We start from the raw sequence: 70,377 nt of genomic DNA on the forward strand, positions 1-70,377 counted from the left end.
TCGAGATATTTCCTCAAGTATATTCTTGAAGTCCTATCCCATTTTTCGCATTTCTTGACAATGCTCCTCACCCCAGCAAAAGCCATGATAGCGATGCATTTTATCGCTAATGTTGTAAACCTTTACAACAAATAAATAGATATATATCCCCTCGACAATCATCCAGCAAAAACTGGCCATCAGGAAATACTGCATAAGAGCTGCCACAGCTACACAAGCAGCCTGCAAGGAAAAGGTAGTTGGTCAAAATGTAATAATTTGCCCGACAAGTGGCATTTGCCGAAATAATAATCCAGAAAAACAGAAAGAAACAAAAACCAACGTAAACAGAAAGAACAAGGCAAAACTACAATATAGAAAACATTCAAAAAAACAAACAAACAAACACACAAAAAAACAAGAGAAAAGAATCACTCGATAGATCAGTCAGTCTTTAATCGTTAAGAAGCTGGACCAAATTAAAAAAACAAGCAAACAAACAAAACAAACAAACAAACAAGCACAATAACAGTAACATTAAATGACCAACACGAAAGTAGGAGTACAAAAAGTCACCTGGTTTGCAGTGGAGTCGATCCCAGCGAAAAAGATGATATGGCCTGCTCCAATGCAAGAAGTCAGACTAACCCGTATGTGACACAAAGGTGAATTTCTATCCCTACAAACAAGCCAATAAACAGCAACTAAATGAAATCGATTTAACAGCCAGACAAAAACAGAACTGTGGTCAATGAATTGTAAAAAAAAAACATCAAAAAGACAATTGCAAATGATCCACCAAATGAATGAATAAATCCGCTGACAGAATACATTTTTTAAATGAATTAACTAGTGAATAACGAATGGATAAAAGAATACTGACTAGACAGTTTCTATTTTATACTAACGTTAATTTGAAGCTATTTTCACTCCTTGGTGAGATATCATTTTTTAAGAAAATGGTTCCCGGCCGGACCAACACTCAAGATCTTAAAATAACTGAGGAGAATGTGCTACCATTCTATGATGTCAAGAAATGGATAGACATTCTAGTCTTCTCGGATAAGGACGAATAAACCGTAGGTCCCGTCTCCTGCTTCTATTAATTAGTCAAGTTGGTTAGGCAGGGGACGTTAAAGAACCCACTCACGAGATTACTGTGATGCGGTCTGGCCTGTTTACTGGGAATTGGGGGTCTGGCCTTGTCATTGTTAACGCGGGGTCCACTGCAATTGGCTAAAGCTGTAGTGGTCTCCCCGCCTAAGATAATTAGGCGAAGCTAAATAAATTAAATTAAATTCGAAAGATCATCTCAGAACGTTTGATTTCTTTTTCAGCTACAAGCGGTCCGTGCTGACATCGATCCAGAACTGATCTGATGACTCATTTTCCTTATAGTTAATTTTCCACAATTCAGTAAGATATCAGTGTTAATTTAGCGTACTTACTTGAGCTGAAGATAGCTGATAATTGTGAGTATGACTCCGGTGAGAGATAAAGCCATCCCTACTCGAGTGACGAATGTCAGTATTTTGTCATGCTCACCTGACGAACGAGTTTTATCCTGATTGAAAAACTGTAAAGGTCATAATTATTTTATCTGTATCAAAGGAAATGTTTTTATTAATAAATAAAAATAAATAGAAATAAATGCGATAGTTTTAATGCCACTGTGTACCTTTTTAAATCCGCATGACTTTTTTTTTTGTAGAGGAGAAAAAGAAATATTCACCTTTCCTTCGTCAGCATTGTCGGTGAATTCCATGAGCACAGCGAAGTGGGTTAGATGATTGCAAACACATTCAGTATAGTGATTAGATATCATCTTTGTTTGACATCCTTCACTTGACCAACTCCCAAAGCTTTAAAAAGAATCAAACAAGGAGAAAGGAGTTAAAATAACTCATTCGATTGGAAACCCCCTCCCCCCTCCACCTAAAAAGAATTAAATTCACTCTACTAATTGCTTTAAAGTGATTTCTGATACTTGTCGCTTCCTTTCAGATAAGAAAACCGGAAGAATTCACGTTGTTTATAGTTTATGTTACTAAGATGCTTACTTTTCTTCAGAGAAGCTCCAGAATACACATGTTCTTTTTTTGCGATTCACCTAAGGGAAAAAGGAATCAAGTGTTGTGATTGAAAGATTAATATAGCGAGACTTCAGCGCTCGCCTCGGTGATACCTTACTAGTAGCTGACTGGTAAGGCGTCATAGAGATAGAATGTTAATGTTACCCTCCAAGTTAAAAGGTAATTCTAAACATTAAGGTCTCTGGGAGCACTCCATTAATGAGGTCTAAATTTTTTATTCAGCAAAAAAGAATTTGTTAATTTGTTTTTCAATTCGAATTCCTGAAGTCTTCGATGTAAAATCGAGGAGGGCTGCCAGTGTCTGATAGTCCCCTCCCTCCCTTCCCCCCTCCCCCCTACTCCCCTTTATGGCGGCTTCAGGTTGACGAAATTTAAAAAATTGCAGGAAGCCTTATAGGATGTAATGCTCATTTATTAATCAAGTCTCGAGCAGTTTTCAGATTATGAGCCAGTCATCAAAACTTAGTTTCAACTGAGAGAAAAGATGACAACATAGTCACCCAAATGAGGAATGAATGGACTATTGGTGTTTCCCTGTCATAAAACAAAAAACAAACAAACAAACAAACAAACAAGAAAACGCCGATTTAATTAAAAAAAAGAGTAAACATAACGAAAGAGTAGCGTATATACCTGCATGTTCTTAAAAACCAATGTGACGTTTTCCGGGAGAACCTTGGGCGGAGGGTCTATTACGGCGGACATAATTACGCTGTCCAGTATCCTGAAATAAAACAGATCGAATGATCAAAAAATAGGTAAAATGCTTTTTACTATTCCATTTTCAGTTATCAAGATAAAATATACATACTTTGTTTTGTTGTCTCTCTCGGTGTCATCTGAATAGTTTAATAAAAACTTAGAAAGTTTGTTGTATTCGATCCCAAGTACTGTGGAATCTGTTTAAAAGGGAGATGAGAAATGTATTGATTTCGGTTTCCAAAGATGTAATTTTTTTTGAAAAACGACCATGGCCTATGCTCTGGGCACCAATGTCATTACAGACAGCTGAATCATGAAAAAGCGCATTACTCAAAATTTTTCAAAAAGGATAAAGTTTCTTCGTATTCAAAAAAGAGAAAAGAAAGGAAAAGAAAGAGGCTTGCGAAATTTCAAAACAGAAACCGATTCGGACTAAGATGGAGGGAAAAAGGGAAAAAGAAAACAAGAACTGACTGTATTAAGTGCACACTAGTGCATATTGCAAATCTGGTATTGCACGTCGGAATGAAGCCATTTCCACTGAAGAGTTGACCAAGAAATTATGGGCAATTGCCTTGAAATAAACTGACTAAAAACAAGGAAGGGTTTTTACCTCTATCCGGATTAGCTAAGGGAATCTTAATAAAGTTCCCCCGACTGCTTCCATTAAACAGAAAGTCATCTCCTCTCTGGAGGGCATTGCATCTAACTCGAAAGTCTATATTGATAAAAAAGCAAAATATGGGATGCGAATGCTACAGCATCAACATATATTTCACTTGCCTACAGAGTACAACGGCATGTGAGTGCTCAGTACGTGCAATGACCCGCATGACTAGAATTTATTCAGTTGCATTTCCCCCAACTTATGATTTTGCGTGCAGTCATTCCCAGATTATAGAATTGCAAGCCACAGTTCATACTTCTGATACTGCAGACGAAGAAATATCAGAATTTTCCTTCTTTTTAGCTGATGTAAAGGATAGTGGTGCTGGCTCTTACCGTACAAGTATTGCTTGCCTGAACTCGTAGATAATGAAACTCATTTCGGAAAAAAAGAGGGAAGACCATTTTGCACTTACTCAGATCTTTATCGACATCAATGAATTCGGGATTTGTAACGCTCAGCCGCTTTCTGGCAGTGCTTAATATAATTTCTTTAAAGATGTACGCAGCAAAGACGATATCCTCCAGTTTTTTATCCTTTGATGAATATGTGAGTGAATCGTCGGACCAAATGCTTTGGATTGAAGTTCTAAACAGCTGTTTTGCATACTTGATGGTTAAATTGATGGTTGGTTGAATTGTAACGTCTACTACTTCAGCTGTGTTTGCAATAAAAGCTAAGGCGATAAAAAGCATAAAATTAAAATTATATCAAGCAAAAGGACTGACGCTAAGTGGTATTCGTACTTTATATTAGGAATTTTAAAGGGGTTTGACTACGTCTACTCAATTGAAAATTACACTGTTTGGCTGTAGAATTCTGAGCAGCTTACAGATGTGAGGTTTAGAATATACTTGAGCACAGGATGTACAAGATTAACCTCGATTTAATAAACAGTTGAAAACAGACATGTTACATGTGATCAGTGGACGCCATGATAGTTTGGACATCCTTTAGTTCCTAGAGAACATCCGGGATCGAAAACTTCCGGTTCATATAAGCATTATAATAGACACTGGGCAAAAGCCAACATTGTAAGCAAAATTTAACGCCTACCATAAACTTGCAGTCTTCCTGTCTTTTCTGACTGATAAGGTGTTGCAAAAACACGGTTCATAACTGGCATCCTAAACAGTTATAGTTATGCTAAAGATGAACGGAATTAAGGCCTGGAATTGTTTTTTTGGCTTTCTCTTCCCTTAGCATCCCAATTTGAAAAAATCATAGAAGAGTTATGATCTCAAAAAAATTATAATAGTAATAGTAATAATAATAATGATGACAACAATTATAATAATAAAGATAACAATAATAATAATAATAACAAGAAGAAGAAAAAGAAGAAGAAATTAAACAACAAAGTAGAAAGGATCAAACAGAAAAAGTGTAGTAAAATACTTACTGGGATCCATCGATTTTAACCTGATTTTAAACTCGAAAGATCTGCAGTGTACTACTTCAAATTTGAGTTTTTCGTCGCTGTTGTTGAAATAGATTTGATCTGAAGAAAATTTATGAAATGCATTAAAGCAAGACTGAGTCGATGTCCCTCCTTCATGGCACCAATTAGAGCATAGACCTTTGCTACCGCTGGTGGAGAACGGAAAGCATTTTATCCTGTGCCATCTACTCTTAAGAAGTCCTATGCAGTTGGAACCAGTACATTCACTCTGCTTCAAGAACGGAGCAGTTACACACTCATGATCTGCAGGAAAATAAACATTGCAGCGAAATAAACTAAATGAACACTTAGCTATTGGACAAAGTGAAATGAATTGACCAGTTAACAGTCCATTAACCCACTTGAGATTTATCTTATTCATTCATCTTTTTTTTACTTTTCTCAAGCTAGCTGATAGCGAGGAACTTACTTCGTTCTGCCATTGCCCAACTTCTTTGAACAACTGTAGGATAGGAAAGGAAAAAAATGTTACCTTAAATGGAAAGGATGCCAATAACAACTAGTAATAATCATTGCCTACTAAAGAACCATCGATCTAGCAGTGTGTTCAAACCTACGAATATCTGATGGTTGCGTGGCACACAGTTCCGATCTATCTATCATTTCGAATGGTCCGATCCAATGGTCATTTCGAATGGTCAACTGGTAACAATTTATCTACATATCGTCCCATGGCATCCAGATGGCAAGGGCTTCATCTAGCCAGCACGCAGGATTCAAAGCTTTCGCATGAAATCGAGGTTATTGGTCAGCCAGTCCACTGAGATAGCACCCAATCCATGAAAGTGCACAGCATCCAGAAAGAAGCCACACGGAGAGTAAACGTTCTCTCGAACGCAAAAAATATAATAGGAATAGCGAAATTATTATATAGGAAAAACCAAATTACACAAAAAATGACAAATAATCGGCTTATAAAGCAAACAGCTGGCAAACCATGTAGAAACAGCAAATGTTATATACTGCTGTAGCGGTGGAACGAGTTGTTAGTCTGAGAGATTTTATTTGGAGCTACGCTAAAGTATCGTGAAGCCTGTGATCTCGGTTTGATTTACGTGTTTTCACATTGTTGTTATTCTTGGCTAGAAATTACCTCTTTTATTCATTAGAATTAATGTAACACCTGAAAATCGGCACCCTTAATCCCCATGGAATCAACTCGCGCTTTTCATTCAACTAATTCATTCCTGTTTTCTCGTTACCATACTCTAATCAATGGCGTAACTCCACTTTCTGCATATAAACCCACACACAACCCACAATTGCTCCAATCGCTCTGACGAAGGTCTAACGCTCGAAACGTCAGCTTTTTTACCCTTTATGGTGGCTAAGTTACGTTTTCAACTCATCTGTTAACACTAAATTACCTGTTACACTCTCCCACCGACGCAGCACCACAGTTTCTTTAGAAACTTACCCCCTTTTATTCCTTGATCGTATAGTTTGCGCAGATTTTAAATTTTATTTACATCCAAGATGCTCGTCATTTTGGCTTTGAACTAAGCCTCACGTATTTAGATAGCACGCGTTTAAGCATAAAGCCTGTTCGATGCGTTTATTGCCATGAGAAAAATGAGTCTTTTTTCCAAGCCTTTTTTTTTTCTTTTTGTAATCATCATGAGGAAATCCTTTCGACCCATAGCACCGTTAGACTGTACTTTTTGTTAAGTTGCATATTTTTTAGCCGACATTTAGAAGCTTGACTGACAACATCTGGTTGACGCAGTTCACGGCGCTTTCCTACCGTGCCTTGTTCTGAAAAGCGAACGAAGATTATACCGACTGCTTCTAAACTAATAAAATCGTGTGGTTCAAATCGATCGCGTCACCCTAAGGAAATGTAGCCTTGCCTTTTCGAAGACCCTCCCACTTCTCGCGGAATAATAAAGGCGATCGACTAAGTACACTTCTAAACGATATTTAGGTAGCGTTGTATCCTCTTTGTAGAGGTGTTTTTGACGTGATAAACTACTGCATTTCCGCTTCGGCAGCATGTCCGTTTTGGTCATTAGCATAACACTAAAAACTCAAGGTGTTTTTCAGATGTTTTGACTCTACCTTTCGTTATTAATTGACTTTTAAGGGCGGTACTGATCTATAAAAAGAGAAATTTTCTTACATATTTGCATATTTCATTTTGTACTTAAAGGAGTTTCAAATTAAGAGTGTAGTTTTTGTCAGTATTTGACATAATTTAACAGAGGAAATTAGAAAATAAGGACCCCGTTTTTTTCGTTTGACGTTCCAACAAACGATTAACAAACTTTAAACTGATAGTTGCCTTTACGTCGGGTCAATCGAAATAATGATAATATTAATCAGCATTAGATAATTCTTACCAAGTAGGAACGTCGCAACATGAAAAATGCTTGCTTAACCGTAAGGTATTCAACAAACTTTGAACTCATAGTTACCTCTACGTCGCGTCAATCGAAATAACGATAATATTAATCGGCGTTTGATAATTCTTACCAAGAAGGAACATCACAACGTGGATTAAGCTTGCGAAAGCATAGGGTATTCTGTTCATTCCTCCTGATCTCACTCGAAGACTCTTGATCCCACTCGAAGACTCTTGCCTCAATCGATCCATCCACAATAAATCAATGACATAAAGTTATATATTCACTAGAGGCGTCTATGATTCATCCAGTATGTTTTTATCCATATGTAATCCCGGTCGTACAAGCAGTTATTGTCTGTTCTACAATTCTCCTTCGTGACTCGACAATTTAGCACGCAATGCATTACTTCATATTAAAACAGTATGTGTTATCTTTTAACTTATTAATGGGCTTTCACTTGTGGAAAAAAAAAAAAAAAACTCAAGATTAAACTATCGTGGTAGCCAGATGACCAACTTCAACAGACTTACAAAGACTTACTAAAAGCTATTTTTATTGGGACTGAAGACTCCGCTCACCGTTTTACAACGAAAACATTGTTTGAGAGAATTCGATCAGAGTTCTCGCGGTTCAGCGTTCTGGTACCGAAATTACGGCCTGAGGACGAGGCTAAGTGCGAAGTCGCTTTCATTGGTATGAGAAATAAAATGCAGTGATAGAGAAACGAGCGAAAACTCTTGAAAATCTCATAGTGGAAGAGCAAAAAAAAAAAAACTTTTTGCGAGAGAGGCATTACGTGAAGTGATGGCGGCAAAGGGGAAAAAAGTAACGCAGCTCTGTTTGATTCATGCAAGAAGCTGCCGCAATGAATCAGGTCAAACTTGCCTCCTGTGCCAAAGGCTAGGCTTGAGTCGATTGTGCCAGCATAATTTTTAGCATAATTTGGCAAAACGAGCATAATTTTAAACTTTTTTCAAAGAAAAGCACTACTGGCATAATCTGCATTTTTACTTCCAGGATGTGAACAATTTCCGTAATTTTGTATTGAATATACTTCTCTTGACTGAATTATGTTTCTAAAATGTTGTTGCTGATAATGAATTGCGCTTACGGTGAATTCACTGCGGTCGTTGTAACGTTTCTCGGTTTCAGGCTCTACTCGTACGACTCGCTAGCGAGTTGACTGATATCCAAGATAAAAGATGGTGTCCACCTCGTCGAACACTTTTAGTTCTTCAGGCAATGTCTCATTAATTAACTCCTCTCTCAACGATTCGCAAGACCATGCTCCAGGAGATTATATTCGGACTTGTGTTATGCTTCAGTACAATAAATGCTGATAAGCGTATTACTCTGCGTCCTTACTTTGACTTAAGAAGCTCCATTGATTGAAAAATGATGAGCAGCATGTTCATCGATTCTGAGGAACAAATTTAGGGGAAACGTGCAACGACACAATGTTTGATAATTGGTTTATTAAAATAATGGGCTGCAGTCACCAGATAAGTAATCAGTTGCTGTTTGTTTTGTGTTTACCCCGGTGCTCTGCCTTTCATTTGCTTAAAATCAAGTAGCATAATTCTGATGCCAGGAGCATAATTTAGAGGAACGAGCATAACTCGGGCAAAAATTTCATAAATTTTAAGCAGTGCTAGGAGCATAATATGCCAGTTTTACGAGCACAATCGACTCAAGCCTACCAAAGACCGCAGAAAACTATGGGAGGAGAAATTACAAACAAGAGAAGGTAAATTTCCAGTACCACTTCCCCAACATTCCACAGCTCGCGTGCCTTTGTTGTGTCACAAACTACAATTTCGTTTCGCAAAGTACAGTAAGTCCTCGCTACGGTTCTATAATGACACCAAAAATTTTCTTTCATTTTCACCACCACGACTCTTTATTCGTTGTACCGACGAGAACCACTTCGCACCTAGTCTCGTCCTTGCACCGTAATTTCGGTACCAGATCACTGAACCGTGAGAACTCGGAAGTGGCCTGTTATAAACAAATGCCTCACAGTTTTTACTCTATGAGTTGGTGAAGGATTCAATCCAATTAGAAACGGTTTTTAGGCCGCGTCTCAACCAATTTTATAATATCACATTTACGAAGACAAATTCATTTTATAAACAAGTTGTCGCTAGCATCCAAAGTGATTTGAGAGAGAGAAAAGAGACGATTAATAATTTAATAATTGGCTTGAATTGCTTAAAAACACTTTGCTTGAAAATATGTTCAGCCGGAAAAACAAGTTATATTCATGAAAATAGAATCGAAGCTAGGGATGTACTCGGCGACCCACGACTCACGTGGGCAGAGATAAAAAAAAAAATGCGGACGGCACCAAGAAGCAATCAGAATGCATGATTCGTTACCGTGCTCTTAGAGAAAAAAACTGAAATAAAATAAAAAACGACTTAATTTTGTTTCACTGTCATCAGAGAATGAAAAGTATATATTAAAAAAAAAATATTGCTAGTGCTAGGGCTTGAATCCAAGACTTTTCGCTTGATGTGGGGAATGGTTTATCCCTTGTGCCAAATTATGTAGATATTCCAAGTTGCGTCTTTATATTTTACATTACGTATACCCATACATATAATGCACATCAAATACCCATTCTAGATGACCAGTATACAAACGCTATTCTAACCAAGTCGTCCTTCTCTCTCTAATTTGGCATTTATCAGAGCTGTTAATTAACCTCTTTGCATTTGTACAACAATTCTTTGTAACCAAAAAAAACAGCAATGTCGAATTGCAGTCAAGCACACCCTTTTATAGCGCCTATCCCGCCCTTCTTAGACAACCGTGAATTCTGGACACCATAAACTCTCTTTTGACTCGAACGCACTATGTTATCGTTTTGCATAATATCTAACAGGATTTTACGGAAACAAATAGGCTTTAATGCCAAACATAACTTTATTGCACGAAACTCACAAACACTCTTCAAAGCACTACGTTAACTAGCTTTCGCATAAAAATATCAATCAAAGGCAAATTTGTGGAGAAATTGAATCTATTACTATTGATAGGCAAATACCAAAGACTTCACTGTCACGCAATTAAACAATTTAAGAACAAAAATATGTGAAGTCTCGCAGGCAATAATATCGTAACTTTACCGTTCTTTTGGGCAGAGCTTAAAATAATGAAAGGCGAATGAATTCTAGATTTAAACGGATTTGGAAACACGCAACATGCAAACGCTCCTTTAAACCCACCATACACTTCAGAAAATAACTTAGGCCTATAATATGGCAAGGAATTGAATTTATCAAAACTGGCTGGAGATTTGTGAGAACTGCAACATGTAATTAAATAAGGAAGTAAAGGTATTTAGCTCATCGTTATTGGAGTGAATCGCAAGTTGTAAAGAATTTGTTAACTTTAAGGTCTAATCAGCTGTGTAAAGTAACAATAGCAAGCTATTGTTACTTTACAACACCTAAAGTAAATTCATTTTGATTTTCGTAGCTACTCATGCTACGTTGCTCCCGCGTAGTTTTGCTTAAGTTCTTTATTTACAACTTGTATTCGACAAAATACTTCATTACACCTTAAAAGCAAAATTCAGGGATTTTTCCCTCGTTCCCGTATAACTACCCTCAACAATAGAGGATTAATTCCAGGTGATAAAATAGACCCTACGAACTTTGAGGTCTCCAACAGCCCACTTATGTTATTGAAGGTGTTTTGTTTATGTCCATATATCTATCTTCCTACGAACTTTATCAATATTAGGTTAAGAGAAAGGACTGACATATATAAGTTAGGGCTAGAAGCACAGTTTTTAGTCTGATAGAACTATTGATATTTGCTCTCAAGAGAGAGTGCAGAATTTCTCGTCTGTAAAAGCCGAAGTTGTAGCACACTGGAACTTGTAGTGATATCAACCAACATGCAGCATGTGACTTTAAAATCTCCTAAAATGAGCAATGGTGATGATAAACAATGAATGTTTTGTGCCGTACAAAAGCTATATCTGCTGGTTTTAGCAAATCTTCAAAGTAATAAAAGACTGAAGAAAGAAACGCTACGATTTTCCCATTGATTTTTCACCTACATGCATCTCTCTAAACGTGAAATTTTCCATCCATACAAAAAATCTCGAAAGTTTTCACATTTTTCACCTTTCTTGATCAATCATCTTGTATAAAGAGCTAAAAAATGTAGGTTTATTTAGAGAAAGAATTGCGTTGCAGGTGTAGTTGAGAGAAACTTGTCACAGTCGCAGATTTTAAAAGGTATCCACGAAAATACGGTAGTGCCCAATGATTTTTTTCATGGTTTTCAGCGATGAAACAATGGGTTATAAAGGATAATTAAGATTAGCGTTGTAGCTTTCTGGCAACGGGAGATATTTGACCTCAAAGTTGTCAAATATTTGGATGAATCGAAAAGTCTAAAAACACAGTCGTATATTTGCCTCTGTTGATTGACAAGCCGACAATCAATTTCACTGATACTTGTGGCAGACAACTCTCAGAGTAATTGATTAAATACCATCGCAGTGAGAGCTTCATACATTTTACCTATTTTGAAGCGATTATCTTGGTGAAAAGCAAGAAAAATGGGGGGGGGGGGGTAGGTTTCTATCTCTCCCCCTGAAAAAACCTAAACAGAAACCAGTTTTTCTTTTTAATTTTTGGGGTAGACCCTTTAAACTGGCTTATTTTCATTGAAATCGGTGAGATGACGTATAGCACGATTGCCCGGTGCTCTCGTGGACACGCTCTTAAGTGAAAACCTAGCTCATATTAAAGACCTGTGATAGTACCACCCCTCCCTCCCTTTCCTCCCATTTTGTTTCTATGTTCTTATATTCAGAATTCCCACATGGTACTGATGTTTAGAAATGTATTCCTTTTTTTATTAATGCGATGGTCAATTTTAAGTTTTAAAAGGAAGCGAGTGAGGAAATAAGGATGGTGAGGTCCTGGGGTGCCCAAGAGGTGTTTCCAGTCTCTTCTCGTTTTCTCTAGCCCATTCGCTCTGCTAGCAGCTAAGATAATTTGTTTTTTTTAGATTATTTGAATCATAATGGTGTTTATGAAAAAAATAATGAACGTGCAACAGTTGCATCGCATGGTTATAACATTTTTATTATCCTTTTTAATTTTTATTTGCATTATCACGTGTTTATGAAAAAAGGATGAACATGCAACGGTCGTATCTGCATGGTTATATAACCAAAGTGTAATAGCCTAATGAAATTGTTATCATCTGTATGTTACATTCTACACACTGAATTGAGTGTTCTACTCAATAAAATCAGTTGTATCTAAGCTAATTCATGTGGCTAATGACTGTTTGCAGATCTTAAGATTTACTTCTTTAAAAAACTCGAAGGCGTTTCAGACATCTCAATCTTAGAGCTAAATCTTGAATACTTAATCATATAATTATATAGAAATCGTCACATATCATGAACCAAGACATTTAATTAAAAAAATCTCCAAAAAAGTCGAAAAAGTAGAGCACGAAGCTTACATTGGCTGAAAAAATTTCTCAGGTACAGCAGTTACCCTCTGACTCGCACCACTGACCAAGAAATAACTTCTCCTTACAATACCAATACAGTATTCAGATAAATTAAGAAAGGAAAATTAAGAAAATTTCAATGAAAGGATAATTAGTTGATTCAATACCAAAGTCTCCAAACTAACGACTTAAGAGTTGTATAGCAGACGGTAGAGAGAAATTGCGAATGAGATTTATGAGATAAGTCGGCATTCTTGTTTAGGACGATTTGACGATTTACCGCACTAAGACTAAACTTTTGTATGTCTCCGTTCGAGAGTAGAACTGGACTCCTAAGCACTTGCGAAATTTCTGATGATAACGAGGATGATTGTAATCCCGTCTGGGTTATAATCACACGAGTTATAAACAAAATCGAATAATTGCAAAGCAGGGGTGCATTTAATAAGTAAACAGCTTAAACGATTGCTGAACATTGGACAACCGAAAGTAATGTAACCAATTTATCACAACTATGACTAAACGTGCGAAAAAATACACTTTAGCAAAAAGAATTTATAATGCTATAATTTCAGCTGATGTGCATTGTCCAGTTTTACAGACATGACTCGTAATCTCTCCTATACCACTGTCCGATTTTGAGCATGATACTGCGCCGTGTTGAGGGGGGTTGGAACGATTTTGGTTGCCACACCCCTCCATAAGACTCTGTGAAATTACCCTCCCTCGATGTCAAACAATTTTTTTTTTTATGGCGACGACTAATACCCTCTTAAAACTGTGGGATCCTCTCGAAGACGATAACTAAATTGAGCCGCTGACAATCTGTGGGGATGGTGAATTTCTCCATAGTTTTGGTCAAAGGTAAACGTAAGTTCAGTATCTACTTAGAAATCTCCAAGTGCATATATCATGGTTCATTGTAACTCTGAAGTTTGAGCATCTATCTCGACTCCGACTGGCTTCACAGACTTTGCCTTTCCCATTTGGGGTTTAATTTTGTGCTTGTCGAAGTCTTCTTTTGAAACGTTCTCTTATCTAAGTGAGGAATGTGAGGCACTAATTAGATACTTTCCTTTCGCTAGCAAACATTTTTTTCCTGTTGAAGACGTGCAGATCATGAAGACTCAAATTTATTCATACCTCATTATTTCTCAAGCAGTGAAAGAAGAAAATCGTAAAGCCCTGCCGAAAAAAGGGTCCAGTAAATAGATAAGCAGATAAATAAATAAATAGTTAATTGAAAAAAAAGAAAAAAACTTGTAGGTTAGAAAAACGTCAAAGGAACATTAACCCTTTAACTCCCAAAATCTCATTGGTAATTCTCCTTACTCTCTGCTATATAGTGCTTGTGATTTTAGTTTGGAGAATTTGGTATTGGATCAACTAGTAATACCCTAATTAATGTTTTTCTTCATTCTCATGACCTGTCTGCTTGATACTGTATTAATATTGTAAGGAAAAATTCTGTCTTGATCACTCATGAGAGTTAAAGGGTTATTTTTCTTTTTTTTTCACCAGAGTCTTCTCGTAAAATTAACGGTCCCACACTTCTTTTTATTTTCAGTCATTCTTTTCTATCGGCTATCGGCTAAGCCTGATCTAATTAAGGGCACTCTAAGCGTAAGAATTAATGGTATCTTGGTACTTCAGAGGTTTTAGCAGGTCTATAGTTTTAGAGATAGGCCATCACAACCTAATTTAACTATTTTTCTCGCTTTAAGTTCTCTTTGTGCTTAACATTAACTTTAAAAGTTTCTGAATCAGAAAGTTAATCTGAGTTACACCTTACTCATTTTGAAAGTTTGATAATCATCTTCTTGGAAATACGCCTTAACATTCCTCTAGAAGTAGCACCTCAGGCGTATCAGCCCTTAGCTTTGTACTTTACCTGTGTAGAGTTTAGGATGACAAACATGTAAGAAAACGCAATGTGCAACGGCGACAAGAAACCAATCAGCCACGTAACTCCAAGCAACGGAGTCAGCACCACGCATGCTCGAACACCAACCCTGAAGGAGAAAAAGAGATTTGTATTCAACCTGAAAACTCGACTCCTCGGGGAAACAAACCCCAGACCGTCGGATTTCGCACTCGGACGTCCAACAACGGAGCTACAGTACTCAATAATGTGCTATACCATTATGAAGTTCATTTGTGACAAGTATCTGGCATTCTTCTGGGAACAGCTATGTTGAAAGGATCGTGTGATTCATAGGAAGAGGGAAATGTTCATCCTACCTGATCTGCTCACTCTGGTTGTCTTTCACTTGTTGGATTGTAGTAACTTCCTTGATTACTCGCACGAGGATCGCTATATTAATCTTTACAAGCAATAATAGGAATATAAGTAGTTTAATTTTTGTATATTGTCAATCAGGAATGGTATAAAATATGAGAAAAAAATAGGACAGAAGCGGGAAAAAGGGGCGGCAGCTAAGAGTGATGCCGACTCCACTAAGTAGGATTTTCAATAAGAAATGTTTTGGCGCAAGAGTATGGAAAGTAACTGGAGTATATTTTGAAAAATAGGTCAAATAGCTTAAGTTCCAAAGCCATCCGCTATTATATAGCTTTGTGGATATAAATTCATTCTCAAGGCGCTTTATTAACTATTGATGTTTGTGGTGTAGTGGATGGATAAATGGATTCCTCCCATCTGTCTCTCCTTTATATATATTTATATATATATATATATAAAAATTTTAAAAAATTAAAAAAAAAAAATTGATTAGATTTATGAGCTGGAGGAGATGAAGTGCTAAGAGATAAGTTGCATGTGAGAAGTGCGAAATTTATGTTAAAAAGAAGTTTCATCACATACAAATTCAATTAGTCCAACAAAGGAAACAAATATCCAGATGATTTTGTTTCTTGAAGATATCCAGCAGCTTGGAGTTTGGAAAAAACAGGAAAAAATGGATGGATGAATATATTAATTAACAAAACAAGGGAAATTGAAGAGAAAGAAACGCCAACTCATTTCGGAAGAAAGAAAAAAAGATAGACGACTTAGTTTCGATCCACACATACGAGGTGAGGAAGATTGCTAGAGGGGAGCTCACACCCCTTCCCTTAAGTTCTCCCCGTTCTGAAAGCTGCCAAGTCACATGTCCGCTGCGATACTTCCGGGTCCATAGAGAGGATTTAATAGGTAAACATTCAAACTTACTACTGATCACTGACATAATTTTCGATTCCATCTTTTCCTGCAACAATACCCAGAGATGCAGTAACCATGACCGCAGGAAGTCCTTTAGCAAAAAAGCACAACGAATAAAAATAGGCATTGTTGACAATTACAAATACTAGATAGATTTGACGGCTATAATATCTACTTTTACAAATGGCCCATCGTAATTGCTTTCGCTTTGTCATACTGACAAAAGTAGTAACTATTCTTCAAGACTTTTCTGGTAAGTGCTGATGGCCAATCCGAATTTTGGTATTAACACATCGTTAGCCGCAAATCCTTTTCGGTCGATAATTGCTTTGCTTTATTCGATTTACCTTAGTGGCCTAGTTTTCAACGGGATTTAGTGTTCACATCTCAAGAAGAAGCTTTCCTTACCCCAACAAAGACCATGAAAGCGGCAGATTTTATCGTTGACGTTGTACACCTTTACCACAAATAAGTAAATGTAAGCTCCCTCAACAAGCATCCAGCAGAAAGCTGCCATCAGGAAGTACTGCATGAGAGCCGCAATTGTAACACAGGCAGCCTATAAGGAATCATCATCAGTTGGCTGATGTACTGATAAGCGAGCAATCATCAGAAAAAGAAACAGCTCAGACAAATTTATCTAAACAAATAACACTGAAGGATAAAGATGTAAAGCATTCTGCTCCAACTCTCACCTTGTTTTCTGTGGCATCAATCCCAGCAAAAAAGACAATGTGTCCAGCTCCAATGCAAGATGTTAGTCCCACCCGACTATGGAACAGGGGTGCTTGCCTGTCTCTACAGAAGCCCAAACAGATAGACGTGTAAAGAAATATGAAAACCAAAAGGAAGAAGATTCAACTGAGGAAGTCAAGAAAGAGAAAACTTACCTCCCGAAGCGTTTTTAGTCAATAAATTCATATTTAATGTGGTGGTGATATCCTTTGCCCTTAACTCTCTGTCTACCTTGTGCACATTTCACAGCCGACTTTCTTTTTAACTTTGTGGGTTACTTTGTCTCAGTTTAAATAAATTCGACCAACAGAATGTCTGAAACCACCGTCAGGTTACCCTACCTCCCAAGTTTATTGAGGTTGACGAGACGTCAGTCTTTGCTGACCAGAAGGTTCTCTACTCTCACCTGGACTATCAGACGACACAATAAAAAAGATCACATCCTTCATGCTACATTGACAAATACCTCAAGCAATTTTTTAAACACCCAAGTTATAGCATTTGAATGAAGTGGACTTACGTTAGCCGTATATAGCTGATTATTGTTATAGAAACTCCAGCTAGCGATAAAGCGATCCCCACGTGTATAAGAACTGTCAGTATCTTGTCGTTTTCCTTTGAAGTCAATTGAAATGTATTACCTTCATTTTACATGGACCTCTTTGGAGTAAAACCATACTCCTGAACTTCTGGGACACTTTAAGGCAAACTAATGTTTTAATGAATATTCCATGCCCGTAAGAATTAGGGTGTCATATGAACCCGCCTTCTTGAGGCCGATAGTAACCAAAAATGCGCACCCTTGGGATATGGAATCTTAGTACAATTGACCCAACAAATTTTTAGGTGTATTCTCTCTGTAAAGCCACATTACTCTTAGCTGACTGTTTTGGAAACACTTTATGTTACTATCTGCCTTCTTGTGGCAGATTGTAGCCAAAAATGCGCGCCTTTGGGATATGGAATCTGAGTGCAATTGACCCAACACGTTTTTAGGTGTATTCTTTCTTTCAAGCCACAGTACTCCTGAGTGACTGTTTTGGAAACACTTGATGTTACTATCTGCCTTCTTGTGGCCGATTGTAACCAAAAATGTGCGCCTTTAGGATATGGGATCTGAGTACAATCGACCCAACATAGTGTTAGGTGTATTCTTTCTTTCAAGCCAGAGTACCCTTAACTTAATGTTTTGGAAACACTTTATGTTAGCCAAGCGAACGGATTGTCCAGCAAAGCTTTTTTGAGTACTTACACTACAAATGCATTTTCTCCGTAAGTACCTTGTTTTATTGGAATATGAACTTGAAATGATACGTGCTGCCAACTGATACAATTATACACCATAGAAAGAACACTAAATGAAACTTATACCTTTGTATCCCCTGCATTACTTTCATCTATACTTTCGGTGATATCCATTAGAACAGCAAAGTGAGTTAAATGGTTGCACTTGCATTCCGTTTGGGATTCGCTCATAATTCTGGTGAAACATCCTTGCGCAGACCAATCCACGGGACTTTATACAAAAAATAAAAGAAAATTTATGTGGTTTAGTTCCAGGGTATAGAATCTAACAGAGCTGTCTAAATGGCCAGCATAATACATGTTTTGCAAGAAGTAGATTTCGTCCGAAAAGAGCGAGCCTTACCCATTTCCAAACATGTCCCAGAATACACACTCTCTGCTTTTTCCACCGGCCTGAAAAAAGAACGAATCAAGAAGAAGTTTAAACTCAGTCTATAATCTCTTAATGGGAAATATAAAGTTTAAAATCTAAGATCTTATACACAAGCTTAAAATCATGAGATGGTTTAGCGTTATTAGCTGAGTTGATACCGTGAATTGCCCACTGTAGAGAGATTACAGAGCTAACGTTTCGAGTGTCAGGCAAACTGTCATGGAGAAAGCTACAGATTTAACAAGGTGTAAAAGGGGAATGTGAATTTCTTTCATTGTTAAGGTGATGTACATACCTTTATGTGTTTAAAAACCAAGGTGATGTTCTCCAGCAGTATATCTGCAGGCCCGGGGTACATTTCAACGGAAATGACTATGGAGTTCAGCACCCTGAAAACAAAAACAACAAAAAAATACTAAATGAAATTTTAAATAGCTTCGAAGCAATCAAATATGTGAATACATTTATTCGAAACAAAAAAAATATGTAAAGTGTATTGAAATCTCTTGCAAAAGTTGTCAATGCTTGCTCACCTCTACTTCTGAGCCTTGGTTTTTGAAAAGAGACAATAATTTAAAACCATGAAGTAGGTTTGGATGTAATCATTATCTTCGCCATACACGTGAAGGATGTTGTATATTTTAGTTTTTTCTTTATTTATTTATTTTTACAGCAGTCTTTGATTTAACAAACGTATTTGATTTTCTTGCTGATGAAATACAAACCTTGTTTTGTTGGTTCCTCTAGTGTTCTTGTCTGATATAAACAACTCGGTAAGATTTTTGTACATTACTCCTACAACCATTGAGCCTTGATGGAATTAAATTGAATGAAAAGATAACTAAGATAGCGTTCAATATTTATTGGCTGGCGTGGGAGCTGTCAGAGGGTTTTGATTGTGTCTCGATAAGCTGATCCCCCCTCACTGGGGTTGATTGGCAGTCGATTGTCTATAGTTCGCCCCCCTCCCCTCCTTTACTCTTTGTAGGCAACGACTGATCCTTTCCCCCCTCCCCCCTCCAATGATGTGTTAAAATGTTTCAAATATGGTCGAAGATATTTTGTTTACTTCATCTCGTGTCTTATTCTATGTTTGGAAGAACTGCACCATAGAATTGTTTGCGCCTCGATTTCAAAGATAAGTCTGTGTTTTTTTTTTGTTTTGTTTTTTTTTTTCCTTCTCTTTTCTTCACATCTATTTCTCGAGCTATCTCTTCCGCCATGATATTACTGCCATTGAATAACAAAATAATGTTAATCATGGGTTCAGAAATTACTGAGTGAGATTACGCCTTAACATACTCACCATTCTCGTCGGTGTTTTGATATGAAATTTCCACGAAGTTTTCGTTTTTGGGATCAGCAAAACGAAATTTTTTGCCCCTGTCCCGGTGAAGGCGACTGGCAAAAACATCTACGATTACGGGTTACAAGGAAAAAAAAGAAATCCATGTAGTCTCAAGACTATTTAGATATACGTGTTTTTATGGTGTCGATTCAGTCCGATAGAAGAATATTAAGCTCCATATATCTTCTTTCTTTCTGCTTGAGTGCGATTGGTCTTGTCTCAGCTTAAAGTAAGACTTATCCAGTAAAATTTTCCAATAATTAATTTTCCTCAATATCAGGTAAGAAGGAGGACATCACTTTGTAGAATTTAGTTTATAAATTAAGTAACACTACTTATTTGGAACAAAGGATGAGCTAAGTAACTAAATTATTCAAAGCGGAAGAAAAAAAAATAGCTAAGAGGACTACAAGGGACAAGCCTGCGTGGACATTGAGTGGGGCCGTGAACTTACTTACTTTACGCTATGGTAAACACACACTTAGGTATCAAGGACAATATATCTGGTCCAAATTAGAAAATGGTATGCGTGAACTACCAAGCCTTAGCATCTTTAAAACTAAAATCCGTAGAATTGACCTGGCCAGCCTAGTGGAAGACAGTGGCAACTGCTGCAATCTTTGCAACACACGATTTTTTTAATTATCTGCATTGTACAAGTATTTTTATGTTATCTGAACATTGTTAACATTTCTAAATATTTTTAAATTTTAATGCATAGTTTCCGGCTATATTGTTACTTATTATGATACTGTACATAGTTTTTTATTAATTTTGTAATAGTAGGTGTCCCCAATTAGCTCCATGAGCTAAATACATTGACACGGTAATAAAGATTTTATTATTATTATTATTATTATTACTTATTATTTTTGTTATTGTTTACTTTTTTATTTTCATCATCATTTTCTTCAAAAGGTTTACCTGCAACTTCACTTGAGAAGGAAATGTTGGTAACTGTAGTGTTCAAATATGCTTGACTGTGTCTCCACAGGAAGTCCTCAAGAGCCAATGTGGAGAACATCGCGTCACACTTTGTACTGGACGACGTTACATTTTTGAGTAAAGAGAACGCGGCCTGTTTATAGGAATCGAAGGAGAGTTGCTGGCAGATACATACCTAGAGAGGTTTAAAAAGTTATCTTTCATTTTCATCATTGCAATAAATTTTGCCCTTGAAGTTTTAAAGATTGTAACGAGCCATTAGTTTTTGACAGAGTAAAATCTTCGAGATGGGGTAAACTACATGAACACTCGAACTTCCAAGATCTCATTTGTAATTCCCCTTACTGTCTGCTACATAATTCTTGTGATGCTAGTTCAGAGAATTTGGTACTGGATCAAGTAATATTTCCCTAATAATTATTGTTCTTTACTCTATTTGCTTGTCTGCTTGATATTGTATTGATATTGTAAGGAGAAATTCTGTCTTGATCACTCATGGGAGCTAAAGGGTTAAATCCAGTTAGAGGCAAATTTTTAATGTTGCGAAATCTTTAGATACTTTAGATACAAACTTTAAATACGGGACATGTATATGGCTGGCACGCCCGATGATTCGGATTTCATTCGAGTTCTCAGGCAGCCTATAGCAGTGGATTGTACGGGTTGGTTTACTTACGTAGCTTGGAACCCTTCTGTAACGTATTGCATCGCGGTTTTGTGCCTCGCTATCTTTTTTGCTACTGGCTACAACATAATTTTACGCAATTCCTGTGTCTTCTATTCTGGAAAAACCAATATCATTATTAAACTGCATTACCTGAATGTCCTCCTTCCTCTTAGAGTCAAGATTTCCGTAAAAATCCCAAATAATACGCCTCTAAATGAACCAAACCAAAAACAAATAAGGGGTCAAACAATGAATCAATTGGTCACGTTTGCCAATCTTTCAGTCAATCTTCCAGATTTTAAAATCTGTCAGTCGATTAGTTGGTCAGTCGGTCAGGCAGACAGCCATTTAGTTAATCAATGAATTTCCCACCACATATGAGTTAACCAGTTTTAGGGTTGAAATCATTAGACTCTTTCAGTATTGCTCTAGCCATAAATCTCTCGCCATTACCTTTCCTCGTTCTTCCTGCTCCTGTAATGTTATGTTTCCTGCGAGAATGATTGACAGAAAAGTGGAATTGGAGGTAAATAAGCGATGTTTTGTTTGTTTATTTATTTTTTATTGATTTGCTTCATTTTCGTTTCCCTTTTTTGTTTGGTTTCGTTTTTTCCCTCAGTTCTCTTAGCGAAAGATTTGGCATTCGTGGGAAATAATTGCGAGACGAAGTGTTGCTCTCAAAGTAATAGGTTAGGTATACAAGGTAATCGTTACCGTATTATACTTTGTCGCGCAAGTTCTGCCTATATTCCTAATTAACGAGCTACTGTGGTAAATCAAAATGTTATCAATCCTCATGTATCCATAACAGGACATGTGCAGTTTCACTTCGAATGTAAGTTCCCGTCGAGTTTAGCCAAGAGGTGTATTACCTTTTAAGTTTGTTTTCCGTTCCATACATGTTGGAGTTCAAGATGAAATTTGTAAATTTTTCGCTTTGCTTTTCGGACAGTAAATATTTTTTTAAAGTGTTGATATTTCCTAAAAGCACTATTTAATAGCATAATTTAAATTGTAAAATTTCAGAATGTTAAAAATTTTAAAAACAAACCTCGCAATTTTCTGGCCGTGAATTCAAATGAACAACGATTCAAGCATACTAAGCCTACTGCGCTGTCTCGTACACGCAAGAAATTCGTTTGACTTTCGCTTCTGAGCTAAAAATGCATAATTCTTTGTATAGAGATTTGGTCTCAAGAAGCCATAGTTGCTCTCGGTTGTGCCTCGAGTAACTTTTACGCTTCTCTCGTGCTCTCCAAACTTCCCGCGTGCATTCATAACCCGATAGACGCGCGCCAAGCATAAACTAATTTGTCTGTGTACTAGTATGCAGACGCTGTTAATATAACTCAATATTTTTTTCACCTACCCTCGAAGAAAATACGTTTAGGGGGAACTCCTTGACCAAATTTGGGTCTGATATAAATGCCCCACGCTCTTTTATAACCAGTTTCGTTTGTAAAAGTTCGAAGATTGTTAATTTGAAGATTGGGAGAACAGTCCTCTAGGTTGGATTTGTTAAATTTAGGACATCTGACTATTATACAACACCAGTGAGAGCAAGCGTCTGGGGGGAGCCGTAAGATTCCCAATTCTAGTAGTAGTCCATCCTTCTTAAGTTTCTCACAATTTCTTCTCCTGACCGAGGGATCACTGGAGCAGATATCTTTGCATTTTTCCCCTGCCAATGAAGCATGTCAAGAAAATCAGATGTCTACTGAATTGTTTTGAACACCAGAAATAGCAGCATCCTGTTAGACCTACTATTGGTTTCAGTAAGAATGGAAATAAACTTATATTACATAATATTTGTTTTCTCTGGAAGAGTATAAACAACAACAAAAATAACAATTATTAATAACACACTTTACCTGATGGACTTTTTCGATCTAAAGTAGAAGAAGTGGATAAATCTTGATTAAACGTCCACAGCGAGTTTGTAAAACGTCGTGTCTCAAGTTTAGTCTTTCGTCTCGACAGAGCCTGGTTCTACTTGGCTTTGTTATTTAAACTATGATAAATGTAGTCACGCATTGAAACGGAGCATCTAAAACATCTGACGCAACTGCTCCTGCGTAATTTGACAAAATGGTTCGGTCCTATTCAAACGAATTTTCAATTTACATAGAACCGCTCCCGTCGCCGCGTCTGTGGGCGGAATTTTTTTCTCTAGTAAGCTAACACTGTTTCCAAGTTGAACAAGTGTCATTTAGACGGGGTATGAATATGGTGGCATACCGCGCTTGTACTGGTGCTCAACGAGTTGCAAAATCAAGCCGTTAACATCTTAAAATTCAAAGAAGACGGAAGATTACAAATAAGCCATTCGAGGTGAAATTTTGGAGCGACAAAGAGAGAACGGTTCTAGATGAATATTTCTCTCCTAAGATCGAGATCGAAACTGTCTCAGTTAGGATAAATCGTTATACTTAGAATATTTCTAAAGGGTCTGCCATTTCCATTTTATTCTCCAAACATTTAACTCTTGTTTTCATTTCCAACGTAGAAGCTGAAAGACTCTTTTCTCAACCCTTGTTTCCTACATTAGTTCGTGATGTTGACATCTTTTAAAAATTAACATAATGCTAAAATTTAAGCATAAATTCGTTATTTGTGATGCGAAGGAAATGTCGCGAAATTTAGGTATGGTTTTTCTTTTTATCGATGACAACTGAACAACAAATTTATTTTTTTAACCAGTCGTAGTTGCATCTCACGCAAAATAAGTCTTCGCAGCGAGGAAACGCATCCGACAATTCAAACAGTCGTGAAGCAAAGCCAATTTGAATTCACTAATATACATGACATAAGGGATGAGGCGAGAAGTTTAAAACGCAAACTAATTTGACATGAATTCTATGTAATATTAGCCATGTGGTATATCATTACGCGTAAGAATCTGTTGCCGGAATAGATCGGTCTTTGACAATTTTTATCTCAAAGATAGCAAGAATCCACGAAATCTGCTGGTTTTTATTTTAACCGAAAAAGTTGATTGTTTTGTATTTTTTTTTTTTTTACCAAAGATGTCCATATTAGTGATATACCGCAACTTCGGATAGATAAGCTATCACAAATGTTTTCAGTTTAATGAAATATAAAGAAAATAATAACTTGTACTCCAAAAAACGACAGGAAATACTCATATCTCTTTAAATGTGATCCATTCATAAATTATGTCAGTGGTTTTGAAGGGTTTTAAAAGTAAGGAGCAGCCTCTTTCGATGAGTGGTACATAGAAAGTAGAGATGTCAAGTTAAAGATGTTAACCCACTCACCTAGATCGACCGTCATGAAGAAAACTGAACTAAATGTTAACGCGAACCAAAGTGCTTTCATCATTCCCAGCTTGAGATTCACTGCGGAGACCCAAACGTCAGAAGATAGCTTGTCTTTCCTCGATCCTCTTTTAAAGATGTATGGAGTAGATCCAATTTAGCCCCAGATATTTCCAGCTGTGTATTTTATTTTGTAATATTTATCTGATCTTTTTAGCGAACAAACAATTGGCCGATGATTTTTTTCCGTCTTGAATGGAGTATAGCCAGGTAATGATGTAATGCATCCGGGTGCTCCGAAGAAAAAAACAGGAATAACTACAGTCCCGGATGGGAGTAATTGCCAACTGATCCTTATTATACCGCATGCTAACTAACTTGAAAGAAAAAAAAAATCAAGATAGAAGGAGGCACTATGTGAGGTTGAGGATCCTCTGATTCCTGGAGACAGATTTGAGCTTCAGTCCACAGAAGTCCTCCTAAATTAATCTGCGATGTTTAATGATCAGTCCACCATATTTAATAAGATCCCTACGCACCCCGGACTCCTCAAACCGCTGCCAATGCCACAAAATTTGAATATAGAGTCCCTTAATTACTCGTTCCTTTACCTCGTATATCCACGAATTTAAAGAAACGTCCCCGTTAATGAGAAATTTTCAAAAGTGCTGTCTCCACGGTCGAGCTTTGCTTCACTGTTTCGTAGTTTTATGTATAGTTTTATGAATTTGGAGATAAATATCCTAAAGTGTAACGAGTTAGCGGGAAAGCACTTCATACAGTTTTACCGGTTTAGGCTAGGGTTCTCGTGTGAAAGGACCAGTCACATGAACATGGAGAGGACTAGTGGTCGCAGGGGGGGGGGGGGGGGTGCAAGGAAGGAATCAAAAGAATGTTGTGTAGCCTTTAGCCTGCGTGTAGCCGTACCCTCCCCCCGCTAAGGTGAAACGGAAGCGAGGCAACGTCTACGCAAACCTGACACTAATCGTGTTCCGTGACGTCACTCTTTTGTAAGAAAATATATAATGACTTTTAATTAGTTAATTCCTTTTGTTGATTCTTTCGTCAATTCTGATTGGTTCGAGTTGGTAATTTATTTTCATACTAACGATGAAGAAAATGAACTAAATGTTTTACGATTTACGACAAGGTTTTAAGGAAAGTGTGCACCTTCAACTTTCGGTGTTTTTGCAAACGGTGCCGCGAAGATAAATTAAAACTAGTTGTCCCTTGCAGTGATTCTTTGGACTGAGAAAAGAGTCGCTCTTTCTTCACGCTTGCAGCATAACTATCTCTTATAGAAATCCATGAAATCCTTGAGATTCTGTGACAAATGATCCAACTCTTTTCGACGACCGTGGCACTGTTTACGAATTCAAGCAGAACGTTGAAATCTAGTTTGGTTAGCGCGATGCCAATTGAACATCGTCCTCTTTTTACTCCATACCAAAAATCGCTTATCATCTTTTCCTATATCCTTAAAACAAAATATACAGTTGAGCTCGGACGCTGAATTGCAAATTTACCCGCAAATGGAGAATGAATTCACTTAAATGTCATTGTTTATCTCGATAACCTCGCCAATACGTGTCACTTCGCAAAAAAAAAACATTATGAAGAGACAATTTTTTTGCATAAATGAGAGTGACGTCGTGGAACACGATTAGTGTCAGATTTTCGTAGACGTTCCGTCCCTTCCGTTTTACCATCAGGGGAGGGTACGGCTACACGCAGGCTATAGAGCCTTAGGTAAATCTTATAGGGACATAATCTTAAAGTGACACATCCAACGCATCCCGCCCCCCCCTCGCTTAACCCAAGCCCCTCCTTTCCCTAACGATAAACGATAATTGGTCCTTAGGTATGTTGTAGTTTAGTAAAGTCTTCATTATACGGTTAACAGTTATATACTACGAACTTTATTTGTATACTTAATAAATATTAATTGCAGCAAAATTGATTTCTACGGTTCAGACCTGATTACCGAATAAATGATTAATCAGTATATCAAACTCGTAATCAGTATATAAACTGGTATTCTCGGGCAATTTGATTTTAATGCAAATAATTATTCCATATGATGCCAACGATGCCAGATAAGTGTGGCTAAATATCATCAACCTAGCTAAGCCTGGGGCTAAGAAAAAATTACTCAAAAAAAGCATAAATACAACTTGAATTAACTTGAATCAGCTACAGCCTGAGCAACATAAGTGAAGCTGGTTATAAATGCATTTAGTATTTTCCCATTCCATTGGCAAGACAAAAGTTCAAAGTCTATTGATTACTCTTGATCCTGCACAGGAATCCCAGTATCACTGTGACTTTGACGGGCTTGAGAGTTTCCTCTGTCGTCACCTGGCCTTTGATTAAATGCACTTGGGTGGATTTTTTGGACTCTTCTTTTGAAACGCCCTTTTATCTAGATAGGAATTAGAAGTCAAATAACAGACACTCATTATATGTAACCAGCTTTTCTTGATATGAAATACGGGGACTCAAAATTCATATTTACCTCACTATTTCCCAAGCAGTGAAAGAAGAAAATGAATAATCCCTTTTAAAAAATGTAGATATAACTTCATTGGTTAATGGGTAAACAAACGAGCAAATAGATGCAGAAATAAGAGAAGCTTTCCACTTTTTTTTAAATTTTTGTTTGTTTGTTTGTTTGTTTTTTTTTGTCGTGAATGCAGGGTTGTGTCTCTTAGAACAACTAAGCTAAAGGTCTCCTTTCCTTATCAGCTATGATCGTTTACTTATCTGAGGCTTATTTTCCCGAATACAATTCTATCCGTCAGATGTAATCGATTCATGGTGACTCCAGTATCATAACTAAGCCGAGCTAAGGCTTTGAAGATGAAAATGCAAGGGATAAAGGAAGGTTTAAATGATCTCCAGTCGGCTTCTTTACGGAGGGTCGCGGATCTGGTATGTGAAAGTGAATCTGAATTATTATTGGATATGGAGACGCTTTTCAGTATTCCTGACGCTTATCACGTTATACGTACGTTCTTATATCTACCCATGAGCAGCCAAATGCTTGAACAAACCCTTAAGGTTTTAGATGACTTTACCTGAGTGGAATTGAGGATTACAAAAATGTAGGAGAAGGCGATGTGTAACGGCACAAGGAAGCCAATCAGCCACGTGACACCCAGCAATGGAGCTAACACCACGCATGCACGGACACCAAGCCTGTAAGAGACCTAAGGAATAGTCACTTGGAAAACAAAAGCGTTCATCTGAAATCGATATAAAGAAAAATTGAAAACTCTTAGCTTAAATTGAAGGCAATGAATAGTCGCGATATAATCTCGGGAGTGACAAAAGAAGCAGTTTGAAGGTCGTCCAGTGAAAACGCACTATATTTTATGTGCTAGGGCGTCATTCAAAGCCCATCAATTCCATGCCAGTTTTTCTTTGTAACAAGCTATGATGCGAGATTGTTTGTTGATTGGAAGCATTCAAGAGGCGGGAGAAGTAACTATTATTAGCCCACCTGATCTGCTCAGTCGGGCTATCCTTCACCTGTTGGATTGTTGTTACTTCCTTTATAACTCGCACGAGGATCGTCATGTTAATCTTCAGGGATTAAAAGGGAAAACAAAAGAAGATGGAGGATATGAAAAGAGAAAAAATGAAATATCAGATACTTTTGCTGCACTAGCTTATGTTGTAATTTTTTAAAGAGGTCTTTCAAAGAGTCACAGACTCATTCCTATTCAGAAGAAGAAGAACAGAAATGATTGTCGTGATGCTGTTACAACCAACTTTGAAACAAATATCTTTAGATGATTAAACTCATATCCATTGAAGAAATTCAAACTATTGCCACTTACGATTGAGACAAATCCAACAAAGGAAACAAATATCCAGACGACATCGTTAGAGGAGGACATCCAGCAGCTTAGAATTAGAAAAACGGAATCAGCGGAATCAGCGGAAACTCGTTTAAAAATTGAGGTACCCGATACGGTGGTTAATATCTCGGGTTATAATATCTTCAGAAGGGATAGGAATTGGTCTGGATGCGATCTAAGGAATGGGGGAGGTGTTGCTATCTATACAAGGAGTAATCTTTCAGTTATTGATGTTTATCGTTCTAATTTATACGAGTTTATTTGCCTGACTGTGTTGCTGCCAAGTGGGAATTACATTCTTTTATCTGGTCTTTATCACCCCCCGAAAACATCATACCAGCAATGCGATTTAATGGATTATCTTCTTAATTTCTTTGACACAATGCTGGATAATCACCCAAACGCTACTATTGTTTGCGGTGGCGATCTTAATCACCTTGATCTCACGAGACTTAAACGCATTACTGGTTGGACCGCTTTAGTGGATTTTCCAACACGAGGGGATTCATTTTTGGATAATTGTCTTACAAATAGGCCAGAGCTCTTCGGAAAAGCTTTATCTATAAAGATGCTGATTAAGACGGATCACATTGGATTTATAGTTCCAGCGGGCAAGAAACTCAAGCCTATTCGTAAGAAAGTGCAATTTAGGGATTGTCGTGAGCATAGGAAGCAAGCTCTTTACCTTGCCCTCGCATCAGAATGCTGGGATGATGTTTTGGAGGCGGATAGTATCGAAACAGCTGTGAACATCTTAGAATTGAAGATCCTGTCAAATATTAACTGGTGCATGCCTTTACGAACGGTTTCCCTTTCGTCCCGTGATCCAAGTTGGATGACACCGCTAGTTAAATACATGCTACGTAGCAAGTCTCGCATCTCTGTTTTACGCACCAATAAGCATAGAGAGCTTAATAGAAATGTGTTGAAGGTTATTGGCGAAAACAGAAGGATGCTTCTGGAGGGCAAAATGGGGAGCAGAGAATGGTGGAAAAACGTAGACTTGATATCTCAACGCCGGCGGTCCACTAACGTTTCGCTGGATAGAGAGACCGCTCAAGATTTGAACGAGTATTTCGGTGACCTGTGTACGGATGGCGATTACGTTGAGCCCGCGTTACTTGAAATTGGTCCTGAGGTGAAAGTCCCGGAAATTAGTGAACGATATGTATGGAACTCACTGAGTACTCTAAAGAAGACTGCAACTGGTCCTGACCAAATTCCGTATTGGGTGTGGAAAGACCATGCGGAGATCTTCACTCCAATCATTACTAAGCTATGGAATTTGTCTCTCGCTACGCACCAATGGCCTAGATCGTGGAAAAGGGCAAGTATAAACCCACTGCCAAAAGTTGATGTTCCAGTGGCAAGAGGGGACTTCCGGGGGATCAACGTAACCCCTGTAATAGCAAGAGCCCTGGAAAAGGCAGTCTATAAGATTCACGCCCAAAGGCCGGTAGAAGAACAGCTGTTGAATAGTCAATTCGCGTATAGAGAAGGAGGGAGCTGCACAGATGCTTTGCTACTTATACAGAATAAGATCTGCAAGTTTCTTGATGATCCCAAGTGCAAGGCAGTGCGGATGTTCGCGATGGATTTCAGTAAGGCCTTTGACTCTGTGAGCCATCAACTCCTTGCTGAGAAACTTAAGAGTCTACCACTTAACCCGTATATCATAAACTGGTGGTTAGGTTTTTTGCGAGATAGAAAACAAAGAGTTATTTTCGGGAATCATGTCTGTAATTGGAAAACAGTTAACAAGGGCACAACCCAGGGTAGTGTTTCAGGACCTTATTTGTTCAATATATTTCTTAACGATCTGGAAATTAAATTAGGAAACGAGACACTTGGTTTCAAATACGCTGATGACTGTACGATTATTGCTCCGGTATATTATTATAAAGATCACTCTGTAGACTTAATAAATCAGTTTTTACAGTGGGCAAGCCAAAATAGAATGAATTCAAATTCTACTAAATGTAAAGAGCTTGTTATGTATAAAAAAGGTCACACTGCTGAGGCCTACAAAAGTATTTTTGGCATACCTCAGACTAGTACAATAACCATTCTTGGTCTCACGTTTCAGCCGAACTGCAAATTCAGTACTCACCTAAAAGAAAAGCTAGGTAAAGCTAATAAATGTTTATACGTTATCAGATGCCTCCGCAAAGAAGGATGTAGCCAAGCAGAAGTAGATGTTTTATTTAATTCCATTGTCCTACCTAATATTACTTATGCTCTATCTGTGCATGGGGCCTCTGAGTCAGAGCTAACTATAGCCCAGCAGTTTTTAGATCGTTGTTTTAAACGTAGTTACATATCTAAGAAATTAGTGATAGGTGACTTACTTAAAACGCAAGATCACAAAATTTGTCGCAAGGTTTCAACAATCCTGAGCCATCCTCTTAGAGCCTACTTCCCTGAGACCAAGATCACGAGGTATAATTTGAGAAATAAATCCCCTGTCATGCCCGCCATTCGCACAAACCGTTTTAAGAATACATTTTTTAATAGAATTGTTTTTAAGTACAATGTAGCTTTGTAAAAGTGTACTTCCTGTATTAGACTTTTGTATTTGTTTCCACGTATATACTTATCTTATTTAGATACACCTAAGCTTATTTACATCCTTTTCTTTTTAATGTAACATAAGATATGTAATTTTATCTTTTGAACAATAAAGACACAGACACAGACACAGACAATAAAAGGCACAAACAGACTTATATATATATATATATATATATATATATATATATATATATATATAGCTCTTTGGCATATAAAGCTTTGCTTTCATGTCCAAATTGAGCACTCTACTAGGATGAGTCATTGCTGCTAGCATTATGCATGCTCACTAGTTTTTCTAGTTTGAGCACTCTGGCATGGCTTAAGTGATCCCACATGTGTGAGATCACTTGGGGTGGCTTTACCGCCTTACCTCCATCCTAGCATCAGCACTGCACTGATGAGGCCCAGAAGGCCGAAACAGTACTGTCTGCAGTTAGTTATATATATATATATATATATATATTTTTTTATATACATATATAAACACATATATATATATATATATATATATATATTTATTTACATATATAAACATATATATATATATATATGTATTTTTTTTTCTACATTAATGGCAGCATTTAAAGGCTTTTCTTAACAGAATGTCAAATCAAAATCCATTTTTAATGCAGCATGTTGCCTTTATATGACTCTGCAAAATTACGAAAAGACGCTATCTTGGATACTGGTTTAGAAACTCTCCCTCTCCTACTCTTATACATGGAGAGATCCACAACTTGAAATGAGGGGGTGCCTAGTGGGTGTGTGGGAGGGGGGGAGGCCAGTTATTGAGGCTGCAGGTTTCTGTTATTAAGTCCTTGCATTCCCTGGGCTTCGACCATTTTGTATAAAGTCAATAAAATAAACAAACTTTCAAACTTACTTTTCATCATTGACAAAAGTTTCGATTCCATCATTTCCTGCAGCGATTACCAGAGATACAGCAACTATAATTGCAGGCAGTCCTGAGGAAAGTAATGATGAAAGGCTGCCAGTTTAAGTAAGACATTACAGCGAAAACAATCGAGTTATAGTGTTATTACATTTGCCAGAGCTGATAACTGTAGAAGTTAATGGTTTTAATATACCACTGACCGTAAGTTGTTGCGCTATTATATGAATTTCCCATGTGATTTTTTTTGTTTTTAACTCTTGAAACCTTTTGATTGTGGGTATGAAATTATTAAAACACTGCTAATTAGCCATAGCTGCGTGATTTCAGCCAACTATATCTGCACTTATAACTAGCTCTAATGAGCACTAGAAATATTTTAGGATTAACTCAGGTACACCTGAAGACGATCCAACGGTTTCAGAAAAAAGAATTAAATAATTTAAAGAATTAAAAAATAAAGTCCTTTAAAAATATTTTTGTTCGGTTTAATTTTTGCCAAATCAGAATCAAGACATTTCCTCAAGTATTTGTTCAAGTCCTATCCCATTTTTCCCATTTCTTGACGATGCTCCTCACCCCAGCAAAAGCCATGATAACGATGCATTTTATCGGTAATGTTGTAAACCTTTACAACAAATAAGTAGATGTAAATCCCCTCGACAAGCATCCAGCAAAAACTGGCCATCAGGAAATACTGCATAAGAGCTGCCACAGCTACACAAGCAGCCTGCAAGGAATAGGTAATCGGTAAAAATGTAATAATTTGCCCGACAAGTGGCATTTGCCGAAATAATAATCCAGAAAAATAGAAAGAAACAAAAACCAACGTAAACAGAAAGAACAAGGCAAAACTACAATATAGAAAACATGCAAAAAAAACAAACAAACAAGGAAACAAAAAAACAAGAGAAAAGAATCACTCGATAGATCAGTCAGTCTTTAATCGTTAAGAAGCTGGACCAAATTAAAAAAAAAACAAGCAAACAAACTAAACAAACAAGCACAAGAACAGTAACATTAAATGACCAACACGAAAGTAGGAGTACAAAAAGTCACCTGGTTTGCAGTGGAGTCGATCCCAGTGAAAAAGATGATATGGCCTGCTCCAATGCAGGAAGTCAGACTAACCCGTATGTGACACAAAGGTGAATTTCTATCTCTACAACAAGCCAATAAACAGCAACTAAATGAAATTGATTTAGAAGTCAGACAAAAACAGAACTAAGGTCAATGAATTGTAAAAAAAACATCAAAAAGACAATTGCAAATGATCCACCAAATGAATGAATAAATCCGCTGACAGAATACATTTTTTAAATGAATTAACTAGTGAATAACGAATGGATAAAAGAATACTGACTAGACAGTTTCTATTTTATACTAACGTTAATTTGAAGCTATTTTCACTCCTTGGTGAGATATCATTTTTTAAGAAAATGGTTCCCGGCCGGACCAACACTCAAGATCTTAAAATAACTGAGGAGAATGTGCTACCATTCTATGATGTCAAGAAATGGATAGACATTCTAGTCTTCTCGGATAAGGACGAATAAACCGTAGGTCCCGTCTCCTGCTTCTATTAATTAGTCAATTTGGTTAGGCAGGGGACGTTAAAGAACCCACTCACGAGATTACTGTGATGCGGTCTGGCCTGCTTACTGGGAATTGGGGGGTCTGGCCTTGTCATTGTTAACGCGGGGTCCACTGTAATTGGCTAAAGCTGTAGTGGTCTCCCCGCCGAAGGCGAAGCTAAATAAATTAAATTAAATTAGAAAGATCATCTCAGAACGTTTGACATTGTTTTCAGTTACAAGCGGTCTGTGCTGACATCGATCCAGAACTGATCTGATGACTCATTTTCCTTATAGTTTATTTTCCACAATTCAGTAAGATATCGGTGTTAATTTAGCGTACTTACGTGAGCTGAAGATAGCTGATAATTGTGAGTATGACTCCAGTGAGCGATAAAGCCATCCCTACTCGAGTGACGAATGTCAGTATTTTGTCATGCTCACCTGACGAACGAGTTTTATCCTGATTGAAAAACTGTAAAGGTCATAATTATTTTATCTGTATCAAAGGAAATATTTTTATTAATAAATAGAAATAAATGCGATAGTTTTAATGCCACTGTGTACCTTTTTAAATCCGTATGACTTTTTTTTGTAGAGGAGAAAAAAATATTCACCTTTCCTTGGTCAGCATTGTCGGTGAATTCCATGAGCACAGCGAAGTGGGTTAGATGATTGCAAACACATTCAGTATAGTGATTAGATATCATCTTTGTTTGACATCCTTCACTTGACCAACTCCCAAAGCTTTAAGAAGAATAAGACAAGGAGAAAGGAGTTAAAACAACTCATTCGAATGGAAACCCCCTCCCCCCTCCACCTGAAAAGAATTCAATTCACTCTACTAATTGCTTTAAAGTGATTTCTGATACTTTTCGCTTCCTTTCAGATAAAAAAACCGGAAGAATTCACGCTGTTTATAATTTATGTTACTGTGATGCTTACTTTTCTTCTGAGAAGCTCCAGAATACACATGTTCTTTTTTTGCGATTCACCTAAGGGAAAAAAAAATCAAGTGTTGTGATTGAAAGATTAATATAGCGAGGCTTCAGCGCTCGCCTCAGTGATACCTTACTAGTAGCTGCCTGGTGAGGCGTCATAGAGATAGAATATAAATGTTACCCTCAAGTTAAAAGGTAATTCTAAATATTAAGGTCTCTGGGACCACTCCATTAATGAGGTCTAAATTTGTTATTCAGCAAAAAAGAATTTGTTAATTTGTTTTTCAATTCGAATTCCTCAAGCCTTCGATGTAAAATCGAGGAGGGCTGCCAGTGTCTGATAGTCCCCCCCCCCCCCACCCCTCTGTGGTGGCTTCAAGTTGACGAAATTTAAAAAATTGCAAGAAGCCTTATGGGATGTAAAGCTCATTTATAAATCAAGTCTCGAGCAGTTTTCAAATTATGGGCCATTCATCAAAACTTAGTTTCAACTGAGGGAAAAGATGACAACATATTCACCCAAATAAGGAATGAATGGACTATTGGTGTTTCCCTTTCATGAAACAAACAAACAAAAAAACAAACAAACAAGAAAACGCCGATTCAATTAAAAAAAGGGTAAACATAACGAAAGAGTAGCGTATATACCTGCATGTTCTTAAAAACCAATGTGACGTTTTCCGGGAGAACCTTGGGCGGAGGGTCTATTACGGCGGACATAATTACACTGTCAAGTATCCTGAAATAAAACAGATTGAATGATCAAAAAACAGTAAAATGCTTTTTACTATTCCATTTACAGTTATCAAAATAAAATATACATACTTTGTTTTGTTGTCTCTCTCGGTATCATCTGAATAGTTTAATAAAAACTTAGAAAGTTTGTTGTATTCGATCCCAAGTACTGTGGAATCTGTTTAAAAGGGAAGTGAGAAATGTATTCATTTCGGTTTCCAAAGATGTAATTTTCTTTTGAAAAACGACCATGGCCTATGCTCTGGGCACCAATGTCATTATAGACAGCTGAATCATGAAAAAGTGCATTATTCAAAATTTTTCAAAAAGGATAAAGTTTCTTCGTATTCAAAAAAGAGAAAAGAAAGGAAAAGAAAGAGCCTTGCGAAATTTCAAAACAGAAACCGATTTGGATTAAGATGGAGGGAAATAGGGAAAAAGAAAACAAGATTTCACTGAATTAAGTGCACACTAGTGCATATTGCAAATCTGGTATTGCACGTCGGAATGATGCCATCTCCACTGAGGAGTTGACCAAGAAATTATGGGCAATTGCCTTGAAATAAACTGACTAAAAACAAGGAAGGGTTTTTACCTCTATCCGGATTAGCTAAGGGAATCTTAATAAAGTTCCCCCGACTGCTTCCATTAAACAGAAAGTCATCTCCTCTCTGGAGGGCATTGCGTCTAACTTGAAAGTCTATATTGATAAAAAAGAACAATATGTGATGCGAATGTTACAGCGTCAACATATATTTCACTTGCCTACAGAGTACAACGGCATGTGAGTGCTCAGTACGTGCAATGACCCACATGACCAGAATTTATTCAGTTGCATTTCCCCCAACCTATGACTTTGCGTGCAGTCATTCCCAGATTATAGAATTGCAAGCCACAGTTCATGCTTCTGATACTGAAGACGAAAAAATATCAGAATTTTCCTTCTTTTTAGCTGATGTAAAGGATAGTGGTGCTGGCTCTTACCGTACAAGTATCGCTTGCCTGAACTCGTACATGATGAAGCTCATTTCGGAAAAAAAGAGGGAAGACTATTTTGCACTTACTCAGATCTTTATCGACATCAATGAATTCGGGATTTGTAACGTGCAACCGCTTTCTGGCAGTTCTTAATATAATTTCTTCAAAGATGTACGCAGCAAAGACAGTATCCTCCAGTTTTTTATCCTTTGATAAATATGTGAGTGAATCGTCGGACCAAATGCTTTGGATTGAAGTTCTAAACAGCTGTTTTGCATACTTGATGGTTAAATTGATGGTTGGTGGAATTGTAACAGTTGTGTCTAGAATAAAAAAGCGTAGAATCAAAATTATATCAAGCAAAAGGACTGACGCTAGGTGGTATTCGTACTTTATATTAGGAATTTTAAAGGGGTTTGACTACGTCTACTCAATTGAAAATTATACTGTTTGGCTGTAGAATTCTGAGCAGCTTACAGATGTGAGGTTTTGAATATACTTTAGCACAGGATGTACAAGATTAACATCGATTTAATAAACAGTTGAAAACAGACGTGTTGCATGTGATCATCAGTGGATGCCATGATAGTTTGGACATCCCTTAGTTCTTAGAGAACATCCGGGATCCAAAACTTCCGGTTTATAAGAGCATTATAATAGACACTGGGCAAAAGCCAATATTGTAAGCAAAATTTAACGCCTACCATAAGCTTGCAGTCTTCCTGTCTTTTCTGACTGATAAGGTGCTGCAAAAACACGGTTCATAACTGGCATCGCTAAACAGTTATAGTTATGCTAAAGGTGAACAGAATTAAGGCCTGGAATTGTTTTTTTGGCTTTCTTTTCCCTTAGCATCCCAATTTGAAAAAATCATAGAAGAGTTATGATCTCAAAAAAATTATAATAGTAATAGTAATGATAATAATGATGACAACAATTATAATAATAATAATAACAAGAAGAAGAAAAAGAAGAAGAAATAAAACAACAAAGTAGAAAGGATCAAACAGAAAAAAGTGTAGTAAAATACTTACTGGGATCCATCGATTTTAACCTGATTTTAAACTCGAAAGATCTGCAGTGTACCACTTCAAATTTGAGTTTTTCGTCGCCGTTGTTGAAACAGATTTGATCTGAAGAGAATTTATGAAATGCATTAAAGCAAGGCTGAGTGGGTGTCCCTCCTCCATGGCACCAATTAGAGCATAGACCTTTGCTACCGCTGGTGGAGAACGGAAAGCATTTTATCCTGTGCCATCTACTCTTAAGAAGTCCTATGCAGTTGGAACCAGTACATTCACTCTGCTTCAAGAACGGAGCAGTTGCACACTCATGATCTGCAGGAAATTAAACATTGCAGTGAAATAAAGTAAATGAACACTTAGCTATTGGACAAAGTGGAATGAATTGACCAGTTAACAGTCCACTAACCCACTCATATTTTTTTTTACTTTGTTCAAGCTAGCTGATAGTAAGGAACTTACTTCGTTCTGCCATTGCCCAGCTGCTTTGAACAACTGCAGGATAGGAAAGGAACAAAATGTTACCTTAAATGGAAAGGATGTCAATAACAACTAGTAATAATCATTGACTACTAAAGAACCATCGATCTAGCGGTGTGTTCAAACCTACGAATATCTGATGGTTGGGTGGCGCACAGTTCCGATCTATTATCATTTCGAATGGTCCGATTCAGTGGTCATTTCGAATGGTCAACTGGTAAAAATTCATCTACATATCGTCCCATGGCATCCAGATGGCAAGGGCTTCATCTAGCCAGCACGCAGGATTCAAAGCTTTCGCATGAAATCGAGGTTAGTGGTCAGCCAGTCCACTGAGATAGCACCCAATCCATGAAATTGCACAGCATCCAGAAAGAAGCCACACGGAGAGTAAACGTTCTCTCGAACGCAAAAAATATAATAGGAATAGCGAAATTATTATATAGGAAAAACCAAATTACACAAAAAATGACAAATAATCGGCTTATAAAGCAATCAGCTGGCAAACCATGTAGAAACAGCAAATGTTATATACTGCTGTAGCGGTGGAACGAGTTGTTAGTCTGAGAGATTTTATTTGGAGCTACGCTAAAGTATCGTGAAGCCTGTGATCTCGGTTTGATTTACGTGTTTTCACATTGTTGTTATTCTTGGCTAGAAATTACCTCTTTTATTCATTAGAATTAATGTAACATCTGAAAATGTTTTTATCGAGACTTCCGCTTCAAGTAAAGCATATATCCTCGAATGGCAGTTTTTTTGGACTAATTTCATAATAAAAAAAGGCATCAGATTGATAACGTGAAAAAAAGCCGATGCATTGATCGTATAACTGGTAATTTAATTTTAACAAACGAGTTGAAAACATAAATTAGCCACCGTAAATGTTAAAAAAGCTGACGTGTCGAGCGTTAGCCCTTCGTCAGAGCGATTGGAGGAATTGTGGGTTGTGTGTGGGTTTATATGCAGAAAGTGGAGCTACGCCATTGGTGGGAATATGATGACGAGAAAACAGGAAATAATTAATTGAATGAAAAGCGCTCGTTGATTCCGTGGGCATTAAGGGTGCCGATTTGGAAGATAAATTTTCGTTCTAGTGTTTCGCGGCTTTCCGAACTGCCTTGATGCAAGGAAAGGCCGGAGACTGACATATGCTGTTTAGAATGATTAAGGAGATTAAAGTGTCTAGCGACTGATTTGGATGCGTCCGTGTCATTTCTTTCCACGTCACCTGATCGTCTTCCTCTTTCGCCGATATATAACTTATTGCAACAAGTGCAAGTTTATACACGTAAAGTGATCAGTGGTCTTAATTGATCTCTTAGGTCCCGATATTTTCTCTACGTTAGGAACGAAAGAAAAAGTTTTTCATCGTGAGCGAGCGCATTTGAAAGTTCCAGATTGGTCACTGGTTTTAAATGAACTCCTGACTAAAAAGTTGCCAATGTTTTTGTCGCGTTTGAATGAAATAAGTGGGGGTTGCGGAAAGATAGTGCCAGTCTCTAAATCGTTTCGGAGTAATTTAAAACTTTTAAGAATGATAGATTAAACTGCGTCGTTGTGAGGGTGAAAATATTGCCATGAGAAAAATGAGTCTTATTTCCAAGCCTTTTTTTTTTTTTGTAATCATCATGAGGAAATCCTTTCGACCCAAAGCACCGTTAGACTGTACCTTTTGTTAAGTTACATATTTTTTAGCTGACATTTAGAAGCTTGACTGACAACATCTGGTTGACGCAGTTCACGGCGCTTTCCTACAGTGCCTTGTTCTGAAAAGCGAACGAAGGTTATACCGACTGCTTCTAAAATAATAAAATCGTGTGGTTCAAATCGATCGCGAAGGAAATGTAGCCTCGCCTTTTCGAAGACCCTCCCACTTCTCGCGGAATAATAAAGGCGATCGACTAAGTACACTTCTAAACGATATTTAGGTAGCGTTGTATCCTCTTTGTAGAGGTGTTTTTGACGTGTTAAACTACTGCAAGTTCTGCTTCGGTAGCATGTCCGTTTTGGTCGTTAGCATAACACAAAAAACTCAAGGTGTTTTTCAGATGTTTTGACTCTACCTTTCGTTATTAATTGACTTTTAAGGGCGGCACTGATCTATAAAAAGAGAAATGTTCCTACATATTTGCATATTTCATTTTGTACTTAAAGGAGTTTCAAATTAAGAGTGTAGTTTTTGTCAGTATTTGACATAATTTGACAGAGGAAATTAGAAAATAAGGACCCCGTTTTTTTCGTTTGACGTTCCAACAAACGATTAACAAACTTTAAACTGATAGTTGCCTCTACGTCGGTTCAATCGAAATAATGATAATATTAATCAGAGTTAGATAATTCTTACCAAGTAGGAACGTCGCAACATGAAAAATGCTTGCGAAACCATATGGTATTCAACAAACTTTAAACTGATAGTTACCTCTACGTCGGGTCAATCGAAATAACGATAACATTAATCGGTGTTTGATAATTCTTACCAAGAAGGAACATCACAACATGAATTATGCTTGCGAAAGCATAGGGTATTCTGTTCATCCCTCCTGATCTCACTCGAAGACTCTTGATCCCACTCGAAGACTCTTGCCTCAATCGATCCATCCACAATAAATCAATGACATAAAGTTATATATTCACTAGAGGCGTCTATGATTCATCCAGTATGTTTTTATCCATATGTAATCCCGGTCGTACTAGCGGTTATCGTCTGTTCTACAATTCTCCTTCGTGACTCGACAATTTAGCACGCAATGCATTACTTCATATTAATACAGTACGTGTTATCTTTTAACTTATTAATGGGCTTTCACTTGTGGGAAAAAAAAAAAAAAAACCTTAAGATTAAACTATCGTGGTAGACAGATGACCAACTTCAACAGACTTACAAAGACTTCCTAAAAGCTATTTTTATTGGGACTGAAGACTCCGCTCACCGTTTTACAACGAAAACATTGTTTGAGAGATTTCGATCAGATATCGAATGAATGAAAATTCAACCGATGAATTTAATAGCCCACTTCTGAGTTCTCGCGGTTCAGCGATATGGTACCGAAATTACGGCCTGAGGACGAGGGTAAGTGCGAAGTCGCTTTCATCGGTATGAGGAATAAAGTGCAGTGGTAGAGAAACAAGCGAAAACTCTTGAAAATCTCATAGTGGAAGAGCAAAAAAAAAAGAGAGAGGCATTACGTGAAGTGATAGCGGCAAAGGGGAAAAAAGTAACGCAGCTCTGTTTGATTCATGCAAGAGAGAGAGGCATTACGAGAGAGAGGCATTACGTGAAGTGATGGCGGCAAAGGGGAAAAAAGTAACGCAGCTCTGTTTGATTCATGCAAGAAGCTGCCGCAATGAAGCTGGTCAAACTTGCCTCCTGTGCCAAAGGCTAGGCTTGAGTCGATTGTGCCAGCATAATTTTTTAGCATAATTTGGCAAAACGAGCATAATTTTAAACTTTTTTCAAGGAAAAGCACTACCGGCATAATCTGCATTTTTACTTCCACGATGTGAACAATTTCCGTAATTTTGTATTGAATATACTTCTCTTGACTGAATTGTGTTTCTAAAATGTTGTTGCTAATAATGAATTGCGCTTACGGTGAATTCACTGCGGTCGTTGTAACGTTTCTCGGTTTCAGGCCCTACTCGTACGACTCGCTAGCGAGTTGACTGAGATCCAAGATAAAAGATGGCGTCCACCTCGTCGAACACTTTTAGTTCTTCAGGCAATGTCTCATTAATTAACTCCTCTCTCAAGGATTCGCAAGACCATGCTCCAGGAGATTATATTCGGGTTTGTGTTATGCATCTGTACAATAAACGCTGATAAGCGTATTACTCTGCGTCCTTACTTTGACTTAAGAAGCTCCATTGATTGAAAAATGACGAGCAGCATGTTTATCGATTCTGAGGAACAAATTTAGGGGAAACGTGCAACGACACAATGTTTGATAATTGGTTTATTAAAATAATGGGCTGCAGTCACCAGATAAGTAATCAGTTGCTGTTTGTTTTGTGTTTACCCCGGTGCTCTGCCTTTATTTTGCTTAAAATCAAGTAGCATAATTCTGATGCCAGGAGCATAATTTAGAGAAACGAGCATAACTCGGGCAAAAATTTCATAAATTTTGAGCAGTGCTAGGAGCATAATATGCCAGTTTTACGAGCACAATCGACTCAAGCCTACCAAAGACCGTAGAAAACTATTGGAGGAGAAATTACAAACAAGTGAAGGCAAATTTCTAGTACCACTTCCCCAACATTCCACAGCTCGCGTGCCTATGTTGTGTCACAAACTACAATTTCGTTTCGCAAAGTACAGTAAGTCCTCGCTACGGTTCTATAATGACACCAAAAATTTTCTTTCATTTTTACCACCACGACTCTTTATTCGTTGTACCGACGAGAACCACTTCGCACCTAGTCTCGTCCTTGCACCGTAATTTCGGTACCAGATCACTGAACCGTGAGAACTCGGAAGTGGCCTTTTATAAACAAATGCTTCACAGTTTTTACTCTATAAGTTGGTGAAGGATTCAATCCAATTAGAAACGGTTTTTAGGCCGCGTCTCAACCAATTTTATAATATCACATTTACGAAGACAAATTCATTTTATAAACAAGTTGTCGCTAGCATCCAAAGTGATTTGAGAGAGAGAAAAGAGACGATTAATAATTTAATAATCGGCTTGAATCGCTTGAAAATACTTTGCTTGAAAATATGTCCAGCCGGAAAAACAAGTTATATTCATAAAAATAGTAACGAAGCTAGGGATGTACTCGGCGACTCACGACTCACGTGGGCAGAGATAAAAAAAAAAAAAAGCGGAAGGCACCAAGAAGCAATCAGAATCCAGGATTCGTTACCGTGCTCTTAGAGAAAAAAAAAACATAAAATAAACAAACGACTTAATGTTGTTTCACTGTCATCAGAGAATGAAAAGTATATATTAAAAAAAATATTGCTAGTACTAGGGCTTGAATCCAAGTCTTTTCGCTTGGTGTGGGGAATGGTTTATCCCTTGTGCCAAATTATGGAGATATTCCAAGTTACGTGTATATATTTTATATTACGTATACCCATACATATAATGCATATCAAATACCCATTCTATATGACCAGTATACAAACCCTATTCTAACCAAGTCCTCCTTCTGTCTCTAATTGTGCATTTATCAGAGCTGTTAATTAACCTCTTTGCATTTGTACAACATTTCTTTGTAACCAAAAAATACAACAATATCGAATTGTAGTCAAGCACTCCCTTTGATAGCGCTTATCCCGCCCTTCTCAGACAGCCGTGAATTCTGGACACCATAAACTCTCTTTTGACTAGAACGCACTATGTTATTGTTTTTGCATAATATCTTAAAGAATTTTACGGAAACAAATAGGCTTAATGACAAACATAACTTTATTGCACGAAACTCACAAACACTCTTCAAAGCACTACGTTAACTAGCTTTCGCATAAGAATAGCAATCAAGGGCAAATTTGCGGAGAAATTGAATCTATTACTATTGATAGGCAAATACCAAAGACTTCACTGTTAAAGAATTTAAGAACAAAAATATGTGAAGTCTCGTAGGCAATAATATCGTAACTTTACCGTTCTTTTGGGCAGAGCTTAAAATAATGAAAGGCGAATGAATTCTAGATTTAAACGGATTTGGAAACACACAACATGCAAACGCTCCTTTAAACCCACCATACACTACAGAAAATAACTAATGCCTATAAGATGGCAAGGAATTGAATTTATCAAAACTGGCTGGAGATTTGTGAGGACTGCAACATGTAATTAAATAAGGAAGTAAAGGTATTTAGCTCATCGTTATTGGAGTGAATCGTAAGTTGTAAAGAATTTGTTAACTTTAAGGTCTAATCAGCTGTGTAAAGTAACAATAGCTAGCTATTGTTACTTTACAACACCTAAAGTAAATTCATTTTGATATTCGTAGCTACTCATGCTACGTTGCTCCCGCGTAGTTTTGCTTAAGTTCTTTATTTACAACTCATATTCGACAAAATACTTCATTACACCTTCAAGGCAAAATTCAGGGATTTTTCCCTCGTTCCCGTATAACTACCCTCAACAATAGAGGATTAATCCCAGGTGATAAAATAGACCCTACGAACTTTGAGGTCTCCAACAGCCCACTTATGTTATTGAAGGTGTTTTGTTTATGTCCATATATCTATCTTCCTGCAAACTTTATCAATATTAGGTTAAGTAGCACACTGGAACTTGTAGTGATATCAACCAACATGCAGCATGTGACTTTAAAATCTCCTAAAATGAGCAATGATAATGATAAACAATGAATTTTTTGTGCCGTACAAAAGCTATATCTGCTGGTTTTAGCAAATCTTCAAAGTAATAAAAGACTGAAGAAAGAAACGCTACAATTTTCCTATTGATTTTTCACTTACATGCATCTCTCTAAACGTGAAATTTTCCATTCATACAAAAAATCTCGAAAGTTTTCACATTTTTCACCTCTCTTGATCAACCATCTTGTATAAAGAGCTAAAAAATGTAGGTTTATTTAGAACAAGAATTGCGTTACAGGTGTAGTTGAGAGAAACTTGTCACAGTCGCAGATTTTAAAAGGTATCCACGAAAATAAGGTAGTGCCCAATGATTTTTTTTCATGGTTTTCAGAGATGAAATAATGGGTTATAAAGGATAATTAAGATTAGTGTTGTAGCTTTCTGGCAACGGGAGATATTTGACCTCAAAGTTGTCAAATATTTGGATGAATCGAAAAGTCTAAAAACACAGTCGTATATTTTCCTCTGTTGATTGACAAGCCGACAATCAATTTGACTGATATTTGTGGCGGACATTAACTAAGGATGTAAAAATATGTGTGCAAACTCTCAGAGTAGTTGATTAAATACCATCGCAGTGAGAGCTTCATACATTTTACCTATTTTGAAGCGATTTTCTTGGTGAAAACCAAGAAAAATGGGGGGGGGGTTCTATCTCTCCCCCTGAAAAAACCAAAACAGAAACCAGTTTTTCTTTTTGAGTTTTGGGGTAGACCCTTTAAACTGGCTTATTTTAATTGAAATCGGTGAGATGACGTATAGCACGATTGCCCGGTGCTCTCGTGGACACGCTCTTAAGTTAAAACCTAGCTAAGACCTGTGATAGTACCACCCCTCCCTCCCTTTCCTCCCATTTTGTTTCTATGTTCTTATATTCAGAATTCCCACATGGTACTGATGTTTAGAAATGTATTCCTTTTTTTAATGCGATGGTCAATTTTAAGTTTTCGAAGGAAGCGAGTGAGGAAATAAGGATGGTGAGGTCCTGGGGTGCCCAAGAGGTGTTTCCAGTCTCTTCTCGTTTTCTCTAGCCCATTCGCTTTGCTAGCAGCTAAGATAATTTGTTTTTTTTTAGATTATTTGAATCATAATGGTGTTTATGAAAAAAATAATGAACGTGCAACAGTTGCATCGCATGGTTATAACATTATTATCCTTATTAATTTCTATTTACATTATCACGTGTTTATGAAAAAAGGATGAACATGCAACGGTTGTATCTGCATGGTTATATAACCAAAGTGTAATAGCCTAATGAAATTGTTATCATCTGTATGTTACATTCTACACACTGAATTGAGTGTTCTACTCAATAAAATCAGTTGTATCTAAGCTAATTCATATGGCTAATGACTGTTTGCAGATCTTAAGATTTACTTCTTTAAAAAACTCGAAGGCGTTTCTGTCATGTCAATCTTGGAGCTAAATCTTGAATACTTAATCATATAATTATATAGAAATCGTCACATATCATGAACCAAGACATTTAATTAAAAAAATCTCCAAAAAAGTCGAAAAAGTAGAGCACGAAGCTTAAATTGGCTGAAAAAATTTCTCAGGTACAGCAGTTACCCTCTGACTCGCACCACTGACCAAGAAATAACTTCTCCTAACAATACCAATACAGTATTTAGATAAATTAAGAAAGAAAAATGAAGAAAATTTCAATGAAAGGATAATTAGTTGATTCAATACCTAAGTCTCCAAACTAACGACTTGAGAGTTGTATAGCAAACGGTAGAGAGAAATTGCGAATGAGATTTATGAGAAAAGTCGGCATTCTTGTTTAGGACGATTTGACGATTTACCGCACTAAGACTAAACTTTTGTATACCTCCGTTCGAGAGTAGAACTGGACTCCTAAGCACTTGCGAAATTTCTAATGATAACGAGGATGATTGTAATCCCGTCTGAGTTATAATCACACGAGTTATAAACAAAATCGAATAATTGCGAAGCAGGGGTGCATTTAATTAGTAAACAGCTTAAACGATTGCTGAACATTGGACAACCGAAAGTAATGGAACCAATTTATCACAACTATGACTAAACTTGCGAAAAAATACACTTCAGCAAAAAGAACTTATAATGCTATAATTTCAGCTGATGTGCATTGTCCAGTTTTACAGACATGACTCGTAATCTCTCCTATACCACTGTCCGATTTTGAACATGATACTGCGCCGTGTTGAGGGGGGTTGGAACGATTTTGGTTGCCACACCCCTCCATAAGACTCTGTGAAATTACCCTCCCTCGATGTCAATCAATTTTTTTTTTTTTTATGGCGACGACTAATACCCTCTTAAAACTGTGGGATCCTCTCGAAGACGATAACTAAATTGAGCCGCTGACAATCTGTGGGGATGGTGAATTTCTCCATAGTTTTGGTCAAAGGTGAACGTAAGTTCAGTATCTACTTAGAAATCTCCAAGTGCATATATCATGGTTCATTGTAACTCTGAAGTTTGAGCATCTATCTCGACTCCGACTGGCTTCACAGACTTTGCCTCTCCCATTTGGGGTTTAATTTTGTGTAGCCGAGAGGGCCGTGCTTGTCGAAGTCTTCTTTTGAAACGTTCTCTTATCTAAGTGAGGAATGTGAGGCACTAATTAGATACTTTCCTTTCGCTAGCAAACATTTTTTTCCTGTTGAAAACGTGCGTTATGAAGACTCATATTTATCCATACCTCACTATTTCTCAAGCAGTGAAAGAAGAAAATCGAGAAGCCCTGCCGAAAAAAGGGGTCCAGTAAATAGATAAGCAGATAAATAAATAAATAGTTAATTAAAAAAAAAAACCTGTAGGTTAGAAAAACGTCAAAGGAGTATTAACCCTTTAACTCCCAAGATCTCATTGGTAATTCTCCTTACTGTCTGCTATATAGTGGTTGTGATTTTAGTTTGGAGAATTTGGTATTTGATCAACTAGTAATCCCCTAATTAATGTTTTTCTTCATTCTCATGACTTGACTGCTTGATACTGTATTAATATTGTAACGAAAAATTCTGTCTTGATCACTCATGGGAGTTAAAGGGTTATTTTTCTTTTTTTTTTCACCATGAATAAAGAGTCTTCTCGTAAAATTAACGGTCCCACACTTCTTTTTATTTTCAGTCATTCTTTTCTATCGGCTATCGGCTAAGCCTGATCTAATTAAGGGCACTCTAAGCGTAAGAATTAATGGTATCTTGGTACTTCAGAGGTTTTAGCAGGTCTATAGTTTTAGAGATAGGCCATCACAACCTAATTTAACTAATTTTCTCGCTTTAAGTTCTCTCTGTGCTTAACATTAACTTTAAAAGTTTCTGAATCAGAAAGTTAATCTGAGTTACACCTTACTCATTTTGAAAGTTTGATAATCATCTTCTTGGAAATACGCCTTAACATTCCTCTAGAAGTAGCACCTCAGGCGTATCAGCTCTTAGCTTTGTACTTTACCTGTGTAGAGTTTAGGATGACAAACATGTAAGAAAACGCAATGTGCAACGGCGACAAGAAACCAATCAGCCACGTAACTCCAAGCAACGGAGTCAACACCACGCATGCTCGAACACCAACCCTGAAGGCGAAAAAGAGATTTGTATTCAACCTGAAAACTCGATTCCTCAGGGAAACAAATCCCAGACCGTCGGATTTCGCAATCGGACGTCCAACAACGGAGCTACAGTACTCAATAAAGTGCTATACCATTATGAAGTTCATTGTGTCAAGTATCTGGCATTCTGTTGGGAACAGCTTTGTTGAAAGGCTCGTGTGATTCATAGGAAGAGGGAAATGTTCATCCTACCTGATCTGCTCACTCTGGTTGTCTTTCACATGTTGGATTGTGATAATTTCCTTGATAACTCGCACGAGGATCGCTATATTAATCTTTACAAGCAATAATAGGAAAACATGTTATTTAATTTTTGTATATTGTCCATCAGGAATGGTATAAAATATGAGAAAAAAAGAGGACAGAAGCGGGAAAAAGGGGCGGCAGCTAAGAGTGATGTCGACTCCACTAATTAGGATTTTCAATAAGAAATGTTTTGGCACAAGAGTATGGGAAGTAACTGGAGTACATTTTGAAAAATAGGTCTAATAGTTTAAGTCCCTAAGCCATTTGCTATTATACAGCTTTGGGAATATAAATTGGTTCTCAAGACACTTTGGGGTTTAGTGGATGGATCAATAGATTCCTCCTCTCTGTTTCTCCTTTATAAAAAGAAAAAAGAAATCCTTGACTGGATCATGATGCCTTACTTAAAACCAAAGGAGGATCTGTGAACGGGATGAGATTGACCACTTTCGTTTATGTTTTGGCATTTTTTGTGGAATGTTGACGAAGGAAGACTCTAATAGACTTATTGGAAATCTGACAAGACATATCGAAATATATTTTAGATTTAAGTGCTAAATATTTTTTAAAAAGAAGTTTCAACACATACAAGTTCGATTAGTCCAACAAAGGAAACAAAAATCCAGATGATTTTGTTTCTTGAAGATATCCAGCAGCTTGGGGTTTAGAACAAAAAAAAAATAATGGATGAATGGATAAATGTATCAATAAAACAAGGAATAGAAATTGAAAAGAGAGAAAGGCCAAAGGAAGAAAAAAAAAAAGATAGAGGACTTAGTTTCGATCCACACATTCGACGTGAAGAAGATTACCAGAGGGGAGCTCACAACCCTTCCCCTGGTTCTTCTCCGTTCAGGTGGCTGGCACATATGGCACATATCCGCAGCGATACTTCCGGGTCCATAGAGAGGATGTAGTAGGTAAAATTTCAAACTTACTACTGATCACTAACATAATTCTCGATTCCATCTTCTCCTGCAACGATACCTAAAGATGCAGTAACTATAACCGCAGGAAGTCCTAAAACAAAAGTGCGCAATTAATAAAGCTGGCACGGTTGACAAAAACAAATACTAGATAATTTCTAGGGCCACGATATCTACTTTTTAAAATAGTTTAATGACATTATTTTCGCTTTATCATAAATAATAATTATTCATTTAATAATTGACTATTTTATGGTTAGTATTGATGGTCAATCCGACTTTTGCATTGAAACATTGCATAAAAGCATAAAACTAAGGAAAAACACCATTGTATATATATATCTATATATATATATATATATATATATGTTTCGGTTGAAAACTGCTTTGCTTTATTAGATTTATGATAGTGGCCTGGTTTTCAATAGGATTCAATATTGTCACATCTTAAGAAGTAGCTTTACTTACCCCAACAAAGGCCATGAAAGCGACAGATTTTATAGTTGATGTTGTACACCTTTACAACAAATAAGTAAATGTAAGCTCCCTCGACAAGCATCCAGCAGAAAGCTGCCATCAGGAAGTACTGCATGAGAGCAGCAACTGTGACACAGGCAGCCTGTAAGGAATCATCATCAATAGGCTGATGTACTGATAAGCAAGAATTTATCAGAAAAAAGAAACAGCCCAATCCAGTTTATCTTAAAAAAAAAAAAACACTGAAGGATAAATAATATTAATTGAACTGAGTGGAGTGCAACTTGGGCTGAAATCATAGGCGTGATTTCAGAATTGAACGAGGGCGCAGCGCGAGTTGGATTTGAAATCACAAGTATGATTTCAGACCAAAATTGCACGACACGAGGTTCAATTACATCTTTATTATATCCATTTTGAAATCGCTCAAATACAGGACTTGGTAAATTAAAATATTTTATTGATGCAGTACTGAGCTGGTTTGAAATTAAATTCATCCATTTTTTGGAGGGAAAAAGTAACAGTTTAGGAAACAAAAGAAGGAAAATTTACCACGTGATACTCTTTGACTCAAATTTTACTTCAATTTGATTGGTTACTTTAAACAAGCCTTGAAATCTGTTTGGATGTTTTGTTTTTTAGCGTAGCCTTCTCATTGGCTGGGAAAAAGATGTGATTTAAAACAAGAAATGGTGCGATTCGTGCATAAATCGCACTAATTAGAGCCAGTCAGATTACAGGGACCACCAGTGATTTCAAAATGGCTGTAATAAAGATGTAAAACATTCTGCTCCAACTCTCACCTTGTTTTCTGTGGCATCAATCCCAGCAAAGAAGACAATGTGTCCAGCTCCAATGCAAGATGTTAGTCCCACTCGAATATGGGACATGGGTGCTTGCCTGTCTCTACAGAAGCCCAAAACAAATAGACGTGTTAGGAAATGTGAAAACCAAAAGGAAGAAGATTCAACTAAGGAAATGAAGGAAGAGAAAACTTACCTCAATAAATTCATATCTAATGTGCTGGTGATGTCCTTCGCTCTTAACTATCTGTCTACCTTGTGCAAATTTCATAGCTGACTTCCTTTTTAAATTTGTGGGCTATTTTGTCTCAGTTTAGTTAATTTGACCGACAGAATGTTTGAAACCACCGTCAGGTTACCCTACCTCCCAGGTTTATTCAGGTTGATTACACGTCAGTCTTTGTCAACCAAAAGGTTCTTTACTCTCACCTGGACTATCAGACGACACAATAAAAAAGACCACATCCTTCATGCTAAATTGACCAATACCTTGAGCAATTTTTAGTTCGCAAGTTATACCATATAACTAAAGTAGACCTACGTTAGCCGTATATAGCTGATGATTGTTACAGAAACTCCAGCCAGCGATAGAGCCATCCCAACACGTGTAAGAACTGTTAATATCCTGTCATCTTCCTTTGAAGTCAATTGAAATACACGACCTTCATTTTAAATGGACTTCTTTAGCGTAAAACCATGCTCCTGAACTTCAGGGGCACTTCGAAAAAGACTGATTTTTTAGTGAACATTCCAAGCTCATAGGAATCAGGGTGTCACATGAACCTCCTTATAAGTGGCAGATAGTAACTAAAAATACACTTCCTTGAGTGTATCTGAGTGCAATTGACCCAACACACTTTTAGGGCTGTTCTTTCTTTCAAGCCACAGCACTCCTAACTGAATGTTTTGGAAACACTTTATAATGGCCAATTTTTATGTCAAGCAAGCGAATTGTACAGCAAAGGTTTTTGAAGTACTAACACTACAAATGCATTTTCTTTGCAATTACCTTGTTTGATTAAAGTATAAAGTTGACATGATACATACTGACAACTAATACAATTATGCACCATGGAAAGAACACTAAATGAAACTCATACCTTTGTATCCGTTGTACTATTTTCATCTTTACTTGCAGTAGTATCCACTAGAACAGCAAAGTGAGTTAAATGATTGCACTTGCATTCCGTTTGGGATTCGCTGATGATTCTGGTGAAACATCCTTGCGATGACCAACCCTCGGGGCTTTATACGAAAAAAAAATTCATGTGGTTTATTGTAGTTCCAGGGTATAGAATATAATAAAGCTCTCTAAATGGCCAACACAATACATGTAGGTGTAGAAAGACATCTCGTGTAATTGTGCAAGAAGTAAATTTCGGCCGAAAATAGCGAGCCTTACCCATCTCCAAACATGTCCCAGAATACACACTCTCTGCTTCTTCCACCGGCCTAAAATGAATTTAAAAAGTACGAATCAAGAGGAAGTTTATAGCAACAAGATATCATAAACTCTATAATCCCTTGATGGGAAATATAAAGTTTGAAATCTAAGATTTTTATACACAAGCTTAATATCATGAGATGGTTGAGCGTTATCACCTGAGTTGATGATGTAAATTGGCCACCGTATAGAGATTATAGAGCGATGTTTCGCGTGTCAGGCAAACTGTCATAGAGAAAGCTATAGATTGAACAAGGTTTACAAGGGGGATGTGAACTCCTTTCATTGTAGAGGTGATGTAGATACCTTTATGTGTTTAAAAACCAAGGTGACGTTCTCCAGTAATACATCTGCAGGCTCAGGGTATATTTCAACGGACATGATTATGGAGTTCAGCTCCCTGATAACAAAAACAACAAAAAAATACTAAATGAAATTTTAAATAGCTTTGAAGCAAACAAATATGTAAATGCATTTATTCGAAATAAAAAAAAAAGTTGTAAAATGTATGCTTGCTCACTTCTACTTCTTGGCCTTGGTTTTTGAAAAGAGACAATAATTTAAAACCACGAGGCAGGTTTTTTTTTTAGTTTTTTATTTATCATTATTTTTTTTACTGTAGTCTTTATACTTTGATTTAACAAACGTATTTGATTTTGTTACTGCTGAAATACAAACCTCTTTTTGTTGGTTCCTCTGGTCTTCTTGTCTGATATAAACAGCTCGGTGAGATTTTTGTACATTACTCCTACAACCATTGAGCCTTGATGGAGTTAAATTGAATGAAATGATAACTAAGGTAACGGTCAATATTTATCGCCTGGTGTAGGGGCTGTCAGAGGGTTTTGATTGTGAATTTAACTAATTCCCCCTCACAGGGGTTGATTGGCAGCCAATTTTCTATAGTTCAACCCCTCCCCTCCTTTACTCTGTAGGCAGCCACTGATCCTCTCTCCCCCCCCCCATGGTGTGTTAAAAAAGCTTCAAATATGGTCGAAGATATTTTGTTTACTTCCTCTCTTTTCTTATTCTATGTTTGGCAGAACTGCACCGTGGAATTGTTTAAGCCTCGATTTCAAAGATAAGTCTGTGTTTTTTTGTTCTTGTTTTTGTTTTTGTTTTTGTTTTTGTTTTTCCTTTTCTTTTCTTCACACCTATTTCTCGATCTATCTCTTCCGCCATGATATCACTGCCATCGGATAACAAAAAAATTTTACTCAGGGGTTCAGATATTACTGACTGAGATTACGCCTTAACATACTCACAATTCTCTTGGGCGTTTCGATATGAAATTTCCACGAAGTTTTCGTTTTCGGGATCAGCAAAACGAAATTTTTTGCCCCTGTCCCGGTGAGGGCGACTGGCAAAAACATCTACGATGACGGGTTATACAGAAAAAAAAAAAAAGAAATCCATGTAATCTCAAGACTATTTAGATATACGTGTTTTTAGGGTGTCGATTTAGTCCGATAGTAGAATATTAAGCCCCATGTATTTTCAATCAAATTTTCTTGAGTGCGATTGGTCTTGTCCCAGCTTAAAGTAAGACTCATCCAGTAAAATTTTCCAATAATTACTTCATTTTCCTCAATATCAGGTAAGAAGAAAGACATTATTTTGTAGAATTTAGTTTATAAATTAAGTAACACTACCTATTTGGAACGAAGGATAAGCTAAGTAACTAAATTATTCAAGACGGAAAAAGGAAAAAATGGCTGAGGGCTACAAGGGACAAGCCTGCGTGGACATTGAGTGGAGCCGTAAAGTTAATTTTTTTTGCTTGGTTTTTTTTTTGTTTTTTGTTTTTATTTTCATCATCATTTTCTTCATATGGTTTACCTGCAACTTCGCTTGAGAAGGAAATGTTGGTAGCTGTAGTGTTCAAACGTGCTTGAATGTGTCTCCTCAAGAAGTCCTCGAGAGCCAGTGTGGAGAGCATCCCGTTATACTTCGTATTGGACGACGTTATGTTTTTGAGTAAAGAGAACGCGGCCTGTTTATAAGAATCGAAGGAGAGTTATTTGCAGATATATACCTAGAGTGATTTATTTTATATTTCATTTTTATCATTGCAATCAATTTTGCCCTTGAAGTTTTAAAGGTTGTAACGAGCCATTAGTTTTTGACAGAGTAAAATCTTCGAGATTGGGTAAACTACAGGAACACTTTAACTTCCAAGATCTCATTTGTAATTCTCCTTACTGTCTGCTACATAATTCTTGTAATGCTAGTTCAGAGAATTTGGTATTGGATCAGGTAATATTTCCCTAATTGATATTGTTCTTTATTATCGTAGCTTGCCTGCTTGATATTGTATTGATATTGTAAGGAGAAATTCTGTCTTTATCGCTTATGGGAGCTAAAGGGTTAAATCCAGCTAATGGCAAATTTTTAATGTTGCGAAATCTTTTGATACTTTAGATGCATACTTTGAATACCTGACATGTATATGGCTGGCACGCCCGATGATTCGGATTTCATTCGAGTTCTCAAACAGCTTGTAGCAATTGACTTTACGGGTTAGTTTACTTGCGTAGCGTGGAGCTATTCTGTAAAGTATTGTATAGCGATATTGTGCCTCGCTTTTTTTCGCTACCGGCTACACTATAATTTAACGCAGTTTTCGTGTCGTCTATTCTGGAAAAGCAATATCATTGTCAAATTGCATTACCTGAAAATCTTTCATCTTCTTTGGGTTAAGTTTTCTGTACATTGCCGGAATAAGAAACCTCTAAATGGACCAAATAAATAAACATGGGATCAAATAATGAATCAAGCAGCCACGTTTGCCAATCTTTCAGTCAATCTTCCAGATTTTGAAATCTGTTAGTCAATCAGTTGGTCAGTCAGTCAGGCAGACAATTATTTAGTTAATCAATGATTTGCCCTCCTCATACGAGTTAACCAGTTTTTAAAGTCAAGTTATATATCAGATATGCTTTCAGTATTGCTCTAATTATGAATCTTTAGCCATTACCTCTTCATGTTCTTTCTGCTTCTTTTTTGTTATGTTTCCTGCGAGAATTGATGGAAAAGTGGAATTGGAAGTAAATAAGCGGTGTTTTGTTTGTTTATATATATATATTTTAATTGCTTTGCTTCGTTGTGGTTTCCCTTTTTTGTTTGGTTTCGTCTTTTCCCTCATTTCTCTTAGCGAAAGATTTGGCATTCATGGGAAATAACTGCCAGACGAAGTGTTGCCCTAAAAAGTGAGAGTTAGGTAATCGTTACCATATTATAGCATATCGCGGGCGCAAGTCCTTCCTATAATCCTAATTAACGAGCTATTGTGGTAAAGCAAAATGTTATCAATCCTCATGTAACCATAACAAGACATGTACAGTTTCACTTTCGTCTACAAGTTCCCGTCGAATTTAGCCAAGAGGTTTCACACCTTTTAAGTTTGTTTTCAGTTGCATACATTTTTGAGCTCAAAACGAAAATGCAAGAAATTTGTACATTTTTCGTTTTGCTTTTCGAACCACAAATATTGTTTTGAAGTGTTGATGTTTCCTAAAAGTATTATTCAATAGCGTAATTTAAATTGCACAATGTCAGAATGAGCATAATTTTGAACACAAACCCTCGCAATTTTCTGGCCATGAATTAAAATGAACAACGATTCAAGCGCACTAAGCCCTCTACGCTGTCTCCTACACGCAAGAAATCCGTTCGTCTTTAACTTCTGAGCTGAAAATTAACAAATCTTTCAATAGAGATTTGGTATCGAGAAGCTGAAGTTGCGCCTCGAGTAACTCTTACGCTTCTCTCGTGCTCTCCAAACTTCCCTCGTGCATTCATACCTCGATATACGCATACTGAGCATAAACTAATATGTTAGTGAACTAGCATGCTGATAGTGTTAATTTAACCCATGGCAAGTTTTCGTTCACTTACCCCAATTTCTAAATGCTTTGTAGAAAATCCGATTGCAAAGCTCTCCTTGACCAAATTCGGGTCTGATATAAATCCCCCACTTTCTTTTACCACTAAGTAACGTAAAATTTTGAAGATTTCCAACTTGAAGATTGTGAGAACAGTTTTCAGGGACGGATTTGTTAAGTTTAAGACATCGGCCTAATGATTTACAACACCAGTGAAGGGAAGTATTTGGAAGGAAGCTACAGCATCTCCAATTCCACCGGCCTAGCAGTCCATCCTTTTTAAGTTTCCAACAAGTTGTTCGTCTCCTGAAAAAGGGGTCTTTGGAGCGGATATCTTTGCATTTGCTCCCTGCTAACGAAGCATATCAAAGAAAAATAGAAGTCTACTGAGTTTAACACCGGAAATAGCAGCATCCTGTTAGAGTTAGTATTGGTTTCAGTCAGAAGGGAAATAAACTTATCTAGTGTTTACTTTCTCTGGACAGTTATAAAAAACGCCAAAAAAAATATATTAACAAAGTCAAAATTTTCCTGCTAAACTTTCTCGATCTGAACCAAAAGAAGAGGCTGAAGCTTGATTAACCGTTCAAAGTGAATTTTGAAAAGCTCATGTCTCAAGTTTGAGTCTTTCGTCTCGACAGACCATGGTTCTGCTTGGTTTTGTCATTTATTCTACAGTAGATTGAAACGGAGCATCTCAAACACTTGACGCAACTACTTCTGCGTAATTTGGCAAAACGGTCCTATTCAAACGAATTTTCAATTTACACAGAACCGCTCTCGTTTCGCTGTGCGCGAAATATTTTTATCTCTAGTAAGCTAACACTGTTTTCAAGTTGAACTAGTTTCATTAAGACGGGATATGAATGTAGCGGCATACCGCGCTTGTACTGCTGCTTAACGAGTTGCACAATCCAGCCATTAACATTCCAAAATTCCAAAATTCAAAGAAGACAGAAGATTACAAGTAAGTCATTCGAGGTAAAGTTTTGGAGCGACAATTTTAAAATAAGAGAGAGCGGTTTTTGAAGAATACTTCTCCCTTAGGAAAAAAGCCTAAGATCGAAACTGCCTCAGTCAGGTTAAATCGTGATACTTAAAATATCTCTAAAGAGTCTGCCATTCCCATTTTATAATCCAAACATGTTATTCTTCTTTTCATTTCCAACGTAAAAGCTGAAAGACTCTCTTTCAACCCTTGTTGCCGACATTTGTTCGTAATGTTGACATCTTTTAAAAATTAACACAATGCTAAATTTAAACATAAATTCGCTATATGTGATGGAAGGGAAATGTCGCAAAATGTAGGCAAAGTTTTTCTGTTTATCGATGACAACTCCAAAACAATTTTTTTTACCGAGGCTTAGTTACATCTCACGCAAAATAAGTCTTTGCAGCGAGGAAACGCATCTGACAATTCGTGAAGTCGAATCAGTTGGAGCCAAGCCAATTTGAATTTAGTGATATACATGACATAAGGGATGAGGCGAAGTTTAAAATGCAAAATAATTTGACATGCATTCTATGTAACATTAGTCAAGTGGTATATTATTACGCGTAAGCTTAAGTATCTATTGCATAGATCGGTCTTTGACAATTTTTATCTCAAAGGTAGCACTGATCCACGAAAATCGGCTGGATTTTATTTTAACCGAAAAAGTTAATTGTTTTGCATTGTTTTTTTTCTACCAAAGTTGTCCATATTGTTGATATACCGCAACTTTGGGATGTTTTCCGTTTAAGGAATATGGGAGAAATTTTAACTTGTACTCCAAAAAATGACAGGGAATACTCATATCTATCTATATGTGATCCATTAAGAAATTATGTCAATGGTTTTGAAGGCTTTTAGCAGTAAGGAGTAGTTTCTTGTCGATGAGTAGTACTTAGAAAGTAGAGATGTCAAGTTAAAGATGTTAACCCACTCACCTAGATCGACCGTCATGAAGAAAACTGAACTAAATGCTAACGCGTGCCAAAGTGCTTTCATCATTCCAGGCTTGAGATGCACTGAGGTGACTCAAACGGCAGAATATAGCTTGTCTTTCCTCGATCCACGTTTAATGATGTATGGAGTAGATCCAATTTTGCACCAGATATTTCCAGCTGTGTATTTTATTTTGCAATATTAATGTGATCTTTTTAGCGAACAAACAATAGGCCGATTATTTTTTTTTTCCCTTCTTGATGTGAGTATAACCGGGTAATGATGTAATGCATCCGGGTGCTCCGAAGAAAAAAAAACAGGAATAACTAGCTTTTCTGTTGACGTTTTAGGTCTTACAGTCCCGGATGGGAGTTATTGCCAACTGATACTTATTATACCACATGCTAACTAACACGCTGTTAATGGAAATCTAAACATACCACGAAATTGATCTATCAGCAAATTCTTTAACTTTACGAACAAAATATCTACATGCTTCTTGAAAGAAAAAAAAATAATCAAGATAGAAGGAGGTATTATGTGAGATTAAGGATCCTCTGATTCCAGGAGAGAGATTTGAACTTCAGTCCACAGAAGTCCTCCTAAATTGATCTGCCATATTAACGATCAGTCCGCCATATTTAATAAGATCCCTGCGCACCATGGACTCCTAAGGCCGTTGCCAATGCCACGAAATTTGAATATCGAGTTCCTTAATTTCTCTTTCATTTACCTCGTATATCCACGAATTAAAATCAACTTCCCCGTTAGTGGGGTTGGGCATCTCGTGCGAAGTTTTAAGGCAAGTTTACGCGAATTTTGGGATAGAAACATTTCAAGAAGAACATCAGAAAGCAATAGATGTTAAGTTTTTCGAAAGTAACGATGTCTTCTTTTTGTTACCAATTGGCTATGAAAAATCTTTATTATATCAAGCAGCGCCAGTGATCGATCGCCTCTCCTCTCTAGAAGAAAGCGGTCACAATATTTATTGTGCCGTACGTTAAAGCTCTCACAGAAGACCAGGTGCACTATCTTAATGTACTAGGGCCGAGGGGATTGTCCGCCTTCAACTTTGGGTCTCTTTGCGAACGGTACTGCGAAGCTAAATTAAAACTAGTTGTTCCTTGCAGCGATTCTTTGGAATGGGAAAAGAGTCGCTCTTTCTTCACGCTTGCAGCGTAACTATCTCTTATAGAAATCCATGAAATCCTTGAGATTCTGTGACAAATAATCTAACTCTTTTCGACGACCGTGGCACTGTTTACGAATGCAAGCAGAAACCGCGTGCGCGTTGAAATCTAGTTTCGTTAACGCGATGCTAATCCACATCGTCCTCTTCTTACTCTATACCAAAAATCGCTCATAATCTTTTTCTATATCCTTAAAACATATTATACATTTGAACTCGGACGCTGAATTGAAAATTTACCCGAAAATGGAGAATGAATTCACTTCAATGTTATTGTTTATCTCGATAACCTTCTCGCCAACACGTGTCACTTCGCAAAAAAACGTTATGAAGAGACAAAATTTTTGCATACATTAGAGTGACGTCGCGGAACACGATTAGTGTCAGGTTTGCGTAGACGTTCCCTCGCTTCCGTTTCACCATCAGGGGAGGGTACGGCTACAAGCAGGCTATCAAGCCTTAGGTAAACCTTATAGGGACACAATCTTATAGTGACACATCCAACGCACCCCGCCCCCTCCTTTCCCTGACGATAAACGATGATCGGTCCCTAGGTATGTGGTTTGTGTAGGGTTGTTTTTATGTTCTCTTCATCAGCTCAGAAATGTTGTAGTTTAGTAAAGTCTTCATTATAAAGTTAACTGTTATATACTACAAACTTTATTTGCATACCTAATAAATATTCATTGCACCTAAATTGATTCCTACGGTTCAGACCTAATTACTGGTTAAATGATTAATCAGTATATCATAAACTGGTATTCTCGGGCAATTTGATTCTAAAACAAATAATTATTCCATATAATGCCAACGATGCCACGTAAGTGTGGTTAAATATCATCAACCTAGCTAAGCCTGGGGTTAAGAAAAAGACTCGACAGCTGGACAAAAAAAAAAAAAAAAAAAAGCATAAACACAACTTGAATCAACTTGAATCAGCTAAGGCCTAAGCAACAGAAGTGATGCTGGCTATAAATGCATTTAGTATGTTCCCATTCCATAGGCAAGACAAAAGTTCAAAGTCCCTTGATTACTCTCGATCCCGCGCAGGAATTCCAGTATCATTGTGACTTTGACGGGCTTGAGAGTTTTGCCTATTGTCACCTGGCCTTTGATTAAATGCACTTGGGTGGAATTTTTGGACTCTTCTTTTGAAACGCCCCCTTATCTAGATAGGGATTAGAATTCAAATAAGAGGCACTCATTATATGTAACCAGCTTTTCTTGATATGAAATGCGAAGACTCAAAGTTCATATTTACCTCACTATTTCCCAAGGAGTGAAAGAAGAAAATGAATAATCCCTTTAAAAAAATATAGATATAACTTTATCGGTTAATAGGTAAACAAATGAGCAAATAGACGCAGAAATGAAAGAAGCTTTCTTCTCTTTTTGAAATTGTTTTGCCTTTTTTTTTTTTTGTCGTGAATGTAGGGTTGTGTCTTTTAGAACAACTCAGCTGAAGGTCTCCTTTCCTTATTAGCTATGATCGTTTACTTATCTGAGGCTTATTTTCCCGAATACAATTCTATCCGTCAGATGTAATCGATTCATGGTGACTCCAATATCATAATTAAGCAGAGCTAAGGCTTTAAAGACGGAAATACTAGTGCAAAAGAAAGGTTTAAACGGTCTCGAGTCGGCTTATTTACGGAGGGTTACGGGTCTGGTGTCTAAAAGTTATTCTGAATTATCCTGGGATATGGAGAAACTTTTCAGTATTTCTGACGCTTATCACGTTGTAAGTACGCTCTTATCTCTACCCATGAGCGACCAAATGCTTGAACAAACCTTTAAGGTTTTAGACGACGTTACCTGAGTGGAATTAAGGATTACAAAAATGTAGGAGAAGGCGATGTGTAACGGCACAAGGAAGCCAATCAGCCACGTGACACCCAGCAATGGAGCCAACACCACGCATGCACGGACACCGAGCCTGGAAGAGACAAAATGAAGAGTCACTTTGAAAACACACGCGTTCATCTAAATTCTTAATCTTTTTCCCACAAGCTGAAATAAGGAAAGATTGAAAACTCTTAAATTGAAGGTAATGAATACTTGAGATATATGTCGGGAGTGACAAAAGAAACACTTTGAAAGTCTTCCATCGAAAACGCACTACATTTTATGTGCTAGGGCGTCATTCAAAGCCTGTCAAGCCTGTTCAGGCCAGTTTTTCTTTGTAACAAGCTATTATACGAGATTATTTAAAGTTGAAGCGCTTTAAAGAAAAAAAAAATTGACATTATGGAGGCATTTAGGGAGAAGTAACACGAATAATCCCACCTGATCTGCTCAGTTTGGCTCTCCTTCACCTGTTGGTTTGCTGTCAATTCCTTGATAACTCGCACGAGGATCATAATGTTAATCTTCAGTTATTAAAAAGGAAAACAAAAGAAGATGGAGAAGATGAAGAGGGAAAAAATGAACCGTCGGATATTTTTTATTGCACTAGCTTCTGTTGTAAGTTTTTAAAGAGGAAAATCAAAGACTCATCAAGAGAATAGAAATTATCGAAAAAATGTTGTTCTAATCAACGTTGAAACAACTATTTTCAGATGACTAAACTGGTATCCATCGAAGAAATTCAATCTGTCGCCACTTACAATTGCGATCAGTCCAACAAAGGAAACAAATATCCAGATGATATTATCAGAGGAGGACATCCAGCAGCTTAGAATTAGAAAAAAAGGCACAGGGGAACAAAGTTTAAATTTGTTTTCTACGTCGATAGCAGCATTTAAAGGTGTTTCATGGTAGAATGTCCGATCGAAACCCATTTTTGAGGCAGCATGTTGCCTTTATATTACTTTGAAAAACTCTTCCATTACTACTACTGTAATACATGGAGAGATCCACAGCTTGCAGCTTGAAAGAAGGGCGTGCCTGGTGCCTGGTGCCTGAGGCCAGTTAAAAGGGCTGCAGGTTTCTGTTATTAAGCCCTTGCATTCCCTAGAGTCCTGGTTTACAAAATATAGGAGTCAGGGAAAAGGGAAGGTCACACTAGGGAACCAAGGCTCTTTCTCCTTTACCTTCCCCCTTTCCCACTTTTTTTTCAGGTTCATAAAATCGGTTTCCACCATTTTTTATAGAGTTGATAAAATAAACAAACTTTAAAACTTACTTTTGACCATTGACAAAAGTTTCGATTCCGTCATTTCCAGCAGCGATTGGCAGAGATAGAGCAACTATGATTGCAGGCAGTCCTGAGGAAAGTAATGATGAAAGACTGCCAGTTTAAGTAAGACATTACAGCAAAAATAATCAAGTTCTAGTGTTATTACATTTGCCAAAGCAGATGACTGTAGAAGTTAATGATTTTAATGAACGACCGACGGTAAGTTGTTACGCGATTATATCAATTTTCAATGTGATTTTTTATGTTGTTAACTCTTGAAACCTTTTGGTTGTGGGTATGAAATTACTAAAACACCGCAAATTAGACATAGCTGCATGACTTCAGCCAACCAAAATTTGCATTTGTAACTAACTCTAATGAGCACCGGGAATATTTTACGATTAACTCAGGTACAACTCGAGACGATCCAATGGTTTCCAAAAAATGCGTGTGTTCATTTGAAGAATTAAAAAACAAAGTCATTTTAAGATATTTCCTCAAGTATTTCTTCAAGTCCTATCCCATTTTTCGCATTTCTTCACAATCCTCCTCACCCCAGCAAAAACCATGATAGCGATGTATTTTATCGCTAATGTTGTAAACCTTTACAACAAATAAATAGATATAAATCCCCTCGACAAGCATCCAGCAAAAACTGGCCATCAGGAAATACTGCATAAGAGCTGCCACAGCTACACAAGCAGCCTGCAAGAAATAGGTAATCCGTAAAAATGTCATAATTTTCCCTTCAAATGGTATTTGCCGAAATAATAATCCGAAAAACAGAAAGAAACAAAAACCAAAGTAAACAGAATGAACAAGGCAAAACTATAATATAGAAAACATACAAAACCTTAAATAAGCAACACGAAAGTAGGAGATCAAAGAGTCACCTGGTTTCCAGTGGAGTCGATTCCAGCGAAAAAGATGATATGTCCTGCTCCAATGCAGGATGTCAGACTAACTCGTATGTGACACAAAGGTAAATTTCTGTCTCTACAAACAAGTCAATAAATGGTAACGAAATGAAATTGATTTAGCAGTCAGAAAAAAGCCAAGGTCAAAAAGACAATTAAAAGGAATAATTATGCTGGCATAATACAATTTTTACATGAATTAATTAGTGAATAGCGAATGGATAAAAGAATACTGACCAGAAAGTTTCTATTAAAATATCATTTTTTTAAGAGAGATCATCTCAAAACGTTTGATTTCTTTTCATGACACGAGCAGTCTGTACTGACAGCGATCCAGAACTGATTTGATGGCTTATTTTCCATCCTTTTAGGTATAGTTAATTTTCCACAATACAGTTCATTACAACTCCATAGCGGATTAAATGTGAACCTCAAAAATTGAGGTTGTTACGTATTCATATATTTAGGCTATTGTTCTTTCTCATTACTTATTCATTCCGATGAGTTTGCCGACATGCCGACATGCCGGCATGCTTCCGAAGATCGTGAAGAGCGCAACTTCTTTGATGTAGGTGAGGTATTTTTCTTTTGTTAACAGATGAACGGTGGAAAATTTACAACAATTGCGTTGTCCGATTTGCTGACAACTTTCGCTTTTGTCCAAATTCCTAACTGATCGACAACTTCGACAGAATCGCCAACACTAAACTCCATCGCGACAATAAACAACACGGTCAGGTCACAACAAGTTCATTCGAACAAGACGAAAGTTGTGAAAGAATGAACCGTCAGCGCGTGAACACGAGCACTATTTATGACACGCAATATTTACATAATAAAGAAGTAGTTTAATTCAAGTGCACTCATTCGGATCAAAACAAAACGATCGGCGCTCGAAATGATAAACTATTTTCGCTTTTGTTCTTCGCAGTGATTACAACAACTCGTCCAAGATCCATTTTTAATTCTTTTGCGACGCTCTCTAATCCTAAAAACATATTAAGGCTAAAAATACACCGTGAATAGAAACTAAATCCATTCAAATGATTGCATTTATTCGATCTCGAGTTCATTCATCTCAAGACAATGTAAACAAAAGGATACAAGATCACAAGTCTGTTCACGCAAGGTAGCTTAATTACACTATTGTCCAAGTCTTTTGAAGTACATTCCGCAGTTCCTTTGGTCTTCTTCCAAAATATCTCACCTTTTTCGAAACGAATAAAACCGAAATTATTCGACACGTTTTCGGCAGCCACCGAACATGACAGGACGGATAATGCATGCACTGTAAGTACCTCCCGTTGTTCCATACAAAGCCTTAGAAAAGTTTTCTAAGGGCCTCTTCATATGAGCCCGGTTGACCGGGCTAGCCCGGTTACCGAGATCTCGCCTCACTCCTATTTCCTTTGTAAAAATTTCGATGTGTTCATATGAGAAGGCGGGCCAGCCCGGTTACCGACATCTCGGTTGTAGAAACCGAGATCTCGGTAACCGGGATGAAATATTTTCCCATATGAACACTCCAGCCCGGTTACCGGGATGAAAATTTTTCAACTACGCATGCTCAAACTCGTTCCCAGGGCCTCAGTCCACGTTTCGCGCCCTTTTCGACTCTTTTTCATCCCGGTAACCGGGCTGAAATTTCCCATATGAACAGACGACAAAATTCGTCCCGGTAACCGGGCCAGCCCGGTTACCGGGCTCATATGAAGAGGCCCTAAGGCTTTATATGGGACAACGGGAGGTAATTACAGTCCACGCGTTTTCCGTCCTGTCATGCAATGCCCAAAGGAATAAACCGAGTCTTCGAGGTAAAAAATCCAGCGGTGTCACCCATTTCAGAAAGTCACAAATAATCCGGGCTAGAGTCGTAATGTTAGATATCAGTGCTAATTAAGTGTACTTACGTGAGCTGAAGATAGCTGATAATTGTGATTATGACTCCAATGAGAGATAAAGCCATCCCCACTCGAGTGAGGAGTGTCAGTATTTTGTGATGCTCATATGACGAAAGAGTTTTATCCTGATTGAAAAACCGTAAACGTCATACTTATTTTATTTGCATCAAAGGAAATGTCTATATTAACAAATACAAATAAATGCCAAACTTTTTAAGCTTCTATGTACCTTTTTTTAGATTCATATGATTCTATTTTGAAGGGAAAAAAATATTCACCTTCCCATCATCAGCATTGTCGGTGAAATCCATGAGCACAGCGAAGTGGGTGAGATGATTGCAAACACATTGCGTGTAATGATCGGATATCAACTTTGTTTGACATCCTTCACTTGACCAACTCCCAAAGCTTGAAAAAATAATTTGATAAGTAGAAAGGATTAAAAATAACTCATTCGATTGGAAACCCCCTCTACTAATTGCACTAAAGTGATTTCTGATACTTTTAGCTTTCTTTCAGATGAAAAAGTGTAATAATTCACGCTGGTTATAAAGTTTATGTTACTGTGGTGCTTACTTTTCTTCCGAGAAGCTCCAGAATACACATGTTCTTTTTTTACGATTCACCTTTTGGAAAAAAAAAATCAAGTGTTGTGATTCAAAGAGTAATATACCTCAGTGATGCCTTACTAGAATATTAATATAACCCTCCAAGTTAGAAAGTAATTCTCAACATGGAGGTCTGTGGGACCACTCCATAAATGAGGTCTAAATTTGTTATTCAGCAAAAACGAATTTGTTAATTTGTTTTTTGATTCGAATTCCTCGGGTCTTCGATGTAAAATCGAGGAGGGCTGCCAGTGTCTGATAGCGCCCCCCCCCCCTCCAAATGAGGAATTTGGGTGAATCTGCTGAATGTACATAATTTGAAGGTTTCAAATTACGGGCCAATCATCAAATCTTAGTTTGAACTGAGGGGAAAGATGACAACATATTCACCCAAATGAGGAATGAATGGACTACTGGTGTTTCCCTTTCGTGAAACAAACCAAAAAACAAACAAGAAAACTCCAATTCAATAAGAATTACCTGCATGTTCTTAAAAACCAACGTGATGTTTTCTGGTAGAACAGAGCGGAGGGTTTGTTACGGCAGACATAATTACACTGTCAAGTATCCTGAAATAAAACAGATTGAATGATCAAAAATAGTAAAATGCCTTTTTTATATTTCATTTTCAATTATCAAAATAAAATACACATACTTTGTTGTGTTGTCTCTCTTAGTGTCAGATGAATAGTTTGATATAAGCTCAGAAAGGTTGTTGTATTCGAGCCCAAGTACTGTAGAGTCTGTTTAAAAGAGAAACGAGAAATGTATTTATTTCTGTTCCCAAAGATGCAATTTTTTTGAAAAATGACCATGGGTTTTAAATGCTCTGGGCACTAAAGTAATTACAGACAGCTTAATCATTATTCAACATTTGTCAAAAACCATAAAGTTTCTTCGTAATGAAACCTAAAAAAGAGAAAAGAAAGGAAAAGAAAGAGGCTTGAGAAATTTCAAAACAGAAATCGATTTGGACTAAGATGGAGGGAAAAAGGAAAAAAAGAAAACAAGAACTCACTGTATTAAGTGCACGCTAATGCATATTGCAAATTCGGTATTGCACGTCGGAATGAAGCCATTTCCGCTGATGGGTTGACCAAGAAATTATGGGCAATTGTCTTGAAATAAACTTACTTAAACCAAGGAAGGGTTTTTACCTCGATCCAGATTAGCTGAGGGAATCTTAATAAAGTTCCCGCGATTGCTTCCATTAAACAGGAAGTCATCTCCTCTCTGGAGGACATTGCGTCTAACTCGAAAGTCTATATTGATAAGAAAGCAAAATATGTGATCCAAATGCAACAGCTTAGTTCAGGCAATGGCCAGCATGACTAGAATTTATTCAGTTGCATTTCCTCCAACTTATCACTATGTAATATGCACATTATAAAATTGCAAGCCAGAGTTAACGCTTCTGATACTGCACACGAAGAGATATCAGAACTTTTCTTCGTTTTAGTTGATGAACAGGATAGTGGTGCTGGCTCTTAACGTAAACGCATTGCTTGCCTAAACACGTACATGATGAAGCTCATTTCCGAAAAAAAAGAGGAAAGACTATTTTGCACTTACTCAGATCTTCATCCACATCAATAAATTCGGGATTTGTAACGTGCAGCCGCTTTCTGGCAGTGCTTAATATAAAGTATTCAAAGATGAACGCAGCAAAGACAGTATCCTCCAGTTTTTGATCCTGTGTTGAATTTGTGCCCCCACTTGAATTGTTGGACCAAATGCTTTGGATTGAAGTTCTAAACTGCTGTTTTGCATCATTGATGGTTAAATTTATGGGTGGTTGAATTGTAACTTCTGGTCTTTTAATTCCTTTGTTATAGTGATGACAATAACAATAATAAAGTAATAATAACAAGAAGAAGAATGATAATAAGAAAAAATGAGGTAGAAAGGATCACTCAGAAAAAGGAAGGGAAATACTTACTCGAGGACACCCTTTCTAACCTAATGATAAATTCGAAGGATCTGCAGTATCCTACTTCAAATGTGAAGTTTTCGTTGACGTTCTTGAAAAAGATTTGTTCTGAAGAAAATCTATGAAATGCATCATAGCAAGACTGAGTCGATGTCCCTCCTTCATGGCACCATTTAGAGCATAGACCTTTGCGACCGCTGGTGGAAAACGGTAAGCATTTTATTCTCTGCCATTTACTCTTAAGACGCTCTTTGCATATGGAACCACTACATTCACTCTGCTTCAAGAACGGGGCATTTACACACTTATCATCTGCAAGAAAATAAATTTTGCAGCGAAAGAGAGTAAATTAACCCCCCCTTTTTTTAAACAAAGCGGAATAAAATAAATAGTTTACAGCCCATCCACCCACTTGAGATTTGTTTTGGTCATTCATCTTTTTTTTCATCTTTTTTTTTCAACTTTGCTCAAGCTAGCTGATAATGGGCACTTACTTCGTTCTGCCATTGCTCAGCCCCTTTGAACAACTGCGGAATAAGAAAGGAAAAAAAGCCGTTACCTTGGATTAAAAGGGCACCAATAACAACTGGTAATAATCATTCACCACTAAAGAGCCATCAGTCTAGCTTATAATTAGAAATGATAATTTTTTTTTCTCTGCGTAACAAAAATCCAGGGTGTAATCAAACCTACGAATATCTAATGGTTGCGTGACGCACAGATCCGATCTAAAGTAATTCATTTCGAATGGTTAACTGGTTACAGTTCGTCTACACTCGTCCCATGGCATCTAGATCAATGGGAGTCAAATCGCGGGTCATCTAGCCACAGCACGCGGGATTCAAAGCTTTCGCATGAAATCGAGGTTGGAGGTCAGCCAGTCCAAGATGGTGCCTAATCCCTGATAATTGCACGGCATCCACAAAGAAGCAACACAGACAGTACGCATTCTCTCAAACGCAAGAAACTGATGTAATAGAAATCTTAAACTCTTAAAATTAAAAAAAAATTCCAAGAATACGGAAGATTGCGAAGTCAAACAAGTCATTCGAGGTGAAGTTTTGAAGTGACAGTTTGGAAACAGGAGAGGATGGTTTTAGAAGAATACTTCTCCCTTGAGAGAAAAGCCTGAGATTGAAACTGATTCAGTCAGGTTAAATCGTGATACTTAGAATATCTCCAAGGGTCTGCTATTCCCATTTTATTCTTCAAATATTTTAATTTTCTCTTCATTTCCAAAGTAAAAGCTGACAGACACTTTTTGCCGACATTTGTTCGTGATGTTGACATCTTTTAAAAATTAACATAATGCTAAATTAAGGCATATCTGTCATGCGAAGGAAATGTCGCAAAATGTAAGTAGGGTTCCTCTGTTAATCGATGACTACTCAAAAACAACGGTTTTGAACCAGGTGTAAATGCATCTCATGCAAAATAAGTCTTTGCAACTAGGAAACGCATCCGACAATTCAAGCAGTCGTGAAACAAATCCAATTTGAATTCAATAATATACATGACATAAGGGATGAGACGAGAAGTTCAAAATGCAAAATAATTTGACATGAATTCTATGTAATATTAGTCGTGTGGTATATCATTACGCGTCAGTATCTATGACATAAATCGGTTTTATAAATTTTACTTTTTAATCCCAAAGGCAACAATAATTAACTAAAATCTACTGGTTTTTATTTAAATCGAAAAAAGTCGGTTGTTTGTATTGTGTTTTTTTTACCAAAGTTGTCCACATTAGTGGTATACGCAACTTCGGATGGACAACTGATCACAAATGTTTTCCGTTTAAGGAATATATGAAAGGAAATATATGAAAAATATATACGCAAAACTGCAGGAAATACGCATATCTCTCTAAATGTGATCCATTCATTTATTATCTTTTTTCGGTTTTGAAGGATTTGAACCGTAAAGAACAGCTTCCTGTCGATGAGCTTTTAGCTAGGGGCGCTAATTAGAAAGTAGAGAAGTCAAGTTAAAGATGATAATATACTCACCTAAATCGACCGTCATGAAATAAACTGAACTAACTCCTAACGCATACCAAAGCGCTTTCATCATTCCAAGCTTGAGATGCACCGCGGAGACCCAAACGTGAGAGGAAAGCTTTTCTTTCCTCAATCTATTTTAATGATGTATGGAGCAGATCCAATTTTGCATCAGATATTTCCAGCTGTGTAGTTTATTTTGTAATATTTATCTGATGTTTTAGCGAACAAACAAGTGGTAAATGAATAATTTTTCGTGCCGCTCTCGCTAAGGACGGTCCTCTCGACTTCCCGTCGGAAAAAACAAAAAAACAAAAAACAAAATAAAGTTTAATTTAAATTTTTTGCCCATGAAAAGGGTTTAAGACACATTTTTCCAAAATAGTTTAGCTGTTCTCTAATTCTCTTTTCTTGCGTCGCCACAAGCCAGAAAGTATGTTTGGCCAGACCACTTCAGTGGACAGCGATCGAAAGTGTAAATTTCACAGATTTTGTTCAGAGCGCAGCGACTGCAATAATATAGCTCGCGGAATACTATCTAGCTACAAATTACAAGATGTATTCAATTAGTTCACAGACAAAGTATAGAAACTTCAGCTGAAACATTTTTTCATACCAGCGTGATTAGGAGACCCTTCTCTTCGACCTTACTTTGTGTATCAAAAAATTCACTAATTTGTACGAAAGAATTCTCAAAATGCAGGCGTTAATCGGGCTGAAAAAGCATACCAGTTCAAAGTTTATACACCGATGAGATCACAGATTACCTAAAATTAAACCCGCAGGTATATCTCTAACTTCCGTCCACCAACATCTTAAAAACAACGCAAATCCATGTAGTTGCTCAATTGCGCTTGTGTCAAAGATCGCTTGCATAATTCTGAAAATTGATCAAGATCTCCTTTTCACCGTTAAACTTCGTTCGTTTACGTTCTAAGTTGAGGATTTTAGGTTTTGATAACAACTGAGTGGAAAATAGATGCCGACTTGTCATTAAACGTTACGTAAACGTTATCGGTTGCAACGCTTGCGCGCTTGCATGACTTACAAAAAAAAACAGAAGTGATCGAAAGGCGCATTCTCGATAATTTACGTTGAAATATCAGATTATGAACTAAGCAAAGTGTGGAGAATATCAAAATTAAAGAATAAAATTTGGTACTTTGGTCATTACAGACTGACTAGTTAGGCGTCATAGTTATAGAATATCAATGTAACCCTTCAGGTTAAATAGTAATTCTTAACATGAAGGTCTCTGGGACCACTCCAGTAATGAGGTCTTAATTTGTTATTCAGAAAAAAACGAATTTGTTGATTTGTTCTTTAATTCGAATTCCTCAAGTGTCAGATACAACTGTTGAGAAACTGCGAAAGACCGCCGCTTCAAGGTGACGAAATTTGGAAATTGGCGAGAAGAAGACGACAGTAGAGTAACCCACATGGGAGATGAATAAACTGTCGGTG

The 70,377-nt window shown here is 37.1% G+C and overlaps 5 protein-coding genes across 7 annotated transcripts in view; all 5 read right to left on the minus strand.

Annotated features, from left to right (window-relative positions):
• Positions 1 to 8,255, minus strand: part of LOC149051505 (adhesion G protein-coupled receptor L4-like) — an 11,243-nt gene extending 2,988 nt beyond the window's left edge. For both annotated transcript variants that reach the window (XM_089184216.1, XM_089184213.1), the window contains exons 1-11: positions 7,376 to 8,255; positions 5,313 to 5,345; positions 3,857 to 5,146; positions 3,388 to 3,492; positions 2,884 to 2,971; positions 2,706 to 2,796; positions 2,040 to 2,089; positions 1,712 to 1,841; positions 1,428 to 1,555; positions 556 to 658; positions 72 to 222 (exon numbers count right to left, since the gene is read on the minus strand). In XM_089184216.1, coding sequence (XP_089040342.1) covers positions 72 to 222; positions 556 to 658; positions 1,428 to 1,555; positions 1,712 to 1,841; positions 2,040 to 2,089; positions 2,706 to 2,796; positions 2,884 to 2,971; positions 3,388 to 3,492; positions 3,857 to 4,136 — 1,126 coding nt within the window. In that variant the 5' untranslated portion in view covers positions 4,137 to 5,146; positions 5,313 to 5,345; positions 7,376 to 8,255. The remainder of the gene's footprint in view (positions 1 to 71; positions 223 to 555; positions 659 to 1,427; positions 1,556 to 1,711; positions 1,842 to 2,039; positions 2,090 to 2,705; positions 2,797 to 2,883; positions 2,972 to 3,387; positions 3,493 to 3,856; positions 5,147 to 5,312; positions 5,346 to 7,375) is intronic.
• Positions 8,256 to 12,340: 4,085 nt separating this feature from the next.
• Positions 12,341 to 20,776, minus strand: LOC149051506 (latrophilin-like protein LAT-2). Its single transcript, XM_089186759.1, has 15 exons — positions 20,587 to 20,776; positions 19,621 to 19,728; positions 19,040 to 19,124; positions 18,610 to 18,703; positions 18,285 to 18,334; positions 18,008 to 18,152; positions 17,157 to 17,251; positions 16,597 to 16,699; positions 16,310 to 16,460; positions 15,911 to 15,992; positions 15,563 to 15,629; positions 14,980 to 15,062; positions 14,630 to 14,750; positions 13,882 to 13,923; positions 12,341 to 13,776 (listed from the first exon to the last, which is right to left on the minus strand). The coding sequence occupies exons 1-15, from the start codon at positions 20,684 to 20,686 to the stop codon at positions 13,732 to 13,734; spliced, it is 1,371 nt and encodes a 456-aa protein (XP_089042885.1). The 5' UTR covers positions 20,687 to 20,776; the 3' UTR covers positions 12,341 to 13,731.
• A 5,672-nt stretch (positions 20,777 to 26,448) lies between these two features.
• Positions 26,449 to 40,668, minus strand: LOC113683185 (adhesion G protein-coupled receptor D1). The gene is made up of 18 exons (XM_089184082.1): positions 40,089 to 40,668; positions 37,591 to 37,623; positions 37,141 to 37,443; positions 36,193 to 36,429; positions 35,724 to 35,828; positions 35,219 to 35,306; positions 35,042 to 35,132; positions 34,398 to 34,447; positions 34,070 to 34,199; positions 33,800 to 33,927; positions 32,938 to 33,040; positions 32,458 to 32,608; positions 31,870 to 31,951; positions 28,395 to 28,461; positions 28,055 to 28,137; positions 27,630 to 27,750; positions 27,068 to 27,109; positions 26,449 to 26,974 (listed from the first exon to the last, which is right to left on the minus strand). The coding sequence occupies exons 1-18, from the start codon at positions 40,207 to 40,209 to the stop codon at positions 26,837 to 26,839; spliced, it is 2,073 nt and encodes a 690-aa protein (XP_089040208.1). The 5' UTR covers positions 40,210 to 40,668; the 3' UTR covers positions 26,449 to 26,836.
• A 4,326-nt stretch (positions 40,669 to 44,994) lies between these two features.
• Positions 44,995 to 55,666, minus strand: LOC149051507 (adhesion G protein-coupled receptor L4-like). The gene is made up of 18 exons (XM_089184252.1): positions 55,331 to 55,666; positions 54,411 to 54,448; positions 54,105 to 54,164; positions 53,273 to 53,426; positions 52,699 to 52,806; positions 52,112 to 52,196; positions 51,740 to 51,833; positions 51,392 to 51,441; positions 51,090 to 51,234; positions 50,531 to 50,625; positions 49,990 to 50,092; positions 49,178 to 49,328; positions 48,722 to 48,803; positions 48,373 to 48,439; positions 47,730 to 47,812; positions 47,381 to 47,501; positions 46,629 to 46,670; positions 44,995 to 46,525 (listed from the first exon to the last, which is right to left on the minus strand). Exons 3-18 carry the CDS (start codon positions 54,144 to 54,146, stop codon positions 46,388 to 46,390), a joined length of 1,560 nt encoding a protein of 519 aa, XP_089040378.1. The 5' UTR covers positions 54,147 to 54,164; positions 54,411 to 54,448; positions 55,331 to 55,666; the 3' UTR covers positions 44,995 to 46,387.
• A 3,412-nt stretch (positions 55,667 to 59,078) lies between these two features.
• Positions 59,079 to 70,377, minus strand: part of LOC149051508 (adhesion G protein-coupled receptor D1-like) — a 16,518-nt gene continuing 5,219 nt past the window's right edge. The window contains exons 1-17 of one of the 2 annotated variants that reach the window (XM_089184295.1): positions 68,923 to 69,710; positions 67,405 to 67,437; positions 66,553 to 67,222; positions 66,138 to 66,242; positions 65,636 to 65,723; positions 65,461 to 65,549; positions 64,949 to 64,998; positions 64,651 to 64,780; positions 64,382 to 64,497; positions 62,448 to 62,550; positions 62,109 to 62,259; positions 61,561 to 61,642; positions 61,043 to 61,109; positions 60,723 to 60,805; positions 60,252 to 60,372; positions 59,698 to 59,739; positions 59,079 to 59,604 (exon numbers count right to left, since the gene is read on the minus strand). In XM_089184295.1, coding sequence (XP_089040421.1) covers positions 59,467 to 59,604; positions 59,698 to 59,739; positions 60,252 to 60,372; positions 60,723 to 60,805; positions 61,043 to 61,109; positions 61,561 to 61,642; positions 62,109 to 62,259; positions 62,448 to 62,550; positions 64,382 to 64,497; positions 64,651 to 64,780; positions 64,949 to 64,998; positions 65,461 to 65,466 — 1,089 coding nt within the window. In that variant the 5' untranslated portion in view covers positions 65,467 to 65,549; positions 65,636 to 65,723; positions 66,138 to 66,242; ... (1 more) ...; positions 67,405 to 67,437; positions 68,923 to 69,710 and the 3' untranslated portion in view covers positions 59,079 to 59,466. Of the gene's footprint in view, positions 59,605 to 59,697; positions 59,740 to 60,251; positions 60,373 to 60,722; positions 60,806 to 61,042; positions 61,110 to 61,560; positions 61,643 to 62,108; positions 62,260 to 62,447; positions 62,551 to 64,381; positions 64,498 to 64,650; positions 64,781 to 64,948; positions 64,999 to 65,460; positions 65,550 to 65,635; positions 65,724 to 66,137; positions 66,243 to 66,552; positions 67,223 to 67,404; positions 67,438 to 68,922; positions 69,711 to 70,377 lie in introns of those variants that run through there. The other variant, XM_089184293.1, reaches the window with a different exon arrangement.

Source organism: Pocillopora damicornis, chromosome 1 (assembly GCF_964200805.1).
Source record: "Pocillopora damicornis chromosome 1, jaPocDami1.2, whole genome shotgun sequence".
NCBI lineage: Eukaryota > Metazoa > Cnidaria > Anthozoa > Scleractinia > Pocilloporidae > Pocillopora > Pocillopora damicornis.

Bases quoted from the DNA above. Each gene is read 5' to 3' on its own strand.
- LOC149051506 (XM_089186759.1), bottom strand. From the start codon at position 20,686: ATGTTCTCCACATTGGCTCTTGAGGACTTCCTGTGGAGACACAGTCAA. The intron at 19,125-19,620 runs GTGAGTATGTTA...AATTCCATCAAG, and splicing joins TCAAAACACCGACGAGAATG to GCTCAATGGTTGTAGGAGTA. The intron at 17,252-18,007 runs GTATAAGTTTCA...TTGACTTCAAAG, and splicing joins GTAATGCAGGGGATACAAAG to GAAAACGACAAGATACTGAC.
- LOC113683185 (XM_089184082.1), bottom strand. From the start codon at position 40,209: ATGGATCGATTGAGGCAAGAGTCTTCGAGTGGGATCAAGAGTCTTCGA. The intron at 35,307-35,723 runs GTAAAAACCCTT...CCTTTTAAACAG, and splicing joins CTTAGCTAATCCGGATAGAG to ATTCCACAGTACTTGGGATC. The intron at 31,952-32,457 runs GTGAGGAGCATC...TACTTTCCTCAG, and splicing joins TTATCATGGCTTTTGCTGGG to GACTGCCTGCAATTATAGTT.
- LOC149051507 (XM_089184252.1), bottom strand. From the start codon at position 54,146: ATGTACAGAAAACTTAACCCAAAGAAGATGAAAGATTTTCAG. The intron at 51,834-52,111 runs GTTTGTATTTCA...TTTTGTTATCAG, and splicing joins AGAGGAACCAACAAAAAGAG to GGAGCTGAACTCCATAATCA. The intron at 48,440-48,721 runs GTAAGTTTGAAA...CTAAACCCCAAG, and splicing joins AATTATGTTAGTGATCAGTA to CTGCTGGATATCTTCAAGAA.